This window comes from Jatropha curcas, chromosome 9 (assembly GCF_041381405.1).
Source record: "Jatropha curcas cultivar XTBG-Jc1 chromosome 9, XTBG_Jcur_1.0, whole genome shotgun sequence".
NCBI classification, from domain to species: Eukaryota; Viridiplantae; Streptophyta; class Magnoliopsida; order Malpighiales; family Euphorbiaceae; genus Jatropha; species Jatropha curcas.
The window spans coordinates 12578771-12650859 of NC_143159.1; the positions used below are offsets into that span (position 1 = coordinate 12578771).

At 34.5% G+C, this 72089-nt stretch overlaps 1 protein-coding gene, 1 long non-coding RNA gene and 1 pseudogene across 2 annotated transcripts; all 3 read right to left on the reverse strand.

Moving 5' to 3' along the window:
* Window positions 1-3135: 3135 nt before the first annotated feature.
* LOC149493658 (uncharacterized) lies at window positions 3136-6227 on the reverse strand (annotated as a pseudogene).
* A 4276-nt stretch (window positions 6228-10503) lies between these two features.
* LOC105642111 (Oxidoreductase family protein) lies at window positions 10504-14658 on the reverse strand. Its single transcript, XM_012226802.4, has 2 exons — window positions 14078-14658; window positions 10504-11299 (listed from the first exon to the last, which is right to left on the reverse strand). The coding sequence occupies exons 1-2, from the start codon at window positions 14537-14539 to the stop codon at window positions 10679-10681; spliced, it is 1083 nt and encodes a 360-aa protein (XP_012082192.1). The 5' UTR covers window positions 14540-14658; the 3' UTR covers window positions 10504-10678.
* Window positions 14659-24299: 9641 nt separating this feature from the next.
* On the reverse strand, window positions 24300-26379 carry LOC119371208 (uncharacterized). The gene is made up of 3 exons (XR_016322729.1): window positions 26157-26379; window positions 25940-26019; window positions 24300-24427 (listed from the first exon to the last, which is right to left on the reverse strand). It is a non-coding gene; the product is annotated as an uncharacterized LOC119371208 (long non-coding RNA).
* Window positions 26380-72089: the final 45710 nt, after the last annotated feature.

Sequence of the window (72089 nt, forward strand, 5' to 3'; positions counted from 1 at the left end):
GCATCGGGTCTCAGGCATCACAGTTTTACTGTGGCTCAGCAGCTCACGCTTCTACAGCCAGCGCAGCACCACAGCCCGAGAACACTGACTCGCACTATGATGATGATATACGGGCTCAGCTTGCTGATCAGCAAAGACAGATTGCAGAGCTGAGAGCGCATGTGATGCGGCTGTCCGGTGAGCACCGTGCTGGTACTTCTTCCTCTGATCCTGCACCTGCTACAGACCGACATGTTTCGACGTCTCAGCAGCAGCCACTACCGGCTCCTGATCCCGATGCTGCAGACGATACCTTGGTCACCCCTCCTGGCGCTACATCACATGCAGCAGGTACTCCTCCCGGCGATCCGACATCGAGAGATCCGACATCGGATCCTGCAGATGAGCAGCAGCATAGATTTGATTTTGGACCTTTTTAGTTTTTCATTTGTATTTTCATATTTTAATTTGTTCAGTACAATAAAAATTACATTTTTATATTGTTTTTGAATTGCGTGTGTGATGTATATGTATATATGTTAATTTTCACAGGTGCGGAAAAATTTTGATTTAATAATAATATTTAATTTTTTTTTATTTTTTTTTCAATTTTGCGACCGATTTGATACCAACAATAAAAATTTTGAATTTACAATTTGCGACCGATTTAAAAAAATTGCGACAGATTTTCTGCGACCAAATTTGCGACTGAATTTCCAATTAAACCACGACCAAAATTGCGACCGCATATTCAAATTTGCGACCGATTATATCGGTCTCTAATTTGCGACCAATTGTCTCATCGGTCGCAAAATTTTTTTGCGACCACCTTTTTTGCGACCGACACATCGTCGCTAATTACAATTAGCGACCGATACAAGCCATTTTGCGACCGATTGGTCGGTCGCAAAATGGCGCTTTTTTTGTAGTGATTTTACGAAAATACTCTAAGTTACTTTAAATTTTACTTACAAACATTTTTTCTTTCGTAGATGGACTCTATATAATACCAACTAGGAAGGCATGGATGCATATAGACTATGATTTTAGATGTAAATTTCATCTATTTCTTTTCAATTTATGTTTAGACTTTTGAATTATGTCAATATTGTGTTGTTGCAGTTTTTCAATATTGTCCATTTATATTGGAGGTTTTATGTACTAGTCATTATTTTATTTTTTTTTTTTGCACTTAATTAATATCAACTTTCATTTTAATAATTATTTATTTTGTTATTGTTATTTTTTATCCTCTACACATTTAGAGCTCGCATCTAACTAAAATACTAAAATATTAATACTTCCCAAATATAAAATCACTTTAAATATTATTATATAATATTATTATTACATTATTAAAAAATATAATTTCAAATGAAAAAAAATTTTGTCAATTACCATTAGCGAGGAAAAAATCGTTGAATTTGTGATAAATTAATATTTATCATTATTCACATTATGTCAACTATATTTTGTCACTATAGTTATTTAAGAGACAAAATATTTTTCACGTGAACGTAACAGTGAAAAATATATTAGTTGTCTTTATAAAAAAATTGTGATAACGAAGTTAACATTAGTATTTAATTAAGTTGCTAAGAATTATCAATAATGGCGTCAATCTGGTGCAAGAAAGCAGAAAGAATGTGTACCGAAACCACATCAGACCACAATAGCAAAAGGCCCCCCTTTCTTCCAACAGATTGATCACATGGTACTACATAGCCTTGTTTATTACACGATTTTTCTAGAGCCTCACTCTCCTCTGCATTGAGTCTCGTTTCCATCAGAATAACCAAGCTAGGAACCTGCAGCTTCAAAATTTGCTTCAACCGACGAATTGTAGAGGCATTCCCGATCCCTCTACAGTTCCAACACATCATATTCATAATGCTCGGTGGGACTGTTGCGCTGTTACTGCCGCCTCAAGGTTCAAGCCCTGCTCATCAACGTCATTCGCCCTCTGTCTCTTCAAAACACTATCAATTTCCATAAACTGCGCTTCTTGAAACCCCCTCCCCCACCTCTTTTCCCTTGCCCAGATCAGAAACTTCTTTGGGTTTTGTCAACACCACCTGTGTCTTCCGTGCTCTTCTCTTCCATGAAGTTTTATTACTGGATTTGACTTTGGGGTTTGGTGGGGTACAATATCGGTCAAGGGTAGTTGGGACAGGGATACAGTTCTCTAGGGGAGGGGTCATAGATTGGTTCTAAGGTGGTGTTGTGGTTATTTTATGAGAGAAAAAGAAAGGTAGGCTGTAAGTTTGTGGGACTGTAGGCGGGCAGCATAAGGGAGTTGGGTTGAGTGTTATTTATTTGACTAGGTAGGCTAGGAGGCACTATAGCAATTTGTATCAGGTCACAAGTGGAAGTATTAGCAATAACAAGCTATTGGGGTTGGGTATTGGGTGAACCAGCAGCAGCAATACCTTTAGAAAGAAGTTGTGGTCCAGTATATTTTGTGATAATAGGGGCCTGAGGTGAATTTGTAGTAGAATGACCCGTCTCATTTGTCCCTCCATGACCTCTGGATTGCATTAGTCTATTAAAACTATTTGTTCCGCCTTTGTCATCTCGAGTAATAGCCATTGTTCATACATTCATAGACTGCAGTTGTTGCAAAACCTCCTCTGTGTCTTCTGAATCCCTTACATTGAGCTCATTCTCATCTACACCTTGTCTATCATTCTGATTAACATTCGATCCCATAGGTCTGGAGATGGAGGAGTTGTTGTCATTGCCAAGATTTCAAATAATTGCTTTCTCACACTTTTAATTCTCCACCGCAACCTGAACTCGGATAACTCGCTTGAAAGGAGATGCTCGAATCTTCTCACTATAACAAAGAGATGACTAATCAAGAACCACCGAGCCATCAAGCTCATCACAGTGCTTCACTGTATGACCACAACGATTAAAGTTGTAGCAAAAGTTAGGGAGGCCTTCAAATTTTAGTTCAATCATAAATGGTTTGGATGCCAACATCAAAGACAAATTACTAACAAGTGTTTTACGAAGATTCCATAGGACCCTGAAATGGATAAACTTGCCCCAAACTTTATCATTCTCTTCCGACCATTGCAGAAACGTACCCAACATATTACCAATTCACACTGCTACCATTTGCTTCATCCTGTGCAAAGGAAGATCATAAATCTAAACCCAGAATGGAACATGGGCAAACTCCGTGGAAGAAGGTTGTTCATCACCTTTGATCTCCTTCAAAACCAACACATTCTTCTGAAAATTCCACAGAGAATTATCGAGAACAAACTGATAATCCTGCCGATGGATAAACTGGAATAAAAAAACGTCTTTTGTCCACTCCCTCTCTACAATTTCATGTTTTGGTTTCCAGACCCTTCATGGTATCTAATAATGCAAATTTATTGTATGGTCGGTCTGTCCACAACTTCGTAGCGAGACTCAAACTAGTTCTAGGGCTATCTTCTTCCACTACAAAAAAATTTCTAAATTGCGACAGATAATATAAGAAATTGGTCGCTAAATGGATATAGTGATTGATTTGCGACAGATATGAATCGATCGCAAAAGTGCTCATCGCAAATAATTTTGCGACCGAATGGCTAAGCGGTCGCAAATTTGAGATCGATTAACTATCGGTTGCTAATTTTCTTCGTGTTTTCCTCCTGAAAGCTTGTCGCAAATTGGTCGCAAAAGGTGTCGGTCGCAATTATGAAACACAGTCGCAAATCGGTCGCAAATTCTGAAAGTGATTGGTTTGTGATCTGTCACAAATTTAAATTTAACGGTTATAATTTGGTTGCAGTTCGGTCGCTAGTCGGTTACAAAATATAATTACAGGCAAAAAAAGTTTTAATAATATTAAAAATCATAATTTTTTCCACTGTCAAAAATCGACATATATATATATATATCACAATCACAAGCATTATCAGAAACAATAACAATCTAAGAAGGAATTTTAAATGTGATGTACTATACAAAATATGAAAAAATCACGAAAATCTAAAATGGTCCGAAATCAAAACTATGATGTCAGTCCTCCTGACGATCCAACGTAGTGTCTATTGGATTAATAGTAATATCACTGGATGTGTCGTAATGTCTGCAGGAGTGACCAAGATATTGTCTGCAGTATCGAGATCAAGAGGAGACGATAGTGGCTGATGCAGAGCTGTAGAAACATGTGGATCTATAGTCGATGGAGGATCAGATGAAGAAGTACCAGCACCATGATGACCGAACATCCGCATGACATGCGCTTTAAGCTTTGCAAGCTATCTCTCCTGCTCTTCAACACAAGCTTGTAATGCACTAATCTCCTCAGCACTGTGGTTGGGCTGTGGTCGTGAGGAGGCTGTAGAAGCGTCAGATGCTGAGCTGTAGTAAAACTGTGATGCCTGAGAACCGATGCCATATACTTTCCTTTTCTTTTCGCCCTCTACGGCCTCCAGATAAAGTGCTAACTCATCAATTCTTGACTCAACTTCAGATCCAGCCTGAGAAGAAATAACACGCTTTTCGAGCTGTACTATAGTTCTCCTAAAAATAATAAATTAATTAATCAATGCAGTTGCAAGCTTTAGTATGTTGAACTTGTACACGTAAGAGAAGACTAGAAAGTAAATATAAATATTCTTCATTGTTACTTACATTGACGCCCAACGCACGTCTGTCAACAAACATATTTCCATCGTGGTCCTTTGTGTGAGTGTAAGTGAACACCTCCATCGGTGTGAGCTCACGACCATATTTTTCAGCCTGTAATGAATTTTTATGCATGATATATTAATATGATGTCATTTCATTAAACATCAGTTTTGTAACTGTAACTAATTGACTCACTAATAATCGATATGTCTCTATAGTAGATATTGATTCGTCTGTATGTCGGGAAGGTCCTGTTCCGTCACTGCCAGTCTCACTGCCCCTATTTCATGCTCACACTTTCTGTTGAATGCAGGATCCTACCAAGCCTTCTACCAGCTCTCCCATATCTCCTGAGACACGCACTGCTGCTTCTTACCACTTTTTCGCATCCTATAATGATTTGATCTACTTCCTCTTCATCATCTGATGCTCCTATTTCAACATAAGTTCTGCTTTCATCATCCAGTGTATCCGTTAAATCTTCAACAACTTGCATCGGTTGCGTATCAACCGCAACTTCTTGAAATGGCTTAGATATTGCGAGTAAAGTAGATTGTTTGGTTTCAACTACATAAACAACTACTCTAGGCTTGATTTTGCATATTGCCATCCAATCGCAACGATCTCGTTTCAATGATGGATATGGAACATAGTACACCTGCGCAACTTGCATCACCAACACAAAAGGTTCGTACTTCATATATCTTCTTCTATGATTAATATCTACAAGATTATACTTAGGATGAACCTTTATGCCAACGTTTGACGTAGGATCAAACCATTCACATTTGAATAAGATTGTGCACTTGATTGGTAGGGATGGATATTCTAACTCCAAAACCTCAACCAATTTTCCATAAAAATCATTTGACTCGTCACTGTAGTTTGATCTCTTTATGCAAACACCATTGTTCATTGTCTTTCTGCTTGTCCCATAACCCTCAGCGTGAAACTTATAACCATTTACAAAGTAGCCAGAGTAGGCATTAGCAACCGGTAAAGGTCCACATGCTAGATCAGTAATGAATCTGTTATCAACATTGTTTCCCGAGCTTCGAGCCTATGGGAAATAGTAATGACACGAGTAAAATATAAGAATGTACACATATATTTTGTGTAACTAGAAAGTTACTTACATAACATTTGAACCATTCTGCAAATTCAGAGTCTATTTTTGCATCAACTGCAATATCAGTCAAATTGGGATTTTGTAGCCGTAAAAGCTTGATATTCCTGTTTATGAACGAACAAAAATATCATAAATATGATTTAACTAAGCTGTATTAAGTTTAGACTCTCTATAAGATTTATACTTACTGTACAAATGGTGTAATCGCAATTCAACAAAATATAGGTCTCAGCCGATCGTATCTCTATATCAGTCAATTTTTTTTTTTTCGTTTACCAATCGTATGCCCAGGATAGGTGAAAATTGTTATATTCCCTTCTAACTCAGATTCTATTCGATCTCCTCCGTCATCATTGCGTGGCACTCTCTAATGCTTGGTGTAAACATGTGGTTCGAAGTAGTGTGAATAGAAGATGGAAGCTTCTTGCACCAAATATGCATTACAAATTGATCCCTGGACCTTTGCCTTATTGCGCACGTTCTTTTTTATTTTTTTGCCGGTGTTTTTAATTGTACAAAGAGAATATGTAAATATGAGTTGAATAAATATTGTAATGATTAGAATGGGATGTTAATGATTCACCTCTTAAATGGATACATCCATCTATATTATACCGGTCCTGCTACACGACATTCATAGGGCAAATGAACCGACAGATGCTCCATTGAATCAAAAAAGTCGGGCGAAAAAATTCGCTCCAATTTGCATATCATCGCGTCGGATAACAATTATCGTTAATTCCTTGAAAAAGAGACTCAATTCTGACATTGCTTTCCAAATTTTCCCTAGCAACAATTCCCGGAATGCCACAGGAATCAATCTTTGCATGAAAACATGACAGTCATGGCTTTTCATGCCAAACAATCTATATTTCCTCATGTCGACACATCTACCCATATTTGATACATATCCATCTGGAAACCTCAATGATCAAACCCACTCTCATAATACTTGCGTTTGGGTTTATCTAAAGAATAACATGCCTTTGGAAACTTTTCAGTAACTACAGATTGCTCGAGTTCTGGCAGAACATAATCAAATCTCAAGTTAAAACACACTCATATAAACACTTCTATATCATCCCAACAGTCTCCACAGTCAAAATGGCCACTACTAGGCCTCCAACTCAAACGCATCATTCATGTGATTTCCACTCAAATGAAAACACAAATCAACATAAAGTAATTTTAAAAAAATAAATTTCAAAAAAATAAATCAACATAAAGTGATTCTCTTTTTTTTTATTTTTTTATTTTTAACTCTCTCAATATTTAAAGTTTTAACTTCCCTAATTAAAGCTTCAATTGAAGCAGAGAGATCAAAAAGCTATGACCTATAAACTTTATTGCTATATAATAAATACGTAATTGGAATTTATTTGATATCTAGTATTATATGATTTATACATTTTGTAAATATTTTTCTAATAACATTACCGTCAGTGCACAAATTCTTATGTGCTAGCTCTTTACTTGTTTTATAGAGCAAACGGGAAATATTACACATATTTTTAAGATCTTGCATGGATTATTCAACCTACGTAACATTACCGCCGAAAGATTAATTGCTTCCTTTTACTTTAGACAAAGATCTATTATTACATGTTCAATGATTTAATTTTAAAGAGAAAACAGTAATAATATATTAATAATTAATCTTTTTTTCGAAGTAAATAACTAATTAATTAATATATTTATTTCTTATAAAAGATAGAATTGGTTGACGGCTATATAATTTTCTAAACTTGTGAAATTGACATATGTTTACTTCCCCAGTTAATTAACCAAAGGAAGCAAGACGAATTACCTTTAAGTATTATAATATAATTGCTCCTTAATTCTCAAATTTATATAATTTTTACAAATGCTGTATTTGTGGACAATTTTATTGATTTTATAAAATATATGGAATTTCTTAATCCGTTTTTTTGTCAAGAAATAAAATTCATCAAATTGAAAGGATAATTTAAAATAAAATTAAGTGTTTACAAAAAAATATATATACACAATTAAAACCACTAACAATAAAAAAAAATGATGAATTTAAGAAATCTAATCTCGTTTCTTTCTCTTTCAAATGTTGAAATCATCATATTAATGAAATTTATTAACTTAACAACCTACTTTTTTCTCAATTAAATAAAAGATTAAATTACTTTTTTACAAGTTCACAGAATGTTCAAATTTTATCATTATAAATTCATTTGGCAGCTGAATTAAGGGAACAATGATCAAATTATCCAAACAAAAATCAAACAATAAAAACAAAAAAAAAAATATCCAAATAATGTGCTGAATTAAGGGAACATAAAAACAAAATGAGAAAAAGTCATTTTGCTGCAAATATATGAACAAGAAATCGCCAGAAAGAATTATAACAATGGAAAAGAAGGAAAAAAAATGAAAAAAATTACCAGATTATTAGACCAGGCGAGTGAACGACGCGACTTCTCCGGTGACAGGGGCAAAATCCGGTGACATAGTGGCTTCTTCGGCGACCGTCGCTGCAAGAGAGAGGATTTGTAGCTGCTGAAAATGGAGAGAAAAGGGGAGAGGCGAAATGCAACTGCGCCCAAGGCGACCAAGGGATTATAAAGCCCTAATTTTTTGCGATCGACGCAATTCACTTAAAAATCGGTCGCAATTGTTAATCCTGCGATTATCGTTTTGTAATCAAACCAATTGCAACCACAATAATCGATCACAAATCTGTCACTGATTTGGCGTTAAACTGCAACACGCAATTTAGCGATGGACTGTGAAACGGTGGCAAAATCGATCGTGAATTCATCGCAATTGAGTCGCAAAATTAAATCTAAACTGGCGGGAGTTACTAGCTCTAGAATTAGCGACGGATATGCAGTCGGTCGCGAAAGTTGTCGAAGATTGATCGCAAATCTGTCTATGAATATTAAATCTCTGTAACTTTAACATTCATCGCAAATGGTCGCAACATCATTGCAATATTGCGACCGAAATCGCATTTTTTTTTTTTTTTTTGTTGTAATGTTCTAATTCTGATTCAAGGATGACAAGGTCAACTTTTTTATCCATGGCTTTCCTATCCTCTGCAATCTCTTCTTAATTCAACGCCTAGACCACGACTTAGGAGGAAATCAGAAGCTTAGATGGAAACTGTCACCCTTCGAACAAAACCTGAAATAAGAAAACCAAAAACAAACACGAGCGAGAAGAAAAGGGAAAGAGGGAAGGAAGAAACAACCAGACAAAACAAAACAAAACAAAGGACGTCAGAAAAAAAACAAAGAAGGCAAAGAGAAGACAAAGCTATTAACAATAAGAACAAAATAGAAATAAAAAGGAAGTCACGAAACTCCAAAAAAAAAAAAAAAAAAAAAAAGAACTTCAGCTGCAAGGAATGAAAACCCTAATCTCATTGAGAGAAAACCCTGAACCTTCATGGACAGGGAACAATACTTTGGCCGCATTTAAAAGTTGGGAATCACATACGCTTCTACTTATTTTACTTATTGGTGTTTTTTATTCGGCTTAGCAATCATTGATGGAGTTCAAGATATTAATCTAGAGAGAATATTCGGCTTAGCAATCCTTCTCTTGGGACTACTGTGTCCAACTCATTTAGATTAATAGTCCAGCGACCTGTTTGCCCACTTGGTCATTAAACTCCAATTCTCTTACTCTAAAAGTTGTTTATAAGGATCCTTGGATTTCGCAGGCCATCTTTTAACTAAGCTGCGGTTTTTCGCCCCAACAAGCTTAAAATGTCATTACATAGTATTTATTTAGTTTATAGATGATGTAATAGACATAATTCACTAAAATTCTTTATTGGTTGGTGTTCAACAAAATGAAGGGTGAATGAAATAATGAAAATATAAGTAGTAGAAATCCGAGGCATCTAGATAAATACGTTTTGAGAAATATAAAGATAAAAGAAGATAAATTTGTTTGTAAAGGAATCTTTAGTTGTCACTTTAAGTTCCCTTTGGCAGATCCTCTGATTGCAAAAAATGTAACAACTCAAATTACTAGAATTTAACAATCCTTGGATCATGAATTATAACATTAATTTTAGATACATATACAAGAATCACATTCAAATATATTTTTCAAGTTTCATAAATAATCATACCTCAATTACAGTTATCTTCAATTCTAGAAGACTATGGGCCTTTTCAGTAAAATTAACTGTTTTGGTAGTTATTAATTATTTTAGTAGCATTTAGCGTTTAGATGTTTAAGTAGTTTTTATGAAACGACGCGAAAAATCAAATGTTACCTTAATATCTAAAAGCTAGTTCAAGAACTGTGTTACCGAATACCATAAAAATAATCTTTAGCGTTTTGACAAAAGCAAACTTGAAAAACCGTTGCCTAACACAGCCTATATATAAATTCAAAACGTCAAAAAAACAACCATGTTTTAGATTCATTAGACACAAATTTAGCTTTTATGTAAAATTCTAGTAATTTAAAAGCATATACTAAATTCAAGATATTTTATATTTAATTATGTAAATAGCAATAACAATATAGATAGTACAGATGAAGCTAGTGGGGAGAAGTCCATAACCTGGTCATAATACATAATATTAACTTGTGAATGGGAAAGCTGAATCTTAATGATGATTATTTTAGAAGTGAGAATTTGCCTTTGGCAGATTCTTTGTTTTGATCGAAGAAATTCTCCATTATTAACTTCTAATTACGTCAGAAAATAAGACCTGTAGCTCCAACTGAAAAGAAAAGAGAAGATGAAGTACACAGATAAATCCAAGTAGCAACTAAGGGCGTCGATTTTATTACAGCAACAATCCCAGATTGAAATTCATGGCATATTTTCTAAGGCAGTACACATAATAAACGTTATATTAGGCGTTTAACTGAACACGATCGCAGAAATCTTACTTCTCACATCAAAGAGACAAACAATGAACATAAGCAAAGTCCCCATCAATTTGTAACCTCAACTGGTTCAAAACCTTTCTCGATGGATGTCTTTACTGCATCCAGTAACAGTTGTGTTTTTCTACTGCGACTCGGCCAACTTTGATCTGGTTTTGCTCCATTTGCCTTAACATTTGCAACCAACCGAGCAAATTCTCGCACCATGCAAGCTTCCTGAGGGAGATCAGTGAAAACAGTGTGCTGACTTGGCAATGGATCCCACCCGGTGACAGGTTCATTGAACCAACATTTTGAAGATGCTGTGTAAGAAAATTCCTTCTCATTAAAAGGAATGATGAAATCATCGAGATGCAAAGTTCCCTTTGTTCCAATTGCAGTTATGTACATCGTCAAATGTGTTAAGAAAGAGCAATGGAAGGTTGCTACTTTGCCATCTTCCCAATGAAAAGAAGCCCCACAGGCTAAAATAACCCCTGCATCATTTAAAATAGGCCCACGCAATGCTACAACAGTCTTTGGCAGTTCGTAGTCAGCAGCCCAGAGAATTGCACGAAGACCATACCACCCAGCGTCACCAAGAGCACCAAGACCATCAAGATCTGGCTTGACACGAATGTCATTCTTGAGAAAGTCCTCGTCAGCAGCAAATGTAAAGCAGCTGTGTATCTGAAGCATCAAAATGAGATTTTAGAACAACAAAAACTTATAATAGAAGAAAGAACTCAGAAACAAGAATATGCATATATTGTTAGAAACTTACAAACTTTAGTCTACATGATATAGTCAATTTATTTCATACACAAACAGACGATTAGATTATAAATAGCAAAACAATGCATTATGATATTTTCAGGACAAACACAGCCAAAATTCCGTTGGGAAATATTTCTCATTTTCTCTTGGAACCATCTCCCAAGGTACCTCAAGAAGCACTATAATAATACAATCCACAGTAATTGGAAACCACCCATAAGAACACATGCAAAACACACATAAAGCTCAAAGAAACAGAATGACAGGCAGCATATAAAGTTTTCTTAAACAGCAGGGGATGGATATTTAAAAAAAAAAAAAAAGCCATGAGTGCAGTGCAAGCACTACCACACATTTACAAAAGCAATAATGCGTCTAACCTCAACAATCAGACACACCAGGATGAGAAATTGTCTTTTCTTTTTTTTTTTTTTAGTTCTTCCCCCTAATCACTAGTTTATTAAATTGATCTGTTATCTACATTGAAATGTTAGGAATTGATGAATATGAGCTCCAGCCAACACAAATACTACATCCTGCACCCTAATGCTGGAAATCATTGGCAAGCTTATTAATCAGCATCAGGTTTTGAGTTTCAAACATCACATGTTATGATTTTTTTTCCTGGGCACCATGCTGTTTATGCGACAGGTACATTCAGCATAGAAAAGGCAAACTCAAAAGTATAAAAAAAAATGCTGAAAAACAGTTGTAAATGATAATTACAGAAGGAACTGGAAAGCACCTCTGAAACAAGAGGAAATTGAATTACAAAAAAAAACTAATGACCGTGATTGAACTTGTGATTCTGCAACTATCCGCTCACTTAAAATAATTGAAAACTAGGTCAGCGAGCTTCACAGCAAGGGTCCTGGTTTATCATGAATCTAGGTAAGTTGAACTCATATTTTGTTTGTTTTGAATTCTAACTGAACCAGAATCCAACATACTCATAGTTTTGGGTAATACCAAGGATGCATGCCAAACACTGGTAGTTCTTAAATGTCATATGAAATTGCAGGATGACAAAATTTAGCCAAATGCATCCAAGCCAAGCAAAAAGTTTATAGCTGGTGTTACATAATATGCAGTATTGAACAGACCCCTGTGGGAGGAAAGAAAACATCAATATATATGTGCACTCATACCAGATCAATAGTGACATAGCACATGCAACCGCATCTCACCTGATTTTTTGACACTAATTATGGCAATAGTTATGCATGCTCCAATATCCATCATATGCGTACAAACAGGCAAAAGATTCATATAGCAAACCCTAAGTAGTTCTTGTTTTTCTTGTGCTTTGTTCTATTTATTAAGATATCAGATGAATTATGTGCAGCATATGTTGTGCTGCAAACAAAAAATTCCTTAAACAAAGAACCGAGATTTGCAATTTATTAATACATCAAATGAATCCTGCGCAGCATATGTTGTGCTGCAAACAAAAATTCCGCTAAATTAAAGAAGATAGGTTCGCAATAAAACTTTTCAATAAACAAAATTCCAATGATAATAAAGGCTGCAGAATGTAGGTTAGCCAATAGATGCATTCATAATGTAACCTGGTAATATGTTGAACAAAATTTTGAAGCATAGTAAAAGATCGGGGGGGTTGATGGAGCAGCCAATAATTATTGAACAACATGGACTAGAGGGCATGTCCTAAGCAAAAGTTCAGGCTTAAATAAACGCAACCTAGGAAATACCAGCATCAGCAACTTTAAAGCATGAGAAAAAGGATACACAAACTCCTGTTTTCAACATACACATCATGCAGAATAATACCTATGTTGTAAAGACAATTACAAAGAAAATTTGCAGAAAGGGGGAACTAGTCATATGATTATGAGATAGAAAATACATTGAAAGAAAACGGAATAAATTGCAAGGAAATTAACCATTCCATTCATTTTATGAGCATGGAATGGAATATATATAATATAATTAACTAAAAAGTGAAACATAATATGGATTTACTATTATATCAAAATTCTTAGACTTTACACAATTTCCTTTTACTAACAAAAAGATAATTTATATTGAACTAAGAAGCTGACTAGCCATATTTTCATTTTCACTTCATATGATTAACTTATATAATGCGCTTTTTCTACTCATTCCATTAACAAGCATCTCGATCCTTTGCATTAACTTCATGAAATCTCAGAGCATGATGGTCATGACCATCATTAGTCTAAGAAAACTCAAGGAATAAGTTACCTCTACAAGTGCACATCCATGAAACTAACTAAAACCAAAGCAACCTTTCCAAAAGTGAAAACAGAGAATACTTGAAAGAAAAAACGGAAAGAAAAGAAAAGTTACTTTTAACCTTAAGAGTCAAACACATTAAATGAACAGAGTAAGTCATACTGTTAAGCTGTCAGAAACCACTACTATAAATTAGCTTCTATATAACCCAAAAAAAAAAAAATAGCAAGCAGAAACTCAATGTCGGAAAACTATCAACCCTCATTATAACAAATCCGAATCTCAACCAAAATAAACAATAAATTCCAAAATTTTTGTGAAATTTGAACAATCACTTGATAATTTTTCCCTTTTCAACGTGTAATTTTCTTTTATCAAGCATCCATTTTCCCATTTTAAAATGAAACAGATAGTACAATAAAGAAAAATACAAATAAAAGCCAAAAACGAGAGCGTTTTCAAAAAGAAACTCACTGTTTTGAGCCCTCCAAAACGCTCCTTATCGCTCAAGAACTGTCTCATCTTTTCAGTTCTTGGATTATGCATCCACATTGTGCCATCCATAATTTGCACTTCATTAGCCTCACAAGCCTCCAAAATTTTATCAAACTCGCCAACATTAAGCCCTACTGGCTTCTCTAACAAGACATGCTTCTTTTTCTCAGCAGCCAAACAAGCCCATTTCACGTGAAGACTGGTAGGCAAAGGGATATATACGGCGTCGATGTTCGGGTCGTCAAGTAAGGACTCATAGGAGCCGTATATCTTCGCGTCGGAAGGAAAGTTATTGGCTTTTGCAAACGCCACCGCTTTTTCCACCGTACGGCTGGCAATGGCCGAGAGTTGCGCGTTAGGTGCGAGTGTTATTGCGCGTGAGAGCTTTCTGGCTATCTCCGCGCAGCCGATTATCCCAAAACGAATTGCCGTTTCGGCCATTGTAGCGAAAGAGAGAGTGGGTGGAAGGCGTGGATGATTAGATTGAATTTTGTATGGTAAAAGCGATATAGTGGCGGCAGATAAAGGAGGGGACGAGAGACTTCTTTGATTCTGCTTGCATTACCGACAATTATTACAACAGTGAAAAATAATAATGGTACTATTGTATTAAAAATTAAAATATTACTCGAAAGGCTTTACTTTTTTTTTGTCATAAATTATAAATCGTGTTGTTATATAAAAATTAATAATTATAATAAATTCAGGGGTAATTTAATTAAAATATTTTTTATCTCAAAACTAATGTTTACTCGTAAAAATATTTATTATAATTAATTTAAATAATGGTAAAATTGAGAAAACATCATTTATTATTCTTTAAAATATTCAAAACTATCTATAATTTAAAATAAAATAATCACCTAAAAACGATTTATATTTTGAAAGGAAAATAGTGTCTTTTATTTATTTGAGAAGTCGCACACCAAGATATAATTAAGTGATAAGTGCATATACGTACGAACTAGCAATGAATTCATGTTCGAATCCCCATCTTCCAATATTTAAAAAATTTACTCTTAATAAAGATGAAAGTGGATGGATATACGTGAATTTTGAACATCCATATTTGTTTTAAATCTGTTTAAATCCAAACTAAGACTTTGAAAAACTTGTAACCGTAGCCATGAGAAGTAACGGGTCCAACTCTAGCGTGAGAAGAGAGAATGAGATGGTAGAAAATTCAACCGTTGCCGGCCATAACCTTTTTAGGCGGGTTAGTGAGAAAGAAAGAATTCATGTGATGGGAAAAGAAAAAATAAAGAAAGAAAGAAAAGAAAAAAGAAAGAAATGAATGAATAAAAAAAAAAGAAAAGAAAGAGAGAATAAGGGAGAAGTTCACGCTAGAAGCTTCTCTTCGTATCTTTTATTATTATTATTATTATTATTATTATTATTTTTACTTGTCTTTTGTAGGACGACGTGTCTTGCACGTTGGTTATAGTCGTTATATATTCATTTTTCTATCTATATAATATTAAAGCATAACTTTTATTTAGATTAGAATAAATATAAGTGGTTAATTTATACTTTGACATACAAACTACTTACAATATTATTTTTTTATGTACTTAATTCTATTTTTATATAATAAAGTGTTCTCAGAATAATATTCAACTAAATCCCTAGACTTAATCCTTTAATTCCTAAATTATAAATGCAGATTTTTAAAATCCTAGTAGGTTCCCAAAATGAAAATCAAACGATCACTCAATCTCCAACTCTGCCTTCAATTGCAAATCAATATCTATATACAACTATAATGAAAAATAATAATAAATTATTTTTTACTACTGTATAAAAGAAAAGAAATGAGAAGATGATATGAATTGATAATGGAAATCACTTTGGCTACAGTAATAGTATATTACTTACCTAGCATATCAAAGAAATAAATATATGCACATACATAAAATTTCTTGAAACCCTAAATGTAACACCCACCGGCCAATCCAGGAGAACCAGACGGCGGATGCCACAATCGGTGCCGGAGCACCGTCTTATGTCATTTATTAAAGCCAGATCACAAATTAGAAGTGGTTAAATTTTCATAACGAGGCAAGTAATTAACATTTTGTTTGGTTTTTTTTTTTCTTTTGTTAACGAAAATAATATTTAAGGAAATTCCTACGAAAATTTCGCAAGAGTTTCCCCTAAAAATTAACTTGCCACACAAAGAAAATATACACACTTCCAATTTTCTCCAAACCCCAAAACTCCAATTCAACATAACATACCACAAGCACTTCTAAATATCCATCAATATACGCATCATAGTCTAAACACATTCTTTTCAAGGAATATATAATCATCATACACCAAAAATATAATAAGATGTTATTTCCTTCAATAATCATAACTCTTAATACATTATAAACTTATTATATACAACCTCCATAATACAATCTTTATATACATGCCAAAAATCACCATTTACAAAATATCCTACCCAAAATGTGATCTCTACTCTGATGCTTGTCCTCTGGTCTTTAAGAATACCCTCCGCTCCTAACCTACGCGTGATAAAAATCAACGCGCTGAGTGGAAGACTCAGTGGTGCTAAATAACCAACAATTAAATTAACAATAAAAGCCAAGGCAAAACTTAAATTACTCAACTATATAAATACCGAAATCGCATTCATTTAATTCAAATACTTTGAAAGCAATGAGAAGATTATAAATACAAATATGTCTTCATTCTTTTATAGCAACAATAAAATTTCATTTTTCGTTAAGGCTCATACTCATGCAGAATGAACATAAGCAGATTTGATCGTGGCCTATATTAGCGCCACCCCCATCACATACTCGTGGCCTATGAAAGCACCACCGTGGCCTATGAAAGCACCACCGTGGCCTATGAAAGCACCACCCCCATCACACAATCGTGGCCTATGAAAGCACCACCCCATCACACAATAAGCGCGTCCGCCTATTTATAAGGGCTGATAACCCTAGCATATGATCATAGCTTCATAATAAGAAAATCCATCTCATCATACCACGTTTCAATCATGCATAGTAGAGCCCAAATCAAAAATATTCTTTCACAAAAGCAATAATTATAACTCAAAACCTCTTCATTTAGTACTCATCAGTTCAAAAGTTTTACTCAAAACACTATAAATGTATATATACTTAATATAGTAGAAAAGTACATAAATCAATAACTTTTCAGCATTTCCATAAACTTGACCTCTACAGGGTTTTTAACACATAAATTGAGTTATGGGTCTCCAAATTGCATGAAATCAGATTCATTAGAAATCTAAGACAAAATTATACAAATGTTCAGAAGGGATCACAGCCCAGATCATAGAGTAAGATAGCAAACAAAAGCTCAGAACACAGACCAACAGATCAGACCTGATTCAGCAGAACCAAGTCCAATGTTTCTTGAATTCTTACTTCACCAAACACTCAAATGAAACCAATCCAAAACGAGAGAATTCTCAAGACACAGGGCAACAACTTTTATGAAGAACTCAGAACCTAATCTTATCATTATAGTGGTCAAAATGGGCACTCAATTTAGTAATGCATGTGGCCCGACACAACAGAGTCAGTTTGGGTGTTTCAGCCATAAGTTGAGCTATGTATCTCCAATTTGGACACAAGAGGATGGGTTGGAAATATAAGAAGTAAATCTATAACTTTTATGAAGAACATAAAACGTTATTTTGCCATTTGAGTGGTCAAAATGGACAATCATTTCGGATATACAGGGAAGACACCATAACAGAACCAGTTTTGGTATTTCACTCATAAGTTGAGCTACAAGTATTGAAATTGGACATAAGAATATGTTTTGGAAGGCTGAGAAATAGAGCTACAACTTTCATGAAGAAGTCAGAAACAGAGGGGAAGCATAAAGGGGTCGAAAATGAGTTCCAATCCCACGGCAGAACACATCTCACATTAAAATTCAGCAATTTCAACAAAACATACAAAGTTCCCAAAATATATTCAAAACCCTAACCATGTAAAAAGAACTTAAACAAGTGAAATTATGATTGCATTAACCTTATTAACAAGCTTGAAAAAGCTTGGAAAGCCTTACTCCTTGGCTTTCTCTTTCCCCTTTGAGGATGGTTCTCCAACCTCTTCAAAGCATGAAAAATCAACATTACAAGCAAAACTTAACAAAAGAAATAGTTGGAGCATGATTTAATGCATCAATAACATGTCTAAACCATGAATTCTACTTAACAATTCACAAAACTCAAAAACCACAACTTACTTGCTTCAATGGTAACTTCACTTCTCTTTGGTTTTAATCACCAAACTCAACTTCTACTTCTTAATTCTTAAGAATTAAGTACTAATCTATGATTTAATTAGGTAGTTTGGTGGTAAATTTGGAGGTAAGAAAATGAAGAAATGAAAGAAAGAGGAAGAAGATGGAGATGGCGTGGATAAGGAGAAGAGAAGAAAGAAATAAGTGTTGTGGTGTTTACTTTTAAGTGCCAAAGTCAAATTTGACTTCCTAAAATCATGCAAAATGTGTGGCTAAGATCAAGTCCTAAGTAATCTCATCCAATGGCTCTAAATATTCCTCAAATAATTCTCTTCTACTTCTTATTTAACTCCACCAATTAATTAAATTAACTCCACTAAAATAATTCCTCATTTATTTCTTAATATACCACACTAGAAATATTATGCATTCAATACATAAACTCTCCAAAAATATTCATTAAATATTTTCTACCCACCTAAATCATGCAAACATGCTCCAACAATAGTAAATAAAATATTAACTATGCATAGTAATTTTTCCGGACTAAAATAATACCAAGTCCCGGACCGATGGTACTATTCACAGACCGGTAAATCACTATTACGACACTAAAAGAAAAATCAGTCTGTTACAGTTCTCCCCCCCTTAAAAGAAATTCGTCCTCGAATTTACCTGGTGTAAATAACTGAGGATGCTGTTGTCTCATAATATCTTCACTTTCCCATGTAGCTTCCTCGGTCTTATGGTTTCTCCAAAGGACCTTTACCAAAGGAATTCTCTTATTCCTTAGTTCCTTGATTTCCCTCGCAAGTATCCCCACTGGTTCTTCCTCATAAGTCAAATCTGGCTCTATGGTAACAGAATCAACTGGTATCACATGTGATGGGTCGGACCGATACCTCCTCAACATAGACACGTGGAAAACATTATGTATCCTATCCAGGTCTGGTGGTAAAGCTAGTCTATAGGCTAATGGACCCACACGCTCAATGATCTCATATGGACCAATGAACCTAGGACTAAGCTTACCCTTTCTTCCAAATCTCAATATCTTTTTCCACGGAGATACCTTAAGGAAAACCTTATCTCCCACAGCATACTCTATATCTTTCCTCTTCAAATCCGCATAAGATTTCTGACGATCTGAAGCTGCTTTCAATCTATCTCTGATAATTCTGACCTTATCCTCTGTGTCTCGAATCAAATCTGGACCTATAATCTTGCCCTCACTCAATTCTGACCAACATAGTGGAGTCCTACATCTCCTGCCATATAATGCTTCAAAAGGGGCCATCTGAATACTCGACTGATAACTATTATTGTAGGCAAATTCTACAAGTCGAATGTACTTCTCCCAACTACCTTCAAACTCAATAGCACAAGCTCTTAACATATCCTCCAAAATCTGAATAACCCGCTCTGACTGACCATCAGTCTGAGGATGAAAAGCTGTGCTGAAATGCAGTTTAGTACCCAAAGCCTCATGTAGCTTCTTCCAAAATCTAGAAGTAAATCTCGGATCTCTATCTGAAATGATGGAAGAAGGAACCCCATGTAATCTCACTATCTCATCTATATAAAGCTCTGCATACTGCTCCATGGTGAAGTCAGTCCTAACAGGAAGAAAGTGTGCCGACTTAGTTAGCCTGTCAACTATTACCCATATAGCATCTTTCTTTTTAGGAGTTAAAGGCAATCCAGTCACAAAATCCATAGTAACCTTATCCCATTTCCACTCTGGAATAGAAGTAGGGTGTAACAAACCAGAAGGAAACTGATGCTCTGCTTTCACTTGCTGGCATGTCAAACACCTCGACACATAATCTGTGATATCCCTCTTCATCGCCGGCCACCAATAGTGTGATTTTAGATCATGATACATCTTATTACTGCCAGGATGCATAGCATAGGGACTACTATGAGCTTCCTTTAAGATACTCTTTCTCAACTCTGAAATTTTAGGCACACAAATTCGATCCCCAAAATACAAGCAGTCCTCTCTAATCTCAAATCCCTTCTTCTTACCCTCTCTGACTAGGCCTTTCCACAAGGCAATAGTCTCATCACCCTGCTGTGCATCTCTAATCTGCTGCAGTAGGCTAGGTTTCACCATAAGCTCTGCTACAAGAGCACCATCTCTAGTCACAGATAAGTGTGCATTCATAGCACGAAGAGCAACTAATGCCTTTCTACTGAGTGCATCTGCCACTACATTAGCTCTACCCGGGTGGTAATCAATAGTGAACTCATAGTTCTTAAGTAGCTCTAACCATCTGCGCTGCCTCAGGTTAAGCTCTCTCTGCGTAAGCAAATACTTAAGGCTCTTATGATCCGTATACAAGTGGCATTTCTCACCATATAAGTAATGTCTCCAAATCTTCAAGGCAAACACAATAGCTGCTAACTCCAAATCATGGGTAGGGTAGTTCTTCTCATGTGGCTTCAGCTGCCGGGAAGCATAAGCAATCACCTTGCCCTCCTGCATAAGCACACAACCCAAACCATTATGCGAAGCATCACTATAAACATCATATGGTCTACCTGGAGCTGGTTGTGTCAAAACTGGAGCCTCAGTAAGCATCGCCTTAAGCTTCTCAAAGCTACTCTGGCATCTATCAGTCCACTCAAAACGGACATCCTTACGGAGAAGTCTAGTCAAAGGGGCTGCAATAAGAGAAAACCCCTTGACAAACCTCCTGTAATATCCAGCCAAACCTAAGAAACTGCGAATCTCTGTGACATTCGTAGGTGGCTTCCAATCAAGCACTGCCTCAATCTTCTTCGGGTCCACCCGAATACCCTCTGCAGAAACAACATGCCCTAAGAAAGCAATCTCAGTCAACCAAAATTCACACTTATTGAGCTTGGCATACAATTGTCGGTCTCTCAAGGTCTGCAGAACTGTTCGTAGGTGATGATCATGATCCTCTCTAGTCGGAGAGTACACCAAAATATCATCAATAAAAACCACCACGAACTGATCCAAATAAGGATGGAAGATCCGGTTCATCAGGTCCATAAACACTGCTGGAGCATTAGTCAACCCAAATGGCATCACTAAAAACTCATAGTGACCGTAGCGTGTCCTGAAAGCAGTCTTAGGTACATCTGATCCCTTCACCCTTAGCTGATGATAACCTGATCTCAGATCTATCTTCGAGAATACACTAGCCCCTCTCAGCTGATCAAACAAATCATCTATCTGAGGCAATGGATATCGATTCTTCACAGTAACTTTGTTAAGTTGTCTGTAATCAATACACAATCTAAGTGAGCCATCCTTCTTCTTTACAAACAATACTGGAGCACCCCATGGAGATACACTAGGACGAATAAAACCCTTATCAAGCAACTCCTGAATCTGTATCTTTAACTCTTTCAATTCAGCAGGCGCCATCCGATATGGAGCAATGGATATCGGTGCAGTACCAGGCATAACATCAATACCAAACTCAACCTCTCTCTCAGGAGGTAAACCAGGCAACTCCTCTGGAAACACATCCGAAAAATCACATACTGTGGGTATATCATGGACACTAGGAGACTTTGACTCTGGAGCAAGTACACAGGCTAAGTAGGCCTCACAACCATGCTGGATCAGTCTTCTCGCAGTAGAAGCAGAAATAACGTTAGAGAGGTAATCCGACCTCTCCCCCACAACTACAATCTCCTCTTCAGACGGAGTCTGAAGCGTAATCCTCTTACGTCTACAATCAACAATGACCCCATGTCTAGACAACCAATCCATACCCAATATCACATCATACTCCCGAAAAGGCAACTCTATCAAATCACCCGAAAATACATACCCATGAATGACTACAGGGCAATCTCTATACACCCGATCAACTACTACACTCTGACCCAAAGGGCTAGTAACCTCAACGTTGTGCTCTAATGTCTCAGCATGCATACTACCCAGTCTACCCACATGTATGCATATGTATGAATGCGTGGAGCCCGGATCAATCAAAGCAAGTACAAAAGTGTTAAAGATAGAGAAGGTACCTGCAATGACGTCCGCCGCATCCCGCTGCTCCCTGGTCCTAATGGCATAAGCTCTCGCCTGTGCTCTAGCCTCTGGTCTCTCCACAGTCTCAGACACAGGTCTCTCACTCCTAGTACCATATCCCTCACTACGGCCTCTCCCTCTGCCTCTCTGAACATAGGAAGCTGGCCTCCCAACCTGGTGAGCTGGACGAGTCACAGTCATAGGACAATCCCTAATTATATGCTCAGTGGATCCACATCTATAGCAAGCTCTCATAGTAGTTCCCCAACACACCCCAACATGCCTCCTGCCACACTGACTGCAAATCAGTAGACCTGGCCATGTAGCACCTCCACCACTAACAACAGATGAAACCGGAGGAGCTGATCTCGGAACTATACCCCGACCAACTGTCTGGCCCGGTCTGGCCCCCATCTGCGGTCCGCCTCTAAATCTCTTGCTACTAGACTGGACCCCTGAAGTCTGTCCAGACGTAGCACTCTAAAATCTCTTATACTGACTGCTCTGCTGGATCCTCTGACCTCTGGCCTGTCTCTCATTCCGAATAAGCTCAAGCTCTGTAGCAGCCTTCACCAAACCAGCTAATGTAGTGTGGGGCTGGGATGTCAAGTGCATCCTATACTCATCCAGTAACCCCTTTCGAAACCGCTTACACCGATCTGCCTCAGTAGGGACCAACTTAGAAGCATACCTACTCAACCGTAGAAACTCCCGCTCATACTCGGAGACAGTCATCCGTCCCTGCCTGAGCTCAAGGAACTCTGCTATCCTCTGATCCGTGTATAACTCCCCTACATATTTCTCCCGAAAAGCAGAGAGAAAGAAATCCCAAGTAATATCCTCAGCTCTCGCTGTCTTCACCATAGACTCCCACCATAGGTAAGCCTCTTCCTTTAGCAAGGAAACAGCACAAATCAATCTATCTGCAGGAGTACACTGCATCTGGTCCAAAACCCTCTCTATAGCTTGGAGCCAAAATTCTGCTGCAGAAGGATCATCATCTCTCCGACCCATAAAATCCTCAACACGATACTTCCTCAGTCTCTCTACTGGGGTATGAACTGGAACAGGGGCTGGTGCGACTGGAGCCTGGGGAATAGCTCCCGCAGCCTGCCTCAATGCAGCTACCAACTGCTGTACCAAATCACCCTGATTAGGCCCCGCAGGACCCGCAATAGCCTGCCCTACAGCTGAGGCGCGCTCTGCATCAGAACCCAAAATCCCACCAGCAACACCACCGGCTGGCCTACTGCCCTCTAACATAGCACCCTCTGGAGGGACATAACTGTCCACCTCCTCATCCGGTAGGCGCTGAGACATCACTAAATACCTACAAAGACCAGCGGATTCGCATCAGAGAGAAATTCCCAAAACAGACTAATATGGCATGTATTTAACTTAAAATCACTTATATCATGACTCCAAATCGGATAAACTCTCATACCAAATAATATATCCTAGAATCGTCTAAACCTATGCTCTGATACCACAAAATGTAACACCCACCGGCCAATCCCGGAGAACCAGACGGCGGATGCCACAATCGGTGCCGGAGCACCGTCTTATGTCACTTATTAAAGCTAGATCACAAATTAGAAGTGGTTAAATTTTCATAAGGAGGCAAGTAATTAACATTTTGTTTGGTTTTTTTTTTTCTTTTGTTAACGAAAATAATATTTAAGGAAATTCCTACGAAAATTTCGCAAGAGTTTCCCCTAAAAATTAACTTGCCACACGAAGAAAATATACACACTTCCAATTTTCTCCAAACCCCAAAACTCCAATTCAACATAACATACCACAAGCACTTCTAAATATCCATCAACATACGCATCATAGTCTAAACACATTCTTTTCAAGGAATATATAATCATCATACACCAAAAATATAATAAGATGTTATTTCCTTCAATAATCATAACTCTTAATACATTATAAACTTATTATATACAACCTCCATAATACAATCTTTATATACATGCCAAAAATCACCATTTACAAAATATCCTACCCAAAATGTGATCTCTACTCTGATGCTTGTCCTCTGGTCTTTAAGAACACCCTCCGCTCCTAACCTGCGCGTGATAAAAATCAACGCGCTGAGTGGAAGACTCAGTGGTGCTAAATAACTAACAATTAAATTAATAATAAAAGCCAAGGCAAAACTTAAATTACTCAACTATATAAATACCGAAATCGCATTCATTTAATTCAAATACTTTGAAAGCAATGAGAAGATTATAAATACAAATATGTCTTCATTCTTTTATAGCAACAATAAAATTTCATTTTTCGTTAAGGCTCATACTCATGCAGAATGAACATAAGCAGATTTGATCGTGGCCTATATTAGCGCCACCCCCATCACATACTCGTGGCCTATGAAAGCACCACCGTGGCCTATGAAAGCACCACCCCTATCACACAATCGTGGCCTATGAAAGCACCACCGTGGCCTATGAAAGCACCACCCCATCACACAATAAGCGCGTCCGCCTATTTATAAGGGCTGATAACCCTAGCATATGATCATAGCTTCACAATAAGAAAATCCATCTCATCATACCACGTTTCAATCATGCATAGTAGAGCCCGAATCAAAAACATTCTTTCACAAAAGCAATAATTATAACTCAAAACCTCTTCATTTAGTACTCATCAGTTCAAAAGTTTTACTCAAAACACTATAAATGTATATATACTTAATATAGTAGAAAAGTACATAAATCAAGAACTTTTCAGCATTTCCATAAACTTGACCTCTGCTGGGTTTTTAACACATAAATTGAGTTATGGGTCTCCAAATTGCATGAAATCAGATTCATTAGAAAGCTAAGACAAAATTATACAAATGTTCAGAAGGGACCACAGCCCAGATCACAGAGTAAGATAGCAAAAAAAAGCTCAGAACACAGACCAACAGATCAGACCTGATTCAGCAGAACCAAGTCCAATGTTTCTTGAATTCCTACTTCACCAAACACTCAAATGAAACCAATCCAAAACGATAGAATTCTAAAGACACAGGGAAACAACTTTTATGAAGAACTCAGAACCTAATCTTATCATTATAGTGGTCAAAATGGGCACTCAATTTAGTAATGCATGTGGCCCGACACAACAGAGTCAGTTTGGGTGTTTCAGCCATAAGTTGAGCTATGTATCTCCAATTTGGACACAAGAGGATGGGTTGGAAAGATAAGAAGTAAATCTATAACTTTTATGAAGAACATAAAACGTTATTTGGCCATTTGAGTGGTCAAAATGGACAATCATTTCGGATATACAGGGAAGACACCATAACAGAACCAGTTTTGGTATTTCACTCATAAGTTGAGCTACAAGTATTGAAATTGAACATAAGAATATGTTTTGGAAAGCTGAGAAATAGAGCTACAACTTTCATGAAGAAGTCAGAAACAGAGGGGAAGCATAAAGGGGTCGAAAATGAGTTCCAATCCCACGGCAGAACACATCTAACATTAAAATTCAGCAATTTCAACAAAACATACAAAGTTCCCAAAATATATTCAAAACCCTAACCATGTAAAAAGAACTTAAACAAGTGAAATTATGATTGCACTAACCTTATTAACAAGCTTGAAAAAGCTTGGAAAGCCTTACTCCTTGGCTTTCTCTTTCCCCTTTGAGGATGGTTCTCCAACCTCTTCAAAGCATGAAAAATCAACATTACAAGCAAAACTTAACAAAAGAAATAGTTGGAGCATGATTTAATGCATCAATAACATGTCTAAACCATGAATTCTACTTAACAATTCACAAAACTCAAAAACCACAACTTACTTGCTTCAATGGTAACTTCACTTCTCTTTGGTTTTAATCACCAAACTCAACTTCTACTTCTTAATTCTTAAGAATTAAGTACTAATCTATGATTTAATTAGGTAGTTTGGTGGTAAATTTGGAGGTAAGAAAATGAAGAAATGAAAGAAAGAGGAAGAAGATGGAGATGGCGTGGATAAGGAGAAGAGAAGAAAGAAATAAGTGTTGTGGTGTTTACTTTTAAGTGCCAAAGTCAAATTTGACTTCCTAAAATCATGCAAAATGTGTGGCTAAGATCAAGTCCTAAGTAATCTCATCCAATGGCTCTAAATATTCCTCAAATAATTCTCTTCTACTTCTTATTTAACTCCACCAATTAATTAAATTAACTCCACTAAAATAATTCCTCATTTATTTCTTAATATACCACACTAGAAATATTATGCATTCAATACATAAACTCTCCAAAAATATTCATTAAATATTTTCTACCCACCTAAATCATGCAAACATGCTCCAACAATAGTAAATAAAATATTAACTATGCATAGTAATTTTTCCGGACTAAAATAATACCAAGTCCCGGACCGATGGTACTATTCACAGACCGGTAAATCACTATTACGACACTAAAAGAAAAATCAGTCTGTTACACTAAAAGTGATCCAAACAGAAATATATAGTTCTAGTCTTTTTTCAGTTTCATAAATACTATTTTCTTTTAAGTCAAACAGATTTAGAATATAAGAGAAAAAATATCAAGAAAATTAAAAATGATTAATCATTAATAGGTCATCCATATATTGCAAGGGAGATATAAATCTCTTACTATATTAAATGACAATAGTTACAAATTATTTAGTACAAAAAAAATAAAAAATTATTATTAAGAATAAAACTCTTTTAAAACTCACCCAAGAAAAAAACATTTCAATGTACATAGATATATAAATATATCAAAAAAATATTATCTATACTGTTTGTCATCCAAAGTTTAATTATGTAAATTCTATTTGAAAATTTACTTTTTCAAAAATATATCTAACAAAAATAAAGAAAAAAAAAATTGTCAATCAGATGGTGGTATGATTGATCTTTTCACTTATGTGAGGGGTGTAAGGTAGTTTGAGTCCTCTTGACCACCGTTGTTTTCACCAATTTGGTGAGTCATGGGGAGTGTATGTTATTTCGGCCCATGAAAGCCTCTAATGAATTAAAAAAAATAAAACTAATATTTTTTTCCTTCTTCTTTTATCTCTCTCCTAAATGAAATATTATATATTCTATTTGAAAATATATATTTTAAAAAATATATCCAATCAAATCATACAAACATAAAGAAAAAATATTAATAAAAAAATATATTATATTTCTTTTTTATCTATCTCCTAAATAAACTATTTTATGTTATAATCAAAATAGAATTAAAATTTAATAAATAAAATATATAAAAAATTTTAAATGTCTCATTATCATATATAGTTATTAAAAAATAAATTTAGTAAAGATAAAACTTAAAATTTTGGAATGCTTAATTATCTATGTGTATTTATTTAAAAGACATATTTTTCTTATTCATTAGGATGTCTGATGGGCCAAAATAATATTATGGACTATACAATAAGTAATAACTCTCTCTAGACTAACCAAATTAGTGAAAGCACTTGTGATCGAGCGGATTCGAACTCGAGACCTTTCACTCTCGTATAAGTGATAAAGCAATCAGACCACATATGATTAACTTAAAAAATAATTTTTATAAATATATCCAATTAACTAATAAAATGTAATTTTCTAATTAGCTATATAACTAAGGTTATTTTAGAATATTCTAAATTTCATCAAAGGAACTATTGAAAATCCCATTATTTTTCCTCTATTCCCATATTTATATATAGTACCAGTTTTTTTTTATGACTAGCATTGCACATTGATTGTGCTCGTTATATACTCATTTTTATGTATTCTTTTAATTTTTTATTTATATAAATTTTTTATTTATATAAATTTTTTATTTAGATTAAAATAAATACAAGTAGTTAATTTGTATTATACGTTGCCATAGAAGCTACTCTTAGTGATACTTTTTATGTACTTAATTCTACTATGAAGTGGTGTCAAACTGAATTAATAATGATAATCATTTTGGCTACAATAGCAGTATTTGTGACCCAAAACAGAAATATACAACATTAGGATTTTTTTTAGTTTCCTAGTCACTATTTTCTTTCAAGTCAAATGGATTTAAAATATAAGAGAAAAAAATATCAAGAAAATTTAAAACGCTTAATCATCAAGAAGCCGTCTATTTATTACAAGAGAGATATAAATCTCTTACTAAATTAAAATGATAATAGTTATAAATTATCCAGTAATGGAAAAAATAAAAAAATATTATTTAGAATAAAAATCTTTTCAGAACTCACCTAAAAAAAAGTTCTAATATATATATTTTAAATTATTCACCACTCCCATACACATTCATTTTGTTTAAAATGAATTTTAAAAAGTAAAAATTTTAAAATTTTAAAAGGTTTAACTACGGGCATGCTATTTGAAATTTTTTTAAAAACATATACCCAATCAAATCATACAAATATAAAAAAAAATATTAATAAAAATAATATACTTTTTTATTTTTTTATCTCCCTTCTAAATATTATATATATTCTATTTGAAAATTTATTTAAAAAAATATATCCAATCAAATCATACAAATATAAAAAAAAATGAACATTAATAAAAAAATATATATTTTTAAAATAGAATCAAATATTTCTCTGCAAAATAAAATATTTTAAAATATAACTAAAATAGAATCAAATATTTAAAAAATGAAATGTAAAAAATTTCAAATGTCTCCTTATCATATATATTTATTAAACATAAATTTCAAAAGATAATACTTAAAATTTTGAAATTGTTAATTATCTATATATATTTATTCAAAATATAAGTTTTATAAATATATTCAATCAACTAATAAGATGTGATTTAAAAGTTTTGAAATGTTTAATTATGTGTATTCTATTTAAATTTTTTTTTTAAAACATACCCAATCAAATCATAAAAATATAAATATTAATAAAAATAATACTTTTTTATCTCTCTCATAAATAAAATACTATGTATATTCTATTTGAAAATTTATTTTTTAAAAAATATATCCAATCAAATCATACAAATATAAAAAATATTAATAAAAAGCATATATTCTCTCCGAAATAAAATATTTTAAATTATAATTAAACTAGATCAAATATTTTAAAAATAAAATATAAAAAAAGATAAAATTTAAAAATTTGAAATGTTTAATTATCTAAATGTATTTATTTTAAAAAATAATCTTTATAAATATATCCAATCAACAAATAAAACGTATTTTCTAATTCGCTATAACTAATGTTATTTTAGCATATTCTAAATTTCATGAAGGGAACTATCAGAAATCCTATTATTCCCTCTCCGATTTCCACATTTATATATAATATAGATTATTGTTATTATTATTATTATTATTATTATCATCATCATCATGATCACAACAATACTCTTTGGTCCTATATGACATAATGACAACTTAATTAAGAAGTTGATTTAGAGTTTAGTTTGGGTCAATTGGGTTTCTACTTAGTTTGGAATAAATTGACCCGGTTAGAGTGATTTGATTCGAAGAGATGATATTTATGTAGCATTTTAAATTAAATTAAATTTGATTGTTTTTGAAAATAAAATAAAATTTCGGATCATTTCAATTATTTACTTTAATTTTTTGAAAAATAATTGATTGAATGATGCATTATTTATCACACAATAATTGATTGATATATATTTATAGATAATAATTAAAAATAATTGTTAAACTCTTCATTTAACTATTTCTATTTCACAGTGGTAATTCTGCCACTAAACTATAACTCGTCTTCAAAAAGAGGAGATGTGACATCCTACCGAGTCGAGTCTTAGCACTGAGTCGAGTCATTTCATAGAGTCGAGTTGAGTCGGGCCAAACCAAACCCGGTTGGGGTAGAATGGGATTATAAGTGGACTTACTTGATTGAGAGAAAAATATCAAAGCATATGGGTGAGGATTTATTTGCATTAAAAGACCAAGCTTGGGTCTTAAGTAGTAACCTGTTGACAATTGAGGTACCATTTAGGAAGTTTCACATAAAATTCATTGATATTTTGATGGCCTACCCGTAATAACCATTTCACTTTCCCATTTTCATCTTTATCTTCATCTTCTTCATCTCCTTCCTTTCTTCATCCATTTCCATGGTAGTTAAGCCTTAACTTCAACTTCTCTTCTATCCAAGTAAGTAAACCTTCTTGAAGTTCATAATTGAATCATTTGGTGCTATTTTTAGAATATTCATAAGAATTCTTATTTATAGGTGAAGTGAGTTCAAAGGTAGTAGAAAAAGGAAGTTAAAGAAGAGCTCAAGCTTTTTGGAGTAAAGGTTTGATATCTCTTTTCATTTACCATTTTCTTTGCATGAGAATTTGTGTGGTGTGTTGCTAATGAGACAATATTGCTTCATGTTGAGTGGGAGGACTGGTAATGGTGAGAAAACAGGGGAGGAATTGAATAAATGAAGTAAATAGTGAGTTTATGCTGAAACAGGTTTTGCTTGAAATTTTACCAGTAACTTCATCTTGATTTTGACCCCATTTAATGATGGAATTAGGAAGTGTTATAGAAGAGTTATTTGTTCCTCTATGTGTTATCTTTACATGGGTTTTTGAATCATCCAAATCGGAGTTGTATATTGAGAGATATGACCAAAAGAGTACAGACTGTGCAGGCTCAAAAACGCGACGCGCGCGCGCGAATTGGATGACGAGCTCGCGACTTGTGCCTGAAACTCACTGACTCTCATTTTGCACTTTACGCGCTCGCGACTTTCACCTGAAACTCTCTGACTCTCATTTGGTGCTTTGCGCGCTCGCGACTTTGCACCGCGCGCTTCCGACTTGTGTTTTCATGCACTTTTGGACTTTATTTTCTATGCAATTGGATTCCTTTGCTCAACTTGTATGCCTCCAATCATTTTACAACAAAAATACAAAATTAGAACATGTATCAAAACAACATGCAAGCATACAAATGATGTGAAATCAAATAAACATTATGATTTATGAAGTTATGAACTATGAATATGATGTTGTGTTATATTATTGACATACCAACATTAGGCTCCATTGAGGTTAGGTAGAAACCACTTAGATAAGGCTATGTCACGACATAGGATAGCAGATCTGCACCCCATACAGTTTGATACTCCAGCTACAGGCCGTTGAGTGGATATGATTATATATGGGCCATAGCAGCCAAGCATACAGTATTCATCCAGTTTCATACAGTTTTTCTTATCACTTCGGTTTCACTATAACCTTATGGAGCCATACAGATATCTTGACATAACATTTCATGAATCATACAGTATTATAAACAGTACGAAAGATAATCAAGGTATAAGGAAAGGATCATGCTATATGTGCTTATATGTTTAATTATCCATATGCATTTACATGCTTATTTCTATCTATGTATGTGCTTAATTGTTTTTTTATATGTTGAGATATCCACTGAGCTTTATTTGCTCAGCGAGTTACCTGTTTAACTCGCAGGTTTTGAGATTGGACCGTAGAGAGTCAGCTTGCAACTGCTGCAGTTCATCTGTAGAAGACTCAGTCTTCAGGGTAGCTACTCATTTGGATGTGTATCTTTTGTCTACCCTTTTTATGGCATGTACAGGGCACACAGTTGGGCCCATTTCATTTTGACACTAGTATCATGTCTTGTAAATATAAATTACATTATTATTGTAAACAACATCAGCTGATATTATATTCAATATACATTATGATATCAGCATGACAAGACATAAAGTCAACCAGTTTGTAGCGTCTCGGTTCGGTTCATTCGGGTTAACGGGTGGACCGGGAAGGGATGTTACAAATTTTGGTATCAGAGCCCTAGGTTTAGTTTCCCCGGGCTTGCATGCATAAGTCAGTATAGTGTACATGCCATGACTACCCTGATGAACTAAGCAGTTGTTATTCTTTTAGGAGGATGTCTCAGGAAGGTGAGAGCGAGTCACACGCCTCCAGAGCAGTGGAGGGTGAGGCTCCAATAGCACCAAGTCAAGCCAGAGCAGTGGAGGGTGAGGCTCCAATAGCACCAGGTCAAGAGGTGTTGTTAAAGCAACTTGCAGATACTTTTAGACAGATTGCAGGGGTGATACCTCAAGCACCAATAGTAGTAGAAAGAGAAAGAAAGCCCCCACTAGAGAAGCTTCGGAAATATGGGGCGAAAGAATTCAGTGCTAACAAGGATGATAGTCTAGAAATAGCTGAGTATTGGTTAGATGGGACATCGAGAGTTCTGGAACAATTACAATGTACACCAGAGGACAAGTTGGTTTGTGCCACATCATTGCTCATAGATGAGGCATATACATGGTGGACTACTGTTCAGCAGCGGGTATCAGCAGAGCAGCGTACATGGCAATTCTTCTTGGATGAATTCAAGAAAAAGTTCATCACAGAGGCTTACCTAGATGCGAGAAGGAAAGAATTCTTATACCTGAGGCAGAACAGAATGTCAGTTGCCAAATATGAAAGAGAATTCACCAGGCTCAGCAAGTATGGTAAGGGGATAGTGACTACAGAGGCCGAAAGGTGTAAAAAGTTTCAGGAAGGCCTGAACGATGAGATTCAAATGGGAGTGGTAGCTTCCAGATTCAGAGAGTTCTCAGCTTTGGTAGAGGCAGCTCAGGAGATAGAGCGAATTCAGGCCAGTCAGCGTACCAGACGCCAGCGGTCTCAGCAGAGGAGAGACCAAACTCAGAGTGCACCCAGTGCATATCAGTCAGAAAGCAAGAGATTCAGAGGTGCTAGTAGTTCAGCTAGTTCTAGACCTTCCTTTAGCCAAGGCGCAGCTAGGGTTACTAATGCGCCAGCGGTATCAGTTGTGGCTAGTTCTGCTGGAGGTAGTCGAGGTTCAGGCAGAGGAATTGGTAGAGGCACCAGTAGAGGTGCAGAGTCAGCCGGTTATACTTTTCCACCTTGTGAGCATTGTGGCAGACGGCATGGTGGAGATTGTTGGTTGGTGACTGGTAAATGTTGTATATGCGGAGCATCAGACCATCAGAAGAAGGATTGTCCGAAGAGGGCAAAAGTTCCTATACAGTTCATAGCAGGCAGAGGGAGAGGTGAGAGCTCCGGAGGGCAGAGACAGCAGTCAGAGACTGTGGACAGACCCGATACAAGAGGTCCAGCCAGGGTCTATGCGATGCGAACTAGGGAAGATGAGGAAGCTCCAGATGTAATAGTTGGTGAGTTTTCTTTATGTGATCATACAGTTTCTGCTTTAATTGATCCTGGCTCATCTCATTCATACATTAGTGTACCTAAACCTTGGGTTAAAGGGTTAGAAGTTGCATATGTGAGTCAGGGTATGGTAGTTACTAATCCATTAGGAGATGTAGTACAAACTCATACAGTGGTCGAAGGATGTCCAATTGTTATTCATGGAAAAGAGTTTCCAGGAGATCTGATGGAGTTGCCATTTAGAGAATTTGATGTTATTCTGGGTATGGATTGGCTATCCAGACATCAGGCTATAGTTGATTGTGCAAAAAAAAAGGATGACATTATATACAACAGCAGGGGAAGAGATTATAGTAGTCGGGAAGCGGCGAGATTTTCTGGGTAATGTGATATCAGCCATGGCAGCAAAGAGATTAATTCAGAAGGGTTGTGAAGCATACTTGATATGTGCATTACAAGCAGAGAAAGAACAGTCAGAAGTGCAAGACATACCAACAGTGTGTGATTATCCAGACGTATTTCCAGAAGAGTTACCAGGGTTACCACCAAGGAGGGAAGTGGAGTTTACCATAGATGTCTATCCTGGAGCAGCACCAGTATCAATTGCACCTTACAGAATGGCACCAGCAGAGCTAAAAGAGTTAAAGATTCAGCTACAGGAGTTATTGGATAAAGGCTTTATCAGACCCAGTGTATCACCTTGGGGAGCACCGGTATTATTTGTAAAGAATAAAGATGGATCACTCAGATTGTGCATTGACTATAGACAACTGAACAAACTGACAATCAAGAATAAGTATCCATTACCTCGAATTGATGATTTGTTTGATCAGCTAAAAGGTGCAGGTATGTTTTCTAAGATCGACCTTAGGTCGGGATACCATCAGTTGTGGATAAAGGAAGAAGATATCGCTAAGACTGCATTCAGGACCCGATATGGTCACTATGAATTTTTAGTCATGCCATTCGGTCTCACAAATGCACCAGCGGTTTTCATGGATCTCATGAACCGCGTGTTTCATTCATATCTGGATCAGTTTGTGGTGGTGTTTATAGATGACATTTTGGTCTACTCCAAAGATAAGGTCGAACATGATAAACATTTGCGGATTGTACTTCAGACACTGAGGGATAAACAGCTGTATGCCAAGCTCAGTAAGTGTGAGTTTTGGCTGGAAGAAGTTTCTTTCTTAGGACATGTGGTGTCATCGGAGGGTATCAGAGTGGATCCTCATAAGATTGAAGCTATTGTTGATTGGAGACCACCCAGAAATGTCACAGAAGTTCGAAGTTTTCTGGGTTTAGCCGGCTATTACAGAAGGTTCGTAAAGGGATTCTCTATCATTGCATCACCTTTAACAAGATTATTGAAGAAAGCAGTTGTATTCCAATGGGATAATAGATGTCAGCAGAGTTTTGACACTTTGAAGAAAAAGTTGACTGAAGCACCAGTGTTGACTCAGCCAGTGTCAGGTAAAGACTTTGAGATTTACAGTGATGCCTCTCATATTGGGTTAGGATGTGTACTCATGCAAGACAGAAAAGTGGTAGCTTATGTTTCCAGACAATTGAAGCCACATGAATTGAATTATCCAACCCATGATTTAGAATTGGCAGCCATTGTTCTAGCATTCAAAGTATGGCGGCATTATCTGTACGGTGAAAAGTGTTACATTTACACAGATCATCAGAGTTTAAAGTATTTACCGACACAAAAGGACTTGAATTCAAGACAACGGAAATGGATGCAGCTTTTGGCTAATTATGATTATGTCATTAATTACCATCCGGGCAAAGCTAATGTGGTAGCTGATGCCCTTAGCCGCAAATCATTGTTTGCTTTGAGAGCAATGAGAATTAGCATGGAGTTGCAACAGCAGGGAGTTATTCTAGCACAGATGCAAGTACAGCCATCTTGGGTTCAGGAAGTTGCAGAGGCACAGAAGAAAAATGCACAAACAGCACTATGGGTGAAACAAGTACAGGAAGATCATGGTGGGAAATTCAGATTGGATAACAGTGGAGTCTTATTCTATGAAGACAGAGTTGTTGTACCACAGATAGGGGAGCTTAGATAAAAGACTCTGCATGAAGCTCATAACAGTCCATATACAATGCATCCAGGCAGTACCAAGATGTATCAAGATTTGAAGAAAGGCTACTGGTGGCCGGGCATGAAGAAAGATATCGGAAATGTTGTAACAAGATGTTTAACATGTCAACAAGTAAAAGCAGAACATCAACTGCCAGCTGGGTTACTTCATCCAATAACAGTGCCAACATGGAAGTGGGATCAGATCACGATGGATTTTGTTACTGGATTACCTCAGACGCAGCGGAAGCATGATGCAGTATGGGTGATCGTGGACAGATTAACTAAGTCCGCACACTTTCTACCAGTTCGGATGGACTATTCTCTGGACAAGTTAGCAGACATTTATGTTAGCGAAATAGTTCGACTACATGGAGTTCCATCATCCATTATATCTGATCGTGATCCAAGGTTTACATCGAAATTTTGGTGTAAACTGCAGGAAGCATTAGGAACGAAATTGCATTTCAGCACTGCATTTCATCCTCAAACAGATGGCCAATCAGAGAGAGTCATTCAAATTCTAGAAGACATGATGAGATCATGTGTTATAGAATTTGAAGGCAGTTGGGACAGATATGTACCTCTCATGGAATTTGCCTACAACAACAGCTACCAATCAAGCATTAAGATGGCACCATATGAAGCATTGTATGGTAGACCATGTAGGACACCTGTGTGTTGGACAGAACTGAGTGAGAAGAAGATTTTGGGTCCAGATTTGGTTAGAGAAACAGAAGAGAAAGTGGAAATCATCAGAAAATGGTTGAAAGAAGCAAGTGATCGACAGAAGTCTTATGTTGATTTAAAGAGAAAGGATATGGAGTACTCAGTCGGTGATAAGGTATTTCTGAAAGTTTCACCATGGAAAAAGATCCTAAGGTTTGGACGAAAGGGTAAGCTTAGCCCTAGGTTCATTGGTCCATACGAGATTGTTGAACGTGTAGGACCATTAGCCTATCGCCTAGCGTTACCTTCAACCTTAGATCGAATTCATAATGTCTTTCACGTATCAATGTTAAGGAGGTATCGATCAGACCCATCGCACGTGTTATCAGCAGAACAGATTGAAATTCAGCCGGATCTCACTTATGAAGAAGAACCAGTTCAGATCTTAGCCAGAGAAATTAAAGAATTATGGAACAAGAAAATAGCATTGGTAAAAGTTCTTTGGAGGAATCATAAGACAGAAGAAGCAACTTGGGAATCTGAAGACACCATGCGACAACAGTATCCACAATTGTTCACAACAGGTAAACTTCGGGATGAAGTTTTTATTTAGGAGGGGAGAATTGTGACATCCTACCGAGTCGAGTCTTAGCACTGAGTCGAGTCATTTCATAGAGTCGAGTTGAGTCGGGCCAAACCAAACCCGGTTGGGGTAGAATGGGATTATAAGTGGACTTACTTGATTGAGAGAAAAAGATCAAAGCATATGGGTGAGGATTTATTTGCATTAAAAGACCAAGCTTGGGTCTTAAGTAGTAACCTGTTGACAATTGAGGTACCATTTAGGAAGTTTCACATAAAAATTCATTGATATTTTGATGGCCTACCCATAATAACCATTTCACTTTCCCATTTTCATCTTTATCTTCATCTTCTTCATCTCCTTCCTTTCTCCATCCATTTTCATGGTAGTTAAGCCTTAACTTCAACTTCTCTTCTATCCAAGTAAGTAAACCTTCTTGAAGTTCATAATTGAATCATTTGGTGCTATTTTTAGAATATTCATAAGAATTCTTATTTATAGGTGAAGTGAGTTCAAAGGTAGTAGAAAAAGGAAGTTAAAGAAGAGCTCAAGCTTTTTGGAGTAAAGGTTTGATATCTCTTTTCATTTACCATTTTCTTTGCATGAGAATTTGTGTGGTGTGTTGCTAATGAGACAATATTGCTTCATGTTGAGTGGGAGGACTGGTAATGGTGAGAAAATAGGGGAGGAATTGAATAAATGAAGTAAATAGTGAGTTTATGCTGAAACAGGTTTTGCTGGAAATTTTACCAGTAACTTCATCTTGATTTTGACCCCATTTAATGATGGAATTAGGAAGTGTTATAGAAGAGTTATTTGTTCCTCTATGTGTTATCTTTACATGGGTTTTTGAATCATCCAAATCGGAGTTGTATATCGAGAGATATGACCAAAAGAGTACAGACTATGCAGGCTGGAAAACGCGACGCGCGCGCGCGAATTGCATGACGAGCTCGCGACTTGTGCCTGAAACTCACTGACTCTCATTTTGCACTTTACGCGCTCGCGACTTTCATTTGCGCGCTCGCGACTTTCACCTGAAACTCTCTGACTCTCATTTGGTGCTTTGCGCGCTCGCGACTTTGCACTGCGCGCTCGCGACTTGTGTTTTCATGCACTTTTGGACTTTATTTTCTATGCAATTGGATTCCTTTGCTCAACTTGTATGCCTCCAATCATTTTACAACAAAAATACAACATTAGAACATGTATCAAAACAACATGCAAGCATACAAATGATGTGAAATCAAATAAACATTATGATTTATGAAGTTATGAACTATGAATATGATGTTGTGTTATATTATTGACATACCAACATTAGGCTCCATTGAGGTTAGGTAGAAACCACTTAGATAAGGCTATGTCGCGACATAGGATAGCAGATCTGCACCCCATACAGTTTGATACTCCGGCTACAGGCCGTTGAGTGGATATGATTATATATGGGCCATAGCAGCCAAGCATACAGTATTCATCCAGTTTCATACAGTTTTTCTTATCACTTCGGTTTCACTATAACCTTATGGAGCCATACAGATATCTTGACATAACATTTCATGAATCATACAGTATTATAAACAGTACGAAAGATAATCAAGGTATAAGGAAAGGATCATGCTATATGTGCTTATATGTTTAATTATCCATATGCATTTACATGCTTATTTCTATCTATGTATATGCTTAATTGTTTCTTTATATGTTGAGATATCCACTGAGCTTTATTTACTCAGCGAGTTACCTGTTTAACTCGCAGGTTTTGAGATTGGACCGTAGAGAGTCAGCTTGCAACTGCTGCAGTTCATCTGTAGAAGACTCAGTCTTCAGGGTAGCTACTCATTTGGATGTGTATCTTTTGTCTACCCTTTTTATGGCATGTACAGGGCACACAATTGGGCCCATTTCATTTTGACACTAGTATCATGTCTTGTAAATATAAATTACATTATTATTGTAAACAACATCAGCTGATATTATATTCAATATACATTATGATATCAGCATGACAAGACATAAAGTCAACCAGTTTGTAGCGTCTCGGTTCGGTTCATTCGGGTTAACAGGTGGACCGGGAAGGGATGTTACAGGAGAGGAGGAAGAACAGGTAGAGAGAAAGAGAGAGAGAGTGCAGAAAACCAAGACCAAGTCTGAAATGGAACAAAAATGAAAACAAGCAATAACAAATACAATGAAAACAAGAAAAAGTACTATCTCTTTCGGTATCTTAATTAATTTGTGATTTTTAATTCAAATTTAATTCCTGTCAAAGTGGCAACATGCTTTTCATTTTAATTGTATGATTACTGTTTTTTTTATCTTGGATATTTAGCTAATTTTTTTTTATTAACCTCTCTTTGATTTCTTCATTTTTATATCAGTCATTAGTTGCTATTTTTGCAGGTTGTGAAGTAGTGAATATTGATCGTTGTAAATCATTTGATTCTGATCAATAATTATTGATAATCACAAAAATATGGTAATAATATGAGAACTAGAAATTAAGTTTTGTTAGATTGTTTTAATGGGCATTAACCTATTCTCGGAGGAGGGGTTCTCCTTATATACAAGATAGGAAATAGTGGGCAAGAAATATCTGATTACGCCTCTATCTCCTTTCTGTTACTCGTTCCTAAGATCTCGGTGAGTTTGATGTCTGTTAGAGATGTCCCCCCCCCCCCAAGTAAGCATGATGACATTTACGTCAAAAATTTTTGGCCTTCAAACCTTCCTCTTGGCCTCTGATGAAACTTTTGTAGGCAAAGGTACTTAGGGCTCTTGTCGAGATGCTCAAGATGACGCTAAGGGTTCACTCGATGCTTGACTGACATACACCTCTTCCTGAAAACGAGAATGCTCTCTCCCTTGTTGAAAATGACTTTCGGGCTTAGGCCTGTCTCACTCCATTTGTATATTCCGGCTTATGGGCTTAGGGCTCGTGAACAGTAATTAGTTGTGGAAGTGAGGCATGATGTAACTGTCACTTTTGATGGCGGTTATTTACTTTTTGAATTTTGAAAGGCGACTTCTCATTTGCTACAGCGTTTTGGCTTTCGGAGACTGTTCGTGTGGTTTCTCTAGCTATATAAGGCTACCGTCTACTTGTTCAAGGGCATTTTTTGGTTACTTCCTAATTAATCTTTGCAACATTCATTTCGGCTGCTTCTTTGTGAAATTCGGGTATTATTCATTAGTTTTCTAATCAAGAGTTAAACCCTTGCACTTTACTATTTACATCTTTCCAATATGAATTCTAGTCGTCACTCTAAAGGCAAGGCCCCTGTGGAGTCATCTGGCCATTAGGATGAACAACTTAATTTGGAAGTAGATAATCTTATTCTGGGGGTGATGGATTCTAAGAATGAAATCGGCTTAATTAGGAGGGGGCTGCAAGGGATTTCGCATCCTACTGTGGGTGTAGGTTCCCCCTCTACTACCCAATCTCACGTTGCCCCTCCAATTCCCCAGCTACAGGACGGACTACTCCTGAACAATCTCCCAAGCCAAGGAGGATGTGAACTGTGTTCGCTCACGCTACTCAAAGGGATACCTCTGCTAGTTCACGCCAAGGGAGTTCTTTTGCTTACCCTCGCAGAGAGAATGTGTGGGTCCGAGACCTAAGTTTCCATATTATTTGAGCATGATCTGGAGGGTATCTGTGCTCGTTATCTTATTCCTAATGAGTATCAAACTCGAGTCCCTCCCTTGGAAATGAAGGCTAATAGTGGGTTAGATTAGAAAAACTTAATTGTATATACTGAGGATTGCTGAGCGGGAGTGCATTTCCCTCTTTAGAGGATTATTTTTGCCTTCTGCAATGAGTGGGGGGGGGGCGATCATTGGTCAAATAGCACCAAATAGCATTCGCATGATGCTAGGGGCCAATCTCTTGGCTCAGCAAATGGGTTTTTGCTCAACGTGCACCAATTGAATACCATGTTCAATTTTGTCTAGAGGGGTGGCTGAGGACCATCCTCATCTTACCACTCGGACAAACTACAACTTATTTCCTCTAAAAAGCTCATCGATTAAAGGAAAATGGAAGGAAAAATACTTTCTTATTGGCCATCCAGAAGGGTTTGGGATACCTTCTAACTGGAGTCAGGGGGCTCCTAAAATTAGGGCTCCTCGAGTCTTGACTACTGTTGAGGCCCAACATGTCAAAACTCTAAAGCGCTACGCTTTGAACCCTTCTCTTCTTGTCCCCCTATTGGACGCTAATATTCCCTTGGGTCCAAAAATTCGATCTTCGAGGAAGAGGGGTCCCCAAGAATCTAAGGGTGAGTTAGGTCTAATTGCTTTCTTTTCCCTCTAATCAATCTGTCTTTTTAACTTCTTTCTTTTTTACAACGATGGCCTTAAGACTGTCTAAGGACATGAAAGCTTACTTGGTGGTAGGCCGTGATCAACTACTCACCGCTCGGCCTGTGCAGAGTCTAAGGGAAAGCTCAGGGCAGCGGTCTGGTTTGAGAGGCTCTGAGGTGACTGCTATAGTGTCCCCTGTGCACCCTCCTATAATTGAGCTTCGTACGGCTGATCCCTCGAGCATGATGGAGTTTGATCTTCTAATTGTTCATACTAATAGCCCAAAACTACTGACCTGAGGAGGAGGAGCAAGCGATAATGAGGGGATGATGATGGGCCTTATTCTCCCATCTCTGAAAAAGGGATTGAATTACCTACAGTGGTGAGGAGAAAACATGGGAAAGATGCATCGGCCAGCAGTGGCCAAGTTACTCGGGCTATTGCAACCCAATGTGCTCTTCCTACAAACGTGGCTTGTCTGGAGGGGTTGGAGGAGGAGTTTTTTCTTGATCAAATTGACAGTGGGCTCTTACTAGTACTTTCTTTCACATCTTTTTTGCTTGATTTTTGTTGTTTCCTTTACTTATGTATATCTTATTACGCACACTTGTCTGCTTCAGTTGGTGAGTGATCACAATGATACGTGTCGCCAGGTGAGGAAGTCACAGGAGCTAGTCACCACTTTGACCGAAGATTTGAAGGCTGAGAAAGCTAAGGTCGAAAAACTAGAGAACTCTATCCAAACTTAAACAATGGAGCACAATCACTTCATTGGGGAGCTCGAGGATAAGATCTGGTATATTTCAAAGGAAAGGGATGCACACCTCGACTCCTCTCTCAGGCTCAGCGCTAGGGTGGAGCAACTGGCAAAGTAAGAAGAGGAGAGTGCCACTACTATCCGTTAGCTTATAGCAGACTTAGCTCGAGCAGAGGGTGTTGCTGCAGTGGCCACCCATTCTGTTAATGACATGTTGTTGCATCAGTCTGACCTGATTATTGTCGAGCTTTGATCAAGGTTTCTCGATGAAGATTGGAGCTTTATTAGCCAAATTGATGCATACCAGAATTTGGATGATGATGAGGATGAATTGGTGGTGGGGGCGGATGTTTTGGCAGGGGTCACTTAGGATGTCATTGGGGGGAATCCCGAAGTCTTAAATTCCTTAGAGCTTATTGCTCCAGTTGACCCGAGTGTTGTCGAGGCTAAGTCTGTTTCTCTTATTGGCGTGACCGAAGATCGCCCTATTGTAGAGTGATATGTGTGTGTTTTTTATTTTTATTTTTATTTTTTGTAATTTCCTTGATATATATATATATATATATATATATATATATACAAAGATTTCTATCTTTCATGGTATCATTCTTTCTTGTGTTGAGGCGCATGTTATGCTCTGTGTTGTATATCCTTTTCTTTACTTTTCCTCGTTTCATTTGAATACAACTCAAGTCGTTCGGATATGTCCCTCTGTGTACTTGATCATGTGATTGATAGAAGTTCAGCACCCTTTTATTTACTTAAGGATTTTTTGCCTTTGGATGCCCTCTTAGAGCTTAATGAATAGGGGCTCGACCCTATTATTTACTTAGGCAATTTTTGTCTTTGGATGCTCTCCTAGAGCTTTAATCAGTAGTTGATAGGGGCTCGGCCCCGTTAATTACTTAGGCATTTTTTGCCTTTGGATGCTCTCTGTGAGCTTTAACCAGTAGTTGATAGGGGCTCAGCCATCATATTTACTTTTTTCTTGGTAGGTGCATGATGAGTGCTTTTGCTTTGAGAATCTTTAGATATCTTTTCTCATCTTATTTTTATTCATAAAAGCCGAGGAAAAAACTTAACCTTGCAAAGCCTTTTGTTGTTCTATTCCCATCCCCTAGCTCTCCTGAGTACACCCTGGTCCTACAGGTATTGCAAGGCTAAGTGAAAAAAACCTGGCTTTTATCTAATGCCTCAATATTTACAAGAAAAAATGTCTTAAATTATCTGTCTTTCAGGTTCGAGGAAGTTCGAACCGATTGAGTGGTTTGAATGTGCTCAGCCGCCATTTCTGTGTGATTTCGAAGGGGCCTTCCCAATTTGGGTTTAGCTTACCCATTCTTGCCAATCCTGTTTTTATCTCATTTTTCTTCCATATTTGGTCTCCTATTTCGAACATCCTTTTCATAACTCTTTAGTTGTGGTACTTTGCCATTTGCTGCTGCCGAGCGGCTGCTTTAATTGATGCCTCATTTTTTTTTCTTCTACTATGTCCAAATTGATTCTCAGAGATTTAGAATTACAGTCTTTATTATAAGACTGCATACTTCTGCTTGGCATTTCAATTTCAATTGGTATGACCGCTTCTACTCCGTATACCAAAGAGAATGGTGTCTTGCTTATGGAGCTTCTAGGGGTGGTTCTATATGACCATAGGACGCTATTCAACTCTTCTATCCAGTTGGTTCTTGCTTCCTCTAGTCTCTTTTTGATACCCTGCAAAATAGTTTTGTTTGTGACTTTGGTCAAATCGTTGGTTTACGGGTGTGCCACCGAAATGAAATGTAAATTAATACTCCAGTTAGAGCAAAATTCTCTTAAAGCCAAGCAGTCGAATTGTCTGCCAATTTCAATTACCAGTCTATTCGGGATCCCATATCTTTGGTTTACGGGTGTGCTTTGGATCTTCTGTATAGTATTCCTCGCTCTAGGGAGAAGTGCGCTGATTGCTTACTGATATTTAATGCTTCATTTCTTTCAGGTGGTAGCTTGCCTATTTCTAGACGTTTTACTATAGGTGTCATCCAATTTGATTCGGTCAATCGGGGGAAAGTTTCTTCTCCTTCTATACTCAGGCATGATAATTTCTCTATTAGGACTCCTACTGGTTCTTCTTCGTTTTTAGCTATGGCTTTGGCAACCGCATTAGCTGCGTGGTTTTCTAATTGGATAATTTGCTTAATTTCCCAACTAGCCTCTTCCTTCTCTAACTGGCCTAGAAGGCATTTTGGTAGTGCCTAGTATTTGTCATGGAGGGCTCCTTCATTGCAAATTTGCTAGACATTTGGTTCTCCACCAGCTGTGAATCAAAGAATATTATGATCTCCTTTGCTCGGACTTCCATGGCTATTTTTAGCCCAGTAATTAGTGCTTCATATTTGGCCATGTTGTTGGTGTATGGGAAGGCAAGTTGTACTGCATAGTTGAGGCGTATTCTGTTCAGACCATCTAAAATGATTCCTGCACCTACGCCTACTAACCCACATGCTCCGTCTATGTGCATTTTTCCACTGAGGTAAACGGGTATTTATAATGCTCGGAATCTCTGGTATGGTCATCTCTGCCATGAAATCAGCTAGGGCTTATGCTTTCAGAGCCGAGCGAGGTGCATACTGGATGTCAAATTCTCTCAATCTTATAGACCACTCGACCATCCTACCCGAAGTTTTTGCTCGATGTAATACTTTTTTCAAGGGGAAGTTTGTTCTGACCACTATGGTGTGAGCTTAAAAGTAATGTCTTAACCGTACGGATACTGTGAGCACGGTGAATGCTAGTTTCTTTATTCTTGGGTATCTGAGCTCTACATATCATAATACCTTAATTACGTAGTATATAAGGAACTCCTCTCCTACTTCTTCTCTTACCAACACCAAGGCTATCGTGGTATCTATGGTAGATAAGTACAAGTATAGTGTTTCGCAATCTTGTGGTCAGCTGAGGAGTGGGGGAGAGCTAAGAAATTCTTTTAACTCGTCTAGGGCCATCTAACATTCTTTAGACCATTGGAAGTGCTTCATATTTTTTAACGTCTAGTAGAATGGCATACACCTCTTATCAAAGCATGGTATAAACCTTCCTAGTGTTATTATACAGCCATTCAGCTGTTACATTTCATTTAAGTTCTTCGGGGGTGTCATGGCTCTAATTGCTACTATTTTCTCTAAGTTGGCCTCAATTCCCCTTTGGGATATCATGAACCCTAGGAATTTTCCTACAATGATACCAAAAACACATTTTTCTGGGTTAAGTTTCATATTATATTTAGATAGTACTTGTAATGCTTTCTCTAGGTCCTTGTCATGTTCTTTTGCCTGCTTGCTTTTCACTATCATGTCGTCCACATATACCTTCATCGTTTTTCTGATCTGATCTTTAAACATCATGTTGACTAGCCGCTGGTATGTGGCCCCTACATTTTTTAGGCCGAAAGGCATCACTTCGTAACAATATATTCCTCGGTCGGTGATGAAACCCGTTTTCTCTTTATTGGGCTTATTCATCTTAATCTGACGGTAGCCTGCTACTGCATTCATGAAGTTGTATCTCTCATATCTGGTCGTTGAGTATACTACCTGGTCGATGTTTGGGAGAGGATACGGATCTTTTGGGCATGCTTTATTTAGGTCTATGAAGTCGACACAAAGATGCCACTTTTCATGCGGTTTTGGGACGAGGACCACATTTGCTAGCCACTCGGGTTAGTGAACCTCTTTAATAAAACCTGCATTAATAGTTTGTCAATTTCTACTACTATTACCTTTTGTTTGATAGGCGCATGGTTTCTTCTCTTTTGTTTGACTAGTTGAGTGCATGGGTCGATATTGAGCTTATGATTTACTGTGTTTGGATTGATTCCTTCAATGTCTGATGCCCTCCATGCAAAGTTCTGCTTGTTTCTTTTTAGTACGTCTTCTATGGAGGTGAGCACAACACTCGAGAGATCGGATCCTACCTTCAAAGTCTTATTCTCTTTAATTATAACATATGCTAGGTCGCCCTCAGGCTCGAGGTTTAGCTCCGTTTGGTTTCTTGGTATGTCAAAGGGTTCGACCATTTGTGGCTCATCTGGAATTGTGTTTCGCCCTTTGCCCTCAATATTTAGGACCATCTGGAGGGGGAGGGTGAGTTGTACTCCTTTGAGAGCCACCATCTATGCCTTCCTAGCTACCTTTTGATTGCCCCTAACAATTACAATATCTCTCGAGTTAGAAAAAAATTTCATTATAAGATACCTAATTGATGTGCAAGTGCCTAGGGTGTAGATCAACGAACAACCAGGGATGTTATTTTAGGGGAATGTGATATGGACAACTGCGAACTCAGCTTTTTCCGCTTGGATATGTTCACCATCACCAAGTTCTATGGAAATTTCTATGCTTCCTTCTACTAATACTTGCCTTCCTGCTAGACTGACTAGGGGTGTCCTAACCGTCTTCAGTTTGGTGACATCTAGCTTCAGGGCTTTGAACACATCTAATGTTATTAAATTTACTGAGTTGCCATCGTCTACTAAGATTCTCTTGACCTTATAATTTTCCATCATAGCTTCCACCACCAATGCATCAGAATGCGGGAAGTGGACATGTTCTGCATCCTCCTCAAAGATAGTGATGGGCTTGCGCAAGGGCTCTGCAGGTATTCTGTCCAGATGGAATAAATTTCCCGGGCATTTCTTTTCCTTGCGGACGTACTATCCCCTCTTACAGCACCACCGAAAATCATGTTAATTGCACTGATAGGTTCAAATCTTACCAGTTGCCTGCCTGCTTTTTTAGATGACTCGGTGTTTGGCTCCACTGGGTACTTTGTACTTCTTTCTTTCTTGACAAATTTCTTTAGGATTTCGCATTGGACTAGGCATTCTATTTCCTTTCTAAGCTGCCAACAATGCTCTGTGTCATGACCGACATCTTTGTGGAATGCACAATGCTTCTTTTTGTCTCTTTGCCCTGCAAACTCCTCTCTTAACTTCCTTGGGTAATTGAAGTGAATCTCTTCTTGGTTGTCCTTCAGCCATTGTAGAATGTTAGCTAGGCTCTTGGATAAGGGCATGAATTGGACCTCTCTTGCTGTGGGAACATTAGTGTGCGAATAAGGCGAGCGTAAGATGTAGCTAGGTCGGCTTCTATTTGTCTTATTTACCTAGGTGGGGGAGAATCCTTGGGGCTTATCTGATCTCCTTTTAGGTTCGTCTTTTTTGTTTGCTGGGCCTTCCATGCCTCATCTAATCAAGCGAAGTTGTTGGCTTGGGACATCAACTTTGCAAAAGAATATGGCCTGTCAATATTCAACGAATCGAAAAGTTTGTTATACTTACAATTCTTGCCCATTGCACTGATGGCCACTTCCATGTTGAGATCTTCTATCTGCATAGCGAGTTTTTGGAACTTTGCTATGTATTCTCAGAGCGATTCGTCGTCTGCCCTTTTTAGGCCTATCAGATCCGAGGATATCTTCTTGCTCGGTATGCAGGTAATGAACCGAGCCTTGAATGCGGATGCCAATTTGGTGAAGTTGCCAATGGATCCTATCCTGAGCATCTGAAACCACTCCTGAGCTGGCCCTTTTAGAGTTATGGGGAATGCTCTACATAGTAGGGCATCCGCTGTCATTTAAATGTGCATTATAGTGCGAAAATTCGTCAAGTGGCTTCAGGGGTAGGTGGTCCCATCATATGTCTCAAAACTCGACACCTTGAATCTATACAGGAAGTGCACCGACATGACCTCAAGAGTTAGAGGTGAGTCATTTCTTAATCCAAAGTCGGTATTGTCTCCTGCTTCTCGGAAGTCCTTTAGGATTTCCCGAGTTTTTACTCGAAATTCATCCTCATTGTTATGGCATGTGTTCCCGAGCAGAGGGATGGATTACGCCTGACCTTGTGTTTTGTTCTGGGCCACTGTGCGCCAAGAGGAGTCTGCCTCTTCCATGTCATTATCCATGATCTTGTTAATAGGGTCACCTTCATCAGTTGCCACGTTGACTCAACGTCCACCCTAGGGGGGAATCTAGGACACTGGCCTAGCCATTATCCTTTATAAGAGAGTCGCAAAATCATTATAAGTTTGAGTGAGTAGAGCAGCTACTTGGGGGTCCAAGGTTGACATATCTGGTGGTGTGGGTATCAATTTTTCGGCTGAGTTGCCTGCATCATCAACATTTCCCACTCCAGATGTGGGTTTCTTCTCCATCATATCACTGGAGAATATTTAGAATGTTTGAGTGGGGTGAGCCTAAGAATTGATCGTTTGGAAGGTATCACGACTCTGTTTAATCCACGCTCACTGCACCAATTTGATAATCACAAAACTATGATAATAATATGATCACTAGAAATTAAGTTATGTTAGATTATTTTAACGGGCATTAACCTATTCTCGAAGGAGGGTTTCTCCTTATATACAAGATAGGAAATAGTGGGCGAGAAATATCCGAAATTATCCCCTAATATTACGCCTCTATCTCCTTTCTGATACTCGTTCCTAAGATCTCGCTGAGTTTGATGTTTATCATAGATGTCCCCCTAATAAGCATCATGACATTTATGTCAAAATTTTTTGGCCTTTAAACCTTCCTCTCGGCCTCTGATGAACCTTTTGCAGGCCAGGGTACTCGGGGCTCTCGTCGAGATGCTCGAGATGACCCTAAGGCTTCACTCGGTGCTTGAGATATATACAACCCTTCACGAAAATGGGAATGCTCTCTCCCATATTGAAAATGACTTTGGGCTTAGGCCTGTCTCACCCTGTTTATCGATTCCGGCTTATTGGCTTAGGGCCTGTGAACAGTAATTAGTTATGGAAGCGAGGTATGATGTAACTATCGCTTTTGATGGCAGTTATTTACTTTTTGAATTTTGAAAGGTGACTTCTCCAACCCCGTGTCCTCAACCCAAAATCAATATTTATATACAACTATAATAAAAAAAATAATAATAAATTATTTTTTACTGCTAGGTATAAGAAAAAAATATGAAAAGATGATCTGAATTGATAGTCGAAATCACTTTGGCTATAGTCACAGTATTATTTAACCAGTGTATTAGAGAAAGGAATATAAGTACATACATACAAATTCTTGAAACCCAAAAAAATGACCCAAATAGAAATATATAGCTCTATTTTTTTTTTTTTTTTTTTAGTTTTCTAAACATTATTTTCTTTTAAGTTAAAAAGATTTAGGATAGAAGAAAAAAAATATCAAGAAAATAAAAAATGCTTAATCATCAATAGATCATCTATTTATTGCAAGTAAGATATGAATCTCTTACTAAATTAAAATGATAGTAGTTACAAATTATTCAGTAACAAAAAAAGAAAATAAAAAATTATTATTAAGAATAAAACTCTTTCAAAACATATCTAACAAAAAAACGTTTCAATGTATATATTTATATATATCAATAAAATATTATATTTTTTAAAAATTAAAATTGTCAAATGTTTACCATCTCATGTTTAATTATGTACATTCTATTTGAAAATTTACTTTTTAAAAAATATATCTAATCAAATCTTACAAACATAAATAAAAAATATTAATAAAAATAATATATTTTTTTTCATTTTTTTATCCCTCTACTAAATAAAATAATATATATCTATTTGAAAATTTATTTTTGTAACGGACCAGGCCTGGCACGATATTGTCCGCTTTGGGCCTTTGGCCCGCATGATTTTGTTCCTGGGTGTCGACACAAGGCCACCGGGCCAAACCCGCCAACACCTTGATCAGTCCACCCAAAACGCGTCGTACCATACCAAGGATCATCCATACTTATGTACATCACTTGCACCTTGCACTTAACCAATGTGGGATTCGCCTAGGGCATTACATTCACTGTGACATCTCGACCCGGCAAAACGATCCTAGGATAGCAGGCTAGCTAGGGTAGTGGAATGCGAGACACAGGAATGAATCGAATCATATATCGAAAAAGGGGAAATTAATCATTAGAGGCGCCTTTTGGTGGAATGGCTGGAGGGTTAGAAGAACTCCAGGGTTAAGCGTGCTCGCCTAACGGAAATCCTAGGATGGGTGACCTCCTGGGAAGTTTTCCATTTCACCTGCGGGACAAAACCGTGAGGGCGAGTGTATGTGTTGGCCGGATTAGGCCGGGGCATAACCCCATGACCAAAGCAGACAATTCCTCTGGTGATTAGAGTCGGGCGTGACAATTTTTTAAAAAGTATATCCAATCAAATCATACAAAAGAAAAAAAAGTCTATAACTATATCTATATATATATAAAAAGCAAGGTAGTTTGCGATATATGGAAGCTAAGTGTAAATAGTACAATTTGCCACTTGACATTATTTTTTATTATAAAATGACGATGTTAGAATTCTAACATAATTTATCACAATTGTAAGAAGATCAATTATTTTATATTTTCAAATAATTCATTTATCAAGATAATATCTGTAAAAAAAGATAATCTCTAGCATTTAATATATTAATATAAATTTATTTCTTCTTAAAAAATAATTAATAAATAATCCACACGCTTAAAAAATGTGAATAAATAATATATTACAATTAAATAAATAATATATAAACAATTTAAAAAATATAAATTGGAACTTCGGGATACGACAATTTTAAAAAAAGTATGACATCCACACTTAGGACACACTACACTAAATAAGTAATACATTAATATTTCAAATAAATAAATAATCATTTGTTATAAATCATACACATAAAATAAAAAAAAACATTAAGTGTCACGACCCGTTTCCGTGGGTCGGACCGGCACTAAGGCCCAGGTAAGCTTAAGGCCCCCAAGGCCCGTAGTAAGCCTGAAATGCTAGAATCTATTATCTCGGTATAAAATTTCAACATTCAGCCCATATGATTATGAAAGATAAACCTCAATATTTTTTTAAATCTCGGCCCAAATTTATCGACTACAACATTCCACAGTTTGGGCCCAATTAACAATGCATCACATTTATAATATGGATTCACATAATTATCTCATCTATAATAATAAACGATTAAAAGTATATAAATCCTACAACTGCGGAGTCACTAACTGTTAGTATACATAGCTTTCATACACATAATTACATAGCAAAATAATTATGGAACTAGAAAAAATTCTTTATTGCCCTGCGCTGAAGAAACATAGCCTAAATTGGATTAAAGGAAAAACCTACTTCCTGAAAAAATCAAACAAGACATGTGAGTTTTCTAAGGAGTAATAATTTTACACCACACACGCAGTCACACAAATGTGTAAACATATTAATCTAGTCGTCCGACTAGTTATATGCTCATACAGCCAGTCACACAAATGACATATCACCAGTAATCACAATTAATATCACATCACGTGGAAATTGGTCTGTGGCGTCACCGAAACCCCCGATGAGCCGTCCTCCCACATGGCCCATCCTCTCATAACGTGTGCACCAGGGAGCCGATCCCCCATACTGGCCGACCGGTCTAATCCTCACTTGACCAGTCCTCTCATTGTTTTTCCATTCTCTCTTTTCTTTTCCATACCAACAGGAGGCAACCCAGTCGTCTCCATCAAATCTAGATCATCAGGCGCTCACAACAGGAGGCCACCCTGCGGACTGCGATCAAATCTAGATTATCAGGTGCGCCCAATAAAGAAGCCAACCTTGGTTTTCCATATCATACAGATCATAACGGTAGGTGCACACGGGGCCGCCGATCTCCCATTTCCCGGCCGATGGTGCAATTTTATAATTCATCATAATCAGGATCCATGCTTTATCGACCGTCCTCACAAACCCATGGTGACCCACTTCATCCCAATTCCACACAAACAAAGCACAACAGTATCACAACACAATTAATCAAGTATTGCAATTAAATGCAAGCATATTAATCAATTAAACATCGTAATGCAATGCACAATTAGACATCCAAAATCAAATGCAAATAAATAAGTAAATAGTGTTAACAATAAACAACAATAATAAAATAAATAATAATAATAAACAATAATAATAAAATAAATAATAATAATAAACAATAATAATGAAAATAAATAAATAATGGGATACTTAAATGAATAATAATGATAATAAATAAATAAATAGAGCACTTTATTTATTATGTATCAAATTATAGAATTTATCTAAATAAGCTTATTTATTATGTTCTATTGAAATTTCAGCAGCACCTCCCCTAAAAATTGGACTATCTACCTGCTCAAATATCACAATATTATATATATATATCAATCAAAGCACACAGCCCATCCGTCAGGCGATCAAACAGTTAAATTTCCCTTCCTCCATACCAAATAACAAAATCAATATTACATTCAACTCTCAACATATAAATTGAAATAATCTTCATTGATCCAGCGCATTATCAGACATTCTCACTTCACCTCAATATAATTAGCTTCTTTAGCCAGTTATCAAATAAATGAAACATTTCGTACACGTATATATATAAATATAAATAAATCTTTATTCATCCACCTTACTCGGGCAAAAGTATCCTTTAATAAAATCCTAGACTAGTCGCTAAGAATCATTGCTTTAATTAAATTACACTTAGATAAATGCATCTTTTAAGTAACTAAATTCACCACTTCCAATTAACTTAATAAACAAATCCATTACTATATTAACTTATATAAAATGGCACTAGCTTCACATTAGTTGCTGCTTATTAAAACAGCAGGTCTTACTTTACTCAAATTTACATATTATGTTCTAAGTAGCTCGCATCACAGGGAGAATTTAATTCACGTCCTCATTTGGTTTATAGTCCAACAACAATCATTAACTCAAACTAAACTAACTTAAGAACCAATTTCTCCTTTATAGTCTCACTAAAATACACCTACTATTACGAATTAACCAATCACTTAATTATCCATTTCTTAAACCAAGCTTAAAGAGAGAAAAGCTGCTTAACACATTTCCTACTTAAGCACTTGATTACAACAATCATATACTCATATGTTTATACCATAAGCTATAATTCAAAGAGTCAATTAAAATGGGTGCTGCCAACCCAAGGGAATCAAGGTTTCCTAAACAAAACCCTTACACTATATGCCAATTACCTCATTTCCCAATATAAACTAGATTATTCACGAGAACACTAAAATATCCTAAAATTTCCGATTAATTGCAAATTAAGCAAACAAATGATTTGTAAAGGAATTAGAAAGGGATAGTCAGCTGACCTCATTGGTGTCAGTCACCGGAATCGTTCGAGTGGCCGGAGTTGATCATCGCAACTCCTTGCGATTTGCTGCACTAGTAGGTGAACGACGATGGAGAAGGAGAGAGCGGAGCTATGCTGTCGACGGGGATGAAGCTGGAGTCGATCGATCGCCGGAGAGTTGAGCTAAAGAGGCGACGTGATTTCCCGATCACAAACTCACAAGTCTCCTGTGAGTGTACGCCAGAAACGAAAGGAGAGAGAGAGGAAGGGAGGCGAGGGCTGCTGTAGTGAGGAGGTGACAACGAGGTTGGCGATGGTCTCAGGTGGTCGGAAAAAAGAAAAACAAAAAAAAAGAGAGGGGGAGGGGTGTCGCGCGCATGGCGCTGGCACAAGGAAGGAGAAGGGAAAAGAAAAAAAGAAAAAAAGAAAAAAGAAAAAGAAAAAAAAAAGGAAAAGAAAGAAAAATCTTGGGCTTCTATACCATTCCGGTTTGATTCGAACAGGTTTGGTCGAATTTCAATGATTCGGCTCGATTTTGTTCGGTTTGCAAGTTTTTCACTTGGTTTTTAGATTATTCGTGTGGTTTTCGAAAAATCAATTCTCGTTTCGGGTCCGGTTCAATTTATTTTAATTATTTTATTAGGTTTCATAACATTCCTCCATTAACTAAATAAAATAAAAATATAATTAGTAATCATATTTGATTTTTAGGAAAATTAATTTATATATATACATAATAGATCAATTGTTGGACTTCCATTTTATTATTCGAAAATTTAACTGTTCTCGATTCAAAATTTTCGACATTATATTTGGGCTTGGGCCCAATTTGCAAAAACTTGAACTCAAATTAAAATTGTTTACTATTTACGGCCCATACTGTCAAAAATCGAAATTTTTGATTTAATAAAAATTCAAAGGTTTTGAAAATAAAAATTCGGGTTATTTCATTAAGTTTCTTATTTCAAATTAAAAAACAAATTAAAAAATATTTAATTATTTATTAGTGATGAGAAAAACCTTGGTTGAGTTTCTTGGTGTATAGAATAGTCTTCTATACCAGGAGTTATGTTGCACCAAAATGAGATACGAGATATAGGAACGTAAGGGATACGATAATTTTTAAATGATGTAGGACATTCACACGCTTAGGACATAGTACACTAAATAAGTAATACATTAATATTTCAAATAAATAAACAATTATTTATAATAAATCATAAACATAAAATTAAAAAAATTAATTTCTTATTTCAATGACACAAAAATAAATTAAAAAAAAACACTTTATTTTTTATTGGTAATAAAAAAAAACCGCGGTTGATTAGCTTGGTGTATTGAGTAGTCTTATATACTAGAAGTTAGGTTACACGGACATGAGATACGAGATACAAAAACATACGGGATACGATAATTTTTACAAAATAGAGGAGATTTATACACTTAAGACACAGTAGACTAAATAAGTAATACATTAATAGTTCAAATAAAAAAACAATCATTTATAATAAATCATAAACATAAAACAAAAAAACACTTCATTTTTATTGGTAATAAAAAAACATTAGTTGATTAGATTGGTGTATGAAGTAGTCTCATATACCACGAGTCAGGTTGCACGAATACAAGACACAATATACGAGAACGCATGAATACGGTAATTTTTAAAAGTAGGACATCTACACGCTTAAGATACATTACACGAAATAATTAATACATTAATATTTGAAATAAATAAATAATTATTTATAATAAATTATAAACATAAAATAAATAAAAAACTTAATTTCTTATTTCAATGATACAAAAACAAATTTAAAAAAAAAAAACACTTCATTTTTATTGGTAATAAAAACAGAATCTTGGTTGATTACCTTAGTGTATGAAGTAGTCTCATATATCAAGAGCTAGGTTGCACGAACACGGGACAAGAGATACGAAAACTTATGGATACGTCAATTTTTAAAAAGCACGACATCCATATGCTTAGGATACACTACACTAAATAAGTAATACATTAATATTTCAAATAAATAAATAATCATTTGTAATAAATTATAAAAATAAAAAAAACTTAATTTTTTATTTCAATAACACAAAAATAAATTCTAAAAAAGGCTTTATTTTTATTGGTAATAAAAAAAACCTTGATTAATTAGCTTGGTGTATGGAGTAGTTTCATATATCAAGAGCTAGGTTACACAAACACGGGACAAGAGATACGGGAACGTACGAATATGGCAATTTTTAAAAAGTAGGATATTCATATGCTTAGAACACATTATACTAAATAAGTGATATATTAATATTTCAAATAAATAAACAATAATTTATAAAAAATTATAAAAATTAAAAAAAATAATTTCTAATTTCAATGATACAAAGATATATTTTTAAAAAAAAATCATTTTTATTGGTAGTAAAAAAATCTTGATTAATTTGCTTGGTGTATTGAGTAGTCTGATATACCTGGAGCTAGGTTGCACGAAAATGGGACACGAGACACAGGAACGTACGGAATATGACAATTTTTAAAAAAGATAGAAAATCCACACGTTTAAGACACACTACACTAAATAAGTAGTATATTAATATTTCAAATAAATAAAAAGTCATTTACAATAAATCATAAACATAAAATAAAAAATATTTAATTTCTTATTTCAATGACACAAAAATAAATTAAAAAAAACATTTCATTTTTATTGGTAATAAAAAAAAATCTTGGTTGATTAACTTGATGTATGAAGTAGTTTCATATATCAGGGGTTAGGTTGCATGGACACGGGTCATGAGATACGGGAATATACGGGATACAATAATTTTTAAAAAAGGTAGAACATTCACACGCTCTGGACACACTACACTAAATAAGTAATACATTAATATTTTAAATAAATAAATAATCATTTATTATGAATTATAAACATAAAGTAAAAAAAATTAATTTTTTATTTTAATGACACAAAAATAAATTTAAAAAAAAAAACACTTCATTTTTTATTAGTAACAAAAAAAATCTTAATTGATTAACTTAGTGTGTGGAGTACTCTCATATATCAAGAGTTAGGTTGCACAGACACGGTACATGAGATATGAAAATGTACATGATACGATAACTTTTGAAAAAGTAGGACATTCATACACTTAAGACACACTATACTAAATAAGTAATAAATTAACTTTTCAAATAGATAAATAATCGTTTATAATAAATCATAAACATAAAATAAAAAATATTTAATTTCTTATTTCAATATAATTAGTTAAAATTTAAAAATTATTATCACTATTGAAAAATAAATTAAAAATATGTATGCATTTTTTGATATTGGCATATCATGCATGACTTTTGCTATTGTATACCTTATAAAAAACCTTGCAGGATACTTAAGAAGACATAACTTAGCATTGTAAGTTTTTAGCATATCTCAATGAGATATAATTTTATCATTTTGTTATATAATTTTACTATTCATCCTTTTTTAATATTGCTTCACGCATTGTGTGGATTCTAACACTAATAATATATAAAGCATGATAGTTTGCCTTATATGAAAGCCAAGTATAAGTAGCACAATTTGCTACTTGGCATTATTTTAGAGTATAGAATGACGGATATTAGAATTCTAACACAATTTGCTACTTGACAGTAATTTAGATTATAGAATGGCAAATGTTAGAATTTTAACACAATTGTAAGAATTATAAGAAAATCAGTTGTTTTATATTTTCAAATAATTTCTTTGTCAAGATAATATCTATAAAAAAGATAATTTCTAGCATTTAATATATTAATATGAATTTTTTTTTAGAAAATAATTAATAAGTAATCTACACGCTTTAAAAAATGTGAATAAACAATATATTATTATTAAATAAACAATATATAAAGAATCTAAAAATATAAATTGGAATATATGGGATATGACAATTTTTAAAAAGTAGGACATCCACAAGCTTAGGATATACTACATTAAATAAATAATACATTAATATTTCAAATAAATAAACAATCATTTACAATAAATTATAAACATAAAATTAAAAACAAATTAATTTCTTATCTCAATGACACAAAAATAAATTTAAAAAAATCATTTTTTATTCGTAATAAAAAAAATCTTGGTAATTAACTTGGTGTATTAAGTAATTTCATATACCAGGAGCTAAGTTGCACGACACGGGACACGAGATATAGAAACGTACGAGATACGACAATTTATAAAAAAGATAAGATATACACACGCTTAGGACATACTACACTAAATAAGTAATAGATTAATATTTTAAATAAATAAATATTCATTTACTATAAATCATGAACATAAAAAATACTTAATTTATTTTTTCAATGATACAAAAACAAATTAAAAAAATTCTTTTTTTATTGATAATAAGAAAAAACCTTGGTTGATTAGCTTGGAGTAATCTCATATACCGGGAGCTATGTGACACGAACACGGGACACGAGATATGAGAATATACGGGATACAATAATTTTGAAAAAGATAGAACATCTATATGCATAGAACACACTACATTAAATAAGTAATACATTAATATTTCAAATAAATAAACAATCATTTATAACAAAATATAAACATCAAATAAAAAATTTAATTTTTTATTTCAATGACACAAAAACAAATTAAAAAAAAACACTTTATTTTTTATGGTAATAAAAAAAATTTATTATTAGCTTAGTGTATTGAGTAGTCTCATAAATAAGGAATTAGGTTACAGGAAGGCGGGACATGAGATGCAAGAATGTACAGATACTATAATTTTTAAAAAAGTAGGATATCTATATGCTTAGGACACACTACACTAAATAAGGAATACATTAATATTTGAAATAAATAAATAATCATTTATAATAAATCATAAACATAAAACGAAAAAAAAAAACTTAATTTCTTATTTCAATGACACAAAAATAAATTTAAAAAAAATATTTTTTTATTGGTAATAAAAAAAATGATTAATTAGCTTGGTATATGGAGTAGTCTTATATATTAGGAGTTAGGTTGCATGGACACGAGACACGAGGTATAGAAACATATGAGATACGATAATTTTTAAAAACGTAGGACATCCACGCGCTTAGAACACACTACACTAAATAAGTAATAAATTAATATTTTAAATAAATAAACTATCATTTATAATAAATCATAAACATAAAATAAAAAAATTAATTTCTTATTTCACTGACGCAAAAACAAATTAAAAAAAAACACTTCATTTTTTATTGGTAATAAGAAAAAATCTTAGTTAAATTGCTTGGTGTATGGAATAGTCTCATATACCAGGAGTTAGGTTACACGGACACGAGATACAAGATACAAGAATATACGGGATACAACAATTTTTAAAAAAGAGAATATTCACACACTTTGAACACATTACACTAAATAAGTAATGCATTAATATTTCAAATAAATAAATAATCATTTATAATAAATTATAAATATAAAATAAAATAAAAACTTAATTTCTTATTTCAATGACATAAAAATAAATTTAAAAAACACTTCATTTTTTATTGTAATAAAAAAATCTTGGTTGATTAGCTTAATGTATAGAGTGGTCTCACATACCAAGAGTTAGATTGCACAGATACGGTACATGAGATATGAAAACGCATATGATACACGATAATTTTTAGAAAGTAGGACATATACATGCTTCGGACACACTATACTAAATAAGCAATACATTAATATTTCAAATAAATAAACAATTATTTACAATAAATCATAAACAAAAAATTAAAAAAAGAATTAATTTTTTATTTCAATATAATTAGTTAAATTCTCAAAATTATTATTATTATTGAAAAATACATTAATAGTGTATATGTATTTTTTGATGGAAGTCATACTATACATGGCTTTTGTTATTGCATATCTTATAAAAGTCTTCGCAGGATACTTAAGAAAATATATCATAGCATTGTAACTATTGAGCATTTCTGAATGAGATGCAATTTATTATTTTATTATATAATTTGCTATTTTTGAATGATGTTATAAAAAATTATTTTAACTTTTTATATTGCTCCGCACATCGTGTGAGTTTTAACACTAGTATTAATAAAAATAATATATTTTTTCTTTCTTTTTTTATCTATATCATAAAAGAATTAAATATTTAGTAAATAAAATATAAAACAATTTTTATATGTATGATTATCATATATATTTATTAAAAAATAAATTTAGTAAAGATAAAACTTAAAATTATGAAATGCTTAATTATCTATATGTATTTATTTAAAAAATAATTTTTTTTTCATTAGGAGGCCTGATGAGCCAAAATAACACTGCGGGATACACAACAAGGAATTATCTTCCACTCAACAAATTGGTGAAAACACTTGAGGTCGAGAGGATTCAAACTCGAGACCTTTCACTCCTCATATAAGTAAGAAGACAACCAAATCACATATCATTGGCTTAAAAAATAATTTTATATATATCCAATTAACTAATAAAATATAAGTTTCTAATTGGCTATGTTTAAGGTTATTTTAGGATATTCTAAATTTTATCAAGGGTGCTATTGAAAATTCTATTATTCCCCCTATTCCCATATTTATATAGTGTAGATAGATTTATGTATTGATAAATCCCTTTTAAAAATTTATTTCCTTGAGAATTATACTTCTTTTCTTTTCTTTTTCTTCAGCGAGTTCATGAACCATTTTTTTTTTTATTACTTGCCTTCAGCTAGGGTGACTTATTACTCTAGTAAACCCAGCCAGTGTATGGAATCTCCTAATTTTTACATTTGCAGTCTTAGCATCAAAAGAAGTTTGAGAAAGGAAAGGTTGTGATCAATTTTTTCAATTGAATGTCTTCTCACATCTGACCACTTCTTTGGGGTTTGAGTCACTGTTAAACACATAAAAAATTTATGAAAGGACTAAATTAAAACTTAGGGACGTAATCATGTACGCTTGAAAAGCAAAAACTGACTAATTTATTTAACCATTACATAAGGATGTAATAATAATTGTTTAGGTGGAAATATTTGTACTCAGTTAAATTTATTATTGATTGTTAATGTATGTTTGAATTTTTCAGTAGAAACAATTATACATATATACATATATACATTGAAACGTGTTTACTAAGAAATTTTGTGGAATTATATATAGTTAGAGTCAATTTTAAATAATGATTGTACATATATATGATTATTTTTTATTAGTTAATTGTTGTATTCATATTAATTTCAATATTAAATTATATTTAATAATATAAGAATAACTAATACTTTTTTTTTTCCGAAAGGAAACTTAATTCATTGAATTAATTCTTCATGCAAAACATTAATTATAAAATTAGGAGAAACATGACCTTACTCTAATTAGTCTCTATTCAATAGTTATTTCTTGTGTGAGATTTTTTTTTGACTTATTAATCAGTAGTTATTCGATCACTATTTGTTTAAAATAAATTAAATAAATTTTATAATGGTCTCTAATTTTTATTAAATCGGTCGCTAAATTAGTAATCAAAGAAAAAAAAAAAAACAATTTCAACATGCTTTAATTCAAAAAAAATTAATTACCTATAAAACATTATCCAAAGCATATACTAATATTGACATTCCTTCCAAGAGGAACAAAAAACAAAATGGAAGGAATCAAAATATTTACATAATTCAGATGTTCAGACTACAGAATAACTATAAAATGTTAAAAGGAAATGTATCTAAGTCGCATCCCTGCATTATAAGAAGAATTTGATGAGTGGTCAGAAACTGGTATATTGTCTGTATCCTGTGCTAAAATAGTGTCTATATGTGATGGATCCGACCGAGATTGTCTATGACCCATCTCCTGCATCATCTGCTTCCGCCACTTCTTGAAGTTTCTCATATCCTCTATTTGTTTCTACAGCTGTGTTGGAGTATGTGGGTAATCTCACATCGGATAAATACAACTAACTAAAAGGGTATATAATGTGAATGGTGAACCAATCAAAATGGCTTAGGCCATTTTGTGTTAAAGGTAAGCCCAACTCATTATAAACCCAATATTAAATATATAATTGAATTTGATTTGATTAATTGCTCATAGGGCTCAGATTCTCAACATGGAATTAGAGCCTGGGACCCAAACCTGCATGAGTGAAGTTCCCGTGTTGGGTCATATTCTGATGGAGCCATGTGTTGGGCCATCGTATGCTTGTCAAGTGGGTAGTCCCACTTGAGGGGGGAGTGTTGGAGTATATCACATCGGATAAATACAACTTAACTAAAAGGGCATATAATGTGAAGGGTGAACCAACCAAAATGGCTTAGGTCATATAATGTGAAGGGTGAACCAACCAAAATGGGTTAGGTCATTTCATTATAAGCTCAATATTAAATATACAATTGAATTTGATTTGATTAATTGCTCCTAGGGCTCAGATTCTCGACAAGCTGCTCTTGCAGTAGACGAACATACTAAGTCACAGATGGATTAAGTGCAGCTTAAGAAGCCTCACTCACAGAAAGAACATTGGAATTATTGTAATAAACAGAAGCCTGTGAGCTAATTTCGTAAATCTTGCGCTTTTCCTCACCTCCAATAGCCTCAAAATATATATGGGTCTGATCAACAACAATATTAGCTCTAGATTTAACCTGTGAGGACTTCTCTTGAAGAATTCTATTGAAATTGTCCTGCAGAAGAAGAAATACTTTGGGTGTGTACCTGTCACATTTAGAAATATTGTCGTTAGTATTCATGATGAGACATTGTCACTGTATATGTCTGATGAAATTTCTACAATATTCCCCATAGTTCTACAAGGGCACGACTTGGATATTATCCAATATGCACCCAGAAAACTAAATGAGAAGATAGAATAGACATTCCATCAAACTTAGAAGACAAGTTCTATCCATCATGAAGTTTCTAATGAATCACATTTCTAAACTGTCCTCTTTGGAAAATTTGGTGTCTTCTCTTCCATCTAGATAAGAAAGACATGAAATATGAAGCTACGGTTACCTAAATGCAACGACTAACTTACAACCATTTAAAAAAAAAAAAATGTTTGGCTTAATAATAATGTGAATAACTTTGCTATTGCCTATAAATGACATATAGAAGCTCAGGTTCCTATTTATATGGTTAACTAAATTATATCTGATAGTCTTTCATTAGTTTTATTTTATTTGTTTGAAAAAAAGGCTTTGGACATTCTTTGATGAAGTTCCAAATTACTCAGATTGTGTGTTTTTTGGGTTAAGTGTGTATTTTAATTGTGTAGTTTACATGCGTCCTAAACTTGTCTGGGGACAGGAAAAGAAGAATTGACATGAAAGCTAGGAATTGGGTTTAAAGAAAATGTAACAAGAAAGCTATCCAGGGAAAAATAGTAGTTCAAATTTCAGTTCAAATTTCATCATATTATTAATTCTACCATTTTAAACAAAGTGATAAATTCCTATAATAGAACATGGAAATATAAAGAACATGCCATGAAAATCTTTGCTTCCTGACACTTCAATAGAAAGAGAATCACATAAGCAAAATTCTCAAATGAATGAAAGAATCGTGGCTTCATACCTCAGTTTCAATTCCTTTTATTTTTTTCATTGTTCAGATTTCAACTCCAAACCTTCAGTAGTATACACACGTATAGGAAACCAAATAGATAGAATACATTAGGCCACAAGATATTATTCCTTGAAATTTTATGATAATCATCACTAACATAATAAAATTACTTACATTTAATTAATATGTTAGTTATATGACCTATAGCCAATTTGATTGGTTATATTTTGAATATAATATTTCATGTAATGAATACTTTATTATTAATAAAAAGCATTTATTTATCTTTTATATTCTATTGTTTGAATTTTGGTAAAAGACAAAGTCTAAGAGACAATACTGCTTTGCAAAATAAATTATAATGTGGTTATAATTATGAGTTTATATTTGTATTGAAGCAATGTCTCTAAATATTCCTGGTCAATATTCCCCTCATTTTTAGACAATGATTAGAGCTGTTAAGACTGGTACATATTATGTTCTTTCCTTAGGGAAACAACTATTTTCATAAGCTGAGATATATGTGATATCTAGAACTAATATGTAGGTACTTATTATTTAAATAAGTCCACTGAATTGACCGCATGAGAATTTCATATGTAGAGTTATCCGTGTCTATGAGATACTCGAGTGATGATTGTATAAGTGATCTTTTAACTTGAAATTACTAAACTATCTTGTATGTGGATAACTATGTTTTAATTCTTTGTTCATATTATTCATTTATGAATAGTAAGCAATGATTTTTTGGACATAATAGGAACTGTATGGAGATACTTGTATAATTAAGAAAGGATTCATCACCCTAGGTAAATAAAAAAAAAAAATGTTCTAATTATTCTCTACTAGTATTGATTAAGAAATCATTGCGCAAGGTAAAATGAAATTGGCAAATTAGATTTGAAATTTCATTCAAAGGATCAATAGCTAAGATTAAGAGAATTAATATGATTTAGTAAAGCAGACACACACCATGCCTAATTACTAAATTAGAACATTAATCACGAAGATATATTAATTACACTGATAAATCATGCGCTAAAAGATTAAGTCAAACCAATTTAACTTTCCAAATATTTAGGTAGTCTTGACATGTTGTTAGACAATGTACTTAACCTTCAAATATTAATTAATTAATTAATTAAATTTATATTTGTTGCCAACATATTTGGAACTTAGAAGGTCACACATCTAAGAATGGGTATGAGAAAGTGAAAAAGAGAAGTCGAATCAAGTATGACTTGTTTACAAATTAGTTTTGGGACATTAAGGGCAAAATTATAATTTATATTTAATTACAATTTTACCTAAATTATTAAGTATTGACTTAATTGATTTATGTCTAAAAATTTATTAAGATAAATTTTAGATTAAATAAATCTAATATTTTAATTATGTATTATTTATTTAAATAGTTAAATAAATAAATAAAATTGATTAAATTGAAAATTCTATTACTATATGTATTATGATTTATTTATTTAAATTGTTTAAATAAATAAATAGGCACATATATATTTTAGTTGTAATTTATTTATTTAAAAGGTTTAAATAAATAATTATAATTAATTTATATATGACCTATGGTTTTCATACATAACGTTTAAGATACAATCAAAAAGAAGTTGTTGATGATAGCCACAAATATAAACATAGAGCGTAAGATAGCTAGCACCATCATACACTCTAACCTCTTAACCCTCTAAAATAATTTTAGAGTTTTTTAATTATCCATTCGTGTGGATACTACTAGGAACCGAACATCTGGACGGCTTATGGTTTGCGACAACCTAATCACATAGGTTGAAATTTTGAAGAATCTGCAAAAAAGGTATTTTTCTAAATAATTTTTTTATTACTTTAATCGTTTAAACGGATCCCTATTGGCATAATTAATTTGTTTTAATTATATTATTCCGCTGCGTATTATTGATAATCTCACCTAACATAACAAATATGAATAAAGTATCTTGGCAAAACAAATTAAAGGGAATCAAAATGGCAAACAAGTCCTTCGATTAATTAATTATCAAAATTAGGTCATACGAGACCAAAATCATAAAGCCACCAAAAACAAAAACATGGAAAATGGAATTAGCATCTTTCATTTGTCAAATTAATCAGCTAAATAGAATTAAAAAGGGTAAAGATTAAAGAAAATGGAAAATCCTAACATTGAAAGAACCCACTTTAAGCTTTCCCATTAAAATAAATGGGAATACAAATTCTTTTAAGCAAATTGAAAATGAAAAAAATTAAGTATGCCAGAAAATTTTGGATAGATAATTCAAAATAAAAAAGCAACAGAACTGCACAATATCCTTAGCTTTATTTCGTTTCCTAGCAATCTCTCGTTCACTTTCTAGAGATGGTAGTTATGTCCCTATTAATTATTATTATTTTTTTTAATTTTGGTTGCTCTACATCTCCTTAGGCTATAGACTTAGAATTGATTTTCATGTACACGAATAGTTTGGTTAGAACAGGGAAACGATACCACCAGGCTCGGATACCATGAGGACACATCAACTTAGAAGATTCTCTAACAAGTTGGTAAACACAACTGTATTTTTTTTCCCTTCACTTTCACGGAGCAATGACTTAAGAGACACTTTATTTTTTACTTTGCTAAGAAAAGAGAGAAGCAAAATACTTTTTGAACACCTGCTCAAGAAAATGACACAAAAACAGCAGCAAATCAACTTTTATGACCTTCATGTCTTAGAAAACAGGCCTGACACAGTTTCTTTCTGGGAACAACAATGTTCTCAGCCTATCAATCATCTCTAACAAACAAGTGCGTAGTGAAAGTTGGGACCATGAATCCATGATGACCTTCATATTTATAAAATCTCACCCTCAATTCTAAGCCAAAGAAAAAGATCTATTTAGGCCATGGCTATATTTGTCAAGGTTCATACTATTAAAGAACCTCATTGGCATTTATTCATACTGAAAGAGTATTTTTGGGCAAATTTATGAACTGAGGTAAAAACCCAAGTCCAATAACAGAAGGATATTTCAGAAACAAAGGGAAAAATAAATTGAAGCTATACTATAGACAAAATCAAGTCAGGTTATGCATTTGTCAGTATCACTGTCAAAACAAGCTGTCCCGACTAGCCCGGCCAGCCTGCGCAGACTTGATTCCAAAACAGGGCGAGCAAAAAAAGCTCATTAAAAAAATGGGCCCCTAATAATTAGGCTCGGCTCGGCCTGCAGCGGGCCTGCAGACCCTAACATGGCAGTTAGACCTCATGCCCTGTCTAAATTGTACATTACTGAGCAAGCATATACAAAAATAAAAAGAACAGTTACACATAATTTTCTCCCATGGTACTAAACCATTAAAAATATTCTACTAGAAAGGTTCGCCAGGCCAACTCGACATATAGAAACTAAATTTTAAAAATCAGTTATTCACATTATTCAAAGAAACTAATTTTACTTTTAACCTAAACAATATAATAAAAATAGGATAAAAGTTTTTTTTTTTTTTTTTTTTTTTATCTCGATAGGCATTTAACAACAAAAAGTATAATTTTTTTTTTTGAAAGGACTAATTTACTCAATGATTGCAAACCTTCCACATATTTTTTTTTTTTTTTTTTTGAAAATCGACAACTATATAATTAGTTTCACCAAACTACAAAAATATATAATTTCATCAAATACAAGAATGAAATAGTAATTTTTTTAATTATTATTAATAATTTCAATTAACAAAAATATAACAATAATTTTATAGTTATATTCAAAACATTCATATATCAATATACTAATATCAATTTTTAAGCTATATAAGAAAGGAAAAAAGAAAAAGTAAAGCCAAAACGGACAATCTATGTAAAAAAACGGACAGTCCTAAGGCCCGTTCCACCCGTCCCGTGCGGACCTTGATTAAAAAAATAGGCCGAGTAAAAAAGCTCATTTTCAATTATTTTGTTTAAATCCGCAACAATTACAGGTGATCCAGGGTTGTAGGCGGGCTTAGGAGGGTTTCGACAATACTACTTCTCAATTTTCTATACATCTCTAATAGATATAGCAAATAAACTTATGATTGCAAAAAAGCACATGTTAATGATTTCACTACCAAACCCTAACTAATCAATTAGGTGAGCAAAGCAATCAAAACTTGAAAAATTTAAAACATACAACAATGGGAGCATTCAGAAACTAAAAATAGAAAATAAAAACTAAGAACAAATATGAAGAATTCTTACTTTTAACAAATCATAGAGCCAACAAAAGAAGGATCACCCAATCTACAATTGTCTATAAGAAATGGCTAGGGCTAAGAAGTGATTAAGAAAAAAAAACCTTAAATTTTTTATTAAAAGAAAAGCTTAACGAGTTTACTAAGGAAAAAAAAAAAATCAATCAAAATACCTCAAGTGTTGACAGTGAGAAGAATGTGAAGCTACCGATGGGGCTGACGGGGGGATAGCCATGACTTTGGTTGGATTAATCGAAGGCGGTGAAGTAGTATTTTATAGAGAGAGAGGGATGACCATAGATGCCAAAAGAAAGTTAGGTTTTATTTATTTTAGTTAGAGACCATTTCCATTTGGTTGCTACATTTTTTAATTCAAATTTTTACAGTTCGGTCGCTAACAAGTCACAAAATCAGTTTGCTATTTCTCATGCCAAAAATTTCTGTGAACTTTAGCGACCGATATGAAATTGGTCTTTATTCAATTTCACAAATGGTCACAACTTTGAATCAAAATAATCACAACAATTATGTTATTTTTCCATTTATTTTGATCGTAGTCAGTCTCTAAACGGTCGCTATTTTAATAATTTTAGTGATTGAAAATAATCGGTAGCAATTTAGCATCTTATATTGATGGAGCATCGATTCTTCCTATTCACTACATCTATCACACACCACTTCCACCTTCCGCTTAACCAGCTCATTTTTAGAAGGGAGTTGATTTTGGCAAGCACGATATATGAAGTGCTTAATCTTTAGTGGAATTCGAAGCTTCAACACCTTCTTCCAGAAATCATTATTAGGTGCAACTGAAGGAAATTACAATATCATAATAAATAAGAGAGTTCAATGAAACATCATCTGCAGTTTTAACCAGGAAGAATCCATTTCGAGTAGCTGGCAAGCAACGGTGGAGCTAGACTTTAGAATTTGGGCAACCCAAAAAAATTTTACAAAAGTTAGGGGGACCAAAATGAAGAAAAAAATTTTTATACTAATTTATAAGGCAAATTTTAAAAAAATTTTGGAGTTTGGGGGGGCCCGGGCTCCCCCCAGTCCCCCTCCCTCCGCCCCTACTAGCAAGGTTAACACGTCTAAGTTTCTTCTAGAGAATATAGGTGTATTACAGATCTCAACAACTTCATAAGGAATAAAATAAAGAAATAAGTTGAGAATCCCATGTTCCCGTATCAACATCTATAAGGTCGGTCACTGTTGCATTAATGCCCAAAATTGTTAGAGGAGAATGAACACAAAATTTTGGTTGCCTAGGTAACCAATTGTCCCACCAAATCCGGATATCTTGCTCGTCGTCAACCAACCACCAAGAGCCTTTTCAAATAATCCATCGAGCTTCCATCAAACTCTGCCAAGTGAAACTAAGTCGCTGACACGTTCTTGCCTCTGAAAGAGCTATTTGGGTCTAGATTCCAAAAAATGAGCCAATAGAGGAGACTCATCAGTAGCTAGTCTCCAACATTGTCTAGACAACATTAATAGATTAAAATAGTGTAAATTCCGGAAACCCAAGCAACCTTCAATTCTCAACAAGCAAAGCTTCTTCTATTGAGCCTAGTGAATCTTTCTTTCATGCATTTCTGTCATGTAATTCCCCAAAAATTTAAGGATCTTAAAAATAATGGTATCTTACCAGTTTATGAATGGTACCGCCTGAGAGGGAAATAATATTTTATTGGACCTGAGAATGATACTAATAATAATTAATATTTATGGAGTTTATTTAGATTATATATGATTAGTCTTGATTAATTTAGAATTAATTATAAATTTGGTGTCTCAACTTCCTAAAATTTTCTATTTGGTGTCTCAACAGAAAACGTTTGCAATTAGGTGCCTAAACTCATTAAAAATTTTCAATCAAGTGTCGTCTGCTTACTTGGCTTGCCAGCATTACAAATAAAAAATGTGATGTTATGCCATGGTGGAAATATTGCTTACATGTAAAAAAATGCTGACGTGGTAGTATGTTCAATTTGATGAGTAAAACCTTTCGTGCTTTCTTCCTTGACTTGGCCGTCCTACCCTAAGGTGGTGAGGTTGTGTTTTTCTTCTTTTTATTTGATGAGAATCCTATTAAACTAATGTTGGGTATATGTTTGATTTGTGGTAAAATTATCTTGCTAGAATTCCTAAGTTTGGTAATTTTTCTATGATCTAACTTGATGAAAATTTGGGGTTTTTGACTACTAAGCATGAAATTTGATGAAGTAATTATATAAATGTGTTATTGGGGCTATTTGAAGAGTGTTAGCATGTTTAAATGAGAAAGGAAAACTTCCCTTCCTTTTCCTCCATCTTTGGACGAACCATGTATTGGCCTTGACCTAAGTTTTCTTGATTTTATTTAGATGATTCTCTTCTTAAGTTATCATTAAATATGTCGTTAAAGTGTGAAATTTATACCATGCATGAATTCTTAAGAAAATAGAGTTCCTATAACATAAAGGTTGGGGATGTTATGTATTTGCTTGTAATTGAATAAAGTGAGGATTTGAATGAGCCATTGGTAGTATGAAAAGCATGTTAGGTTGGCTTGCTTATGAAAAACCTTCTTGATGGTTTTCCTATGTGTGATCAAACCTAGGGAAAGTAGCTGCCTTAGAGTCTTTTATGATTTTAGTGAATAATTATTTCTTGTTAATGATATCTGTCATATGTTTAAATTGGGTAGCAAAATTTCTTTTGAATCTTAAGAAATGAAAATTTTCCTATGACTTGAAACACATGAATTTTTAGAGCATTGCATGAGCCTTCGCATGCTTTATATGTGGTTATACTTCTTTAAGTATGATAAGCATTTCAATGCGAGTTAAATGAGAAGAAGAAAGTTTTTATGATAAAAATTATATATGTTACATGTATTTTCCTATGAGTTGAAAAATTGGAATCTTGAGAAACTATTTTAGTTATTGCATGCTTAGAGTTTAGTTATGCTCCTAAGTATATAACTAAGGCTTTGGTTTATTTAAATGTAAAAGAAGAATTGATTTCGTGATTTTCGGTCATATAAATCATATAACTTTTTCTATGAGTTTACTTGAAGTACTTGGGATGAGTATTATGATTTTGCATTTGAAAAATAGCTAATTTGATTTAAGTTATGTTTTCTAAACTTTTTGATTAAGGGAAAAGCCAAATTCTTTAAGTACTGTGTTTTTTCATAAAAAGGGATTTTTGGAGACAAGCCTTAAAAGTAGGATTTTGACCATTTGAGATGAATTCTTGTGTGATGAATGTTCTCTTATGCTATATGTGGTTTATGCACGAAATTAGTATGCTTGAATAGGTGAGAATATTACTTTTGGGTGGAACCTCACTAGGCTAAACCATAGAGGAAAAGATATGCTTGTGAATTCCTAGCCTTTAATTGTCAATTCTGATTCTCTAATGATGCTTAGAATGTATTTAAAACCTGGCATTGATATCGCTTTTAGATAATAAGAAATAACAATTTCCTATGACTTGAACCATAGGAATTTTCGGAAATGCCTACGAGTTGATGCATGCTTTAAGTTTAAACATGTTTCTTTGAGTATGATGAGTAGTTTGAATGAGTTGAATGAGGAAAAGGAAGCTTGAGTGTTAGAAATGACACATGTGACTTGAAACTTCCTATGACTTAAAAATGTTAAGACTTTGAATAATTGTTCAAGTATATACATGCCTTAGTATAATTATGTTTCTTTAAGTATATGGGATGTTGTGAGTGAATTGTATATGAACTATGTAGCTTGCATGATGAGAATCACATTTATGTCTTATGATTTCCTATGACATAAAATGTTGGACTTCTGAGTAAATGCCAAGATATTTGCATGCTTAGCATATAATCATACTTCCATAGGTATAATGAATGTAAGGTTGAATTATACGAGGAATGCATGACTTGAATGTTGAGAGTAACCATTATGCCATGAAATTTCCTATGACAAGACTTTATGATAAAATATTTGCTTTATAACTTTAATGAGTATTATGCTAACAACCTTTTATGAAATGGTTTATATATGATGGAAGTAAGGTTTTTAAGTGAATATATAATTTAAAGAAAGAAAGTAAAATTTTGAGCTCTTATATTACTTAGTGTGAATTTGATACTTGATTAAGATTGATTATGTTTCTAAGCATGCTCTGCATGTTCATGCAACTCTGATTATGTGGATATAGCAATAATCATATGATTGGCACGTAGGTGCCCTTTGTATGAGTGGACGCACTCTATTTGCTTATGTTGGCTTTTAAATGCTCTGCCTCTATTGGACTATTTATAGCCCTCTGTTTTTGATTGGATTTTATAGCCCTATGTTTATGCTAATATTATCTTCTTCATATTTTGCTAAGTGCATATGATATCTACAAGTTAAAAATGAAAGAAAATGATTTAATAAGAAAATACTATGTAATAAACGTACTTATAAGTCTATATGTCATGCTTTTGATATGAGTGCCTAGATTTTGTCTATTTATGTATTATGTGACACCCACTATCCAGTCTCGTGAGACCAGATGACTGATGTCACATTCAGTGCTAGAGGCACCATCCTAACTAATATATAAATCATATTATTCAGATTATGAATTAGAAGTGATTAAGATTCACAAGTTTAGCAAGTAAATTTTTTTTTTTTTTGAAAATGATTTGGGAAAATCCTACAGAAAAACTGCAGGAGTTTCCCCTAAAAACTGAGCTTGCAAAACATGTGAACATAAAACACTTCCAATTTAAAACTCCAAGCCCCATCAAACTCCAATAATCAACACAACACAAACAACACTTCTATAACTTCATAACCATGTAATTCCTCATTAGCATCATAATAATCATCAAACTAAATGCAAATATTTATATATCAAGTCCTAATAATCTAACCATGCCAAACTAACTTAGAAAATATTTTATATCCAATCATTAAATAAGTCCAATGCTTAACTACAAATACATATACCAAAATAATTTAAAATAATATGCTTAAGTTATAGCTCCAATAACATAATCTCCAAATAAATAATAATTATACATGCCATAATTCTTAATTACATAAAACTAATTCTACCACTACCAAAAATAATCTCTTCTGCTCTGATGCCACTCCTTTGGTTTCCGAGCAGCAACCACGGTCTTCAACCTACGTGTGGTAAAAATCAATGTGCTGAGTATAAAACTCAGTGGTGTTCAAAAATCACATACTTACCAATGTTGCAATGGTAACATACTTAAAACATTAATTTTAAGAGAATT

Excerpts from the sequence above, each read along its gene's own strand:
- LOC105642111 (XM_012226802.4), bottom strand. The coding sequence starts at position 14,539 with ATGGCCGAAACGGCAATTCGTTTTGGGATAATCGGCTGCGCGGAGATA. Across the intron at positions 11,300-14,077 it reads GTTTTGGAGGGCTCAAAACA|ATACACAGCTGCTTTACATT; the intron begins GTGAGTTTCTTT and ends TTGATGCTTCAG.